Raw genomic sequence first — 72,089 nt, 5'->3', positions numbered from 1 at the left:
CACATATGTTTTTTTCTCTTTTTTTGTAAGGGGAAATGTAGTTTATATACTTGTCAATTAGGGTTAGGAGACTAATTTTTCCGACCTTAGGCCGACCTAGGAACATTATTTTCCAAATTGCAAACTTGAAGACCCGATGCCCCATAAGAGACCGGGCCCAAAATAGGGCCAGGGACCAGGGTGCTGGACGCCATGGTCCAACCTCCTGGGACAACAGGGTGCAAGGAGGATCAGGCCAAGGTGCAGAAAAGATGCAGTTTTTGATGTCGTAAACAGGTTTCGAGGTCTCCATTCAGGTTCAACGTTTCCCCGCCATCGTGAAGACCTAAATGTAGTGAAAATTGCAAGTGTCACAATTTTAGGATGCTACATTTAGCCCCCACTTTAGCGGGAGTATAAGCGTACGCCCATACTTCCGATAAAATACAAGGAAACAACACTGAAAGACTTTCACCACGTCAAGGAGGCAAGATACACCAAGCCCCGAGTGGACTAAGGATCTTACGACTTTGATTAACAAAGTAAAAGGGAAGATCACAAGGGAGAACCATGACTGATAGTAGTACGGTTCCCTCACTATGAGTCATGCAAGAAAAATACCAAAAATTTTCAAGGCAAAGCTAAGTTCGCCAAGAAATTTTCAAGTATCCTGAAGAGATATGGACAGAGTGTATTCCCCCTACGTTAAAGCGATTGCACATGCCTCATCGGGGGTGATTGCTTTAAGGTAGTGATACACATAAGAAATGAGAAGGGAAAGGAGCACGTTATCAGAAAGATTTAGCCCCCAAGTGTGAGATAAACCCAAGGATAATAGACACAAAACACAAAGCACGAGGTGACTTCGCTTTCCTCGGTGTCAGTATGTTGTATGATAATTCATGTATATCATATGTATGTATGCATAATTGTTCTTCATTCCCCAATCAAGGAAGGTCACCTAGGAGAAGGGAACACATGTGTCTTTTGAGTCAACATGAGAGAGATCAAAAGAGATCTCAATGCTTTGCATCATCCTCAAGTAAAAAACATTAAGGACAACAAATAGAAGAATGAGAATAACACATAGAAGAAGTAACAAAAGAGATCAAGAGAGGGGAAGAGATTCTACAATGCTAATGAAACTAGTCTAGCACGTCATCCACCCCCCGATCTTGCTGATCAATATTTCGAGAAGGCAGGAAACATGCTAGAGGAGGAACATCCAACACAGTAGATGGAGCTATCACAAGATCCAAACAAGGGCTATGTTCATGTTCCAAGCCACGTTGTTCTTGTCTAGGAGCTAGGATAAGTGCTTTAGAAAATTCGTTAGATAAATGGTTATCAATATCAACATATTCATTTTCACTATCAGAAGCAAGAGAAGTAACATTTTCATCATGAATAACATTTTCATCTATATCATCATCAAGATTTATAAAAATAGGATCTTTACCTCGCACAGGATCAAAAACATCATGCATCTTATGCTTAGGAGATTTTGGCTCAATTTTCGGCTGAGGAGAAAATGGAATAATACTAGCTGAAGGTGTTTTTGGGGATTGCAAAGTTTGAGAAGCAACTGCACAAGCTCTAAGATGACGCTTTCGTCGGCGTTCACGCGCAAAACGATTTCGTCTAGTCTTAGTAGGAAGTTGAGAAGATCGAGAAGGAGGAATGTTCTCATCCTTATCACTTGGGTGTTTAGGTTGTGGTCTCTTAGGTTGGATGATAGAAGAAGAGGAAGGTCTCTTCTCTCTATAAAAGGAAGGAGGAGGAACTGCTCCATATAAAGGAGGAATATTTGTTTTAGGAAGGAGACCAAGTCCATCATGACGAGGAGGTATAGGTCTACTTTTAGAAAGTTTATTAGACATAGACATAGTCACATCCATAGGAATGAGTTGGGAATCTTCTTGAGGAAAGACATTAGTTTTATCTTTCAAAGGAAGAACTTCCTTCTCAAGAACGATAGGAATATCAAGTTTGGGTGTTCGAGGTTCACTTAGAGATAGGATCGTATCTTTTTTCCACTTTTGATAAGATTTGAAAAGATGATCACTTCGCGGTGGAAGAGATTGGAATTGTTTAGGCCAAAAATAATCAATAGGAACGCTAGAAGTTCTTTCAACTGGTTTAAAGAGACTATGATTGATAGTAACAACATCACCATTATGGGGAAATTTCAAACACTTGTGAATAGGAGAAGCAATAGCTTTCATGGAAGATAGCCAAGGATAGCCTAGCTTCACACGAAATTGTTCGGATGATGGAATAATAGCAAAGCTCACATCAAGGGATTTGTTATAGACCTCAATAGGTAATGTAATAGAACCAATTGCAGGAGAAGAAAATGCATCAAATAATTTCACAACCACATTTGTTTTGTCATAGATCACTTGATTCAATTGCAAAGTAAAAAGAAATTCTTCAGTAATGACATTAACCATGCAAGAAGGATCAATAAGCACTCCACAGCAAGGTGTATTCTTGACTTTTGCAACTATATATAAAGGAACATTAGGTGCCCTGATAGTTTCACTGGAATCAAATGTGATGGAAGGTTCTTTAGGGATTTTCTGCTGTTCTACAAAGTTAATCACATTCGGAGTCATAGACACAAGACCATCAGGTGAGAAAGAGGAATCATTAGTCTCAATCACATTAGAGGTATGAGAAGGTAATGGATCAGTAAAAATCTTAAGATTTTGGTTAGGAAGAGCTACAGATGTGTTGCCTTTATCATTCACACCTGAAATAGAGATAGTATTATTATCAATCAAATCTTGAATTTTACCCTTTAAAGCAAAACATTTTTCAGTATCATGCCCAGGTTGACGATGAAATTGACAAAAAGATTTGTTATCAAAATAGGGTGAATTAATCTTTGCAGGATCTATTTGCTTTATAGGAGGGAGAGTAAGCACATTTCATTCCAATAACTTATTCATAATACTATGCAATGATTCATTCAAAGGAGTAAACTTTCTTTCTTTCTTGAAAAACTTAGAAATAGGAGGCACACCTGATGCTGCATTTACATTGTTGTTAATGATGTTTTCATTGAACTTAACGAACCCTCTGTTCGGTTTAAACTTCCCAAATGGTTGTTGACTACTATCACCCTTATCACTCGGAGCCATAGGATTTGCTTGTTCCATTTGACTCACAGTCAGTTGATAATTGTGAAGAGTTGCACACAACTGTTGGAAAGAAGTAAACTCAGAAAACAAAAGTTTTTCTCTAATATCTTTTTGTAAATTAGAAATAAAGATTCTTTGAATATCATTGTCAGGTACCGGAAAAGAAATTTGAGCACACAAATGCTTATATCTACCAATGAAATCAGTCACTTTTTCTTTAACACCTTGTTTACAATGCATTAAATCAATCAAAGTAACTTTAGGACCTATATTGTTTTGAAATTATTGAATAAAAGCATTTGCAAGTTGTTGGAAAGAAGTAATAGAATAGGAAGGCAACGAGCAATACCATTGTAGAGCCTTATCTCTTAATGTTCTAGTAAACAGTTTTGCAAGCAACCTTTGGTCATGAGCAAAATCGGTACATATTGTTTGAAAAGGTCTTAACATGTGTTAGAGGATCACCTTTACCAATATAAAGCTCCAACTGTGGGATTTCAACATGCTTAGGGGGGATAGCTTGAACAATGTCAAGAGAAAGTGGGCCCGCAACATCAAATGTGGGCACACTAAACTTAGATTGATTCATAGAAGCAATTTGTTGCTGTAAAGAAGAGACAGTTTGCGCAAGATTGTTAATGGTCGCTTCAGTCGAAGAGTTCATATTAGACATGTTAGATTGTGATGGAGGTATTATGTTATTGAAAGAAGGTATTGATTGAGAGTAAGGTGGCAGGACACTATGATGGTTAGTCATAGGAGATGATTGCAAAAGAGGAGCACTACAAGGAGGAATGGAATGGTTGGATGAATTGCCCCCTTGCGTCATGTTCATTTGTGGAGATGTAATAGGGACACTCATTGAAGGAATGAATGAAGAAGTCGGATTGAATGAAGGAAGAGGGTTGATTGAAGAGGAAGGATTGCCCCCATGACTGGTGATCATAGGTGGAATGTCTTGTATTGAAGTAGTCATTATGTTTGATGTAAAAGTAGGTATACTAGCAATAGAAGTTGTCAAAGGGATAGAATGATTGACTTGAGTAGGAGGTTGTGTATAACCTAAAGTTTCGGCACAACTCTTCATAGGCATCACATTCGAATCCACAATGTGTGCAATACTACGCAAAATATCAATTCCATTCTTATCACTGTGAACCATACGTTTTAGACCCTCAATTAATGAAAGAGCTTGACTATCAGGGTATTCTTGAGACATCCATTGCTGAAAATCATCAAATTGGTTATCCAATTTCGAAAGTTGTTCTATAGAAACCTCAAGGAGAGTTTCTTCATCATTAAGAGGATTAGAGGAATTACCCGTGTCCTCGTTAAAAAGGCCATTCAAATTAGGTTCCATTCCCTTGGTAATTAAACCTCGGAAAGACTTAATTCTAAGGCTTCGTCTAACGGGAATAGTGTAAGTAGGGCTTATTGTTGTAAAACTCATGCACTAGAGAGAGAGGGAAGATTTTGAATTTTGAAAATAAAGTTGGCAAAATTGAACAATGAGATAATGATTATCCAATTTGAACTTTGTGAAAGAAGAGGGAAACACAACTTCCAAGAAAGGTAGGCACAATTGAAAATTAGGGCCAAGGGGGTAGCACTTAATTTTAATTGTTATCTTGAAAATTGAAATCTTGAATTTTGAGTTTATTTTCAAATTTAGGGGTAGCAAATTTCAATAAAATCAGCCAATCTCCTAGATTTAAGCTGTTAAATGTAATCATGACAATCTCCCAAAATTTCGGAAAAAATTTCAGGGACCGTGGCGAACGGAGTGCACACAGTCCTCGCAACTTTTTTCGAAATTTTCAGGGATGAAGGTTATGATGATTTTAAAGCTAATCTAAAAAAATTGAGTGATTTTACGATCTGTAGATAGGCCAATTAAAGTTGCAATCTCAAAATTGAATCCTACCAAGATTGTTGAAAAATGCAAAATTTGAATTTTGAAAAAGAGAGGGAAACTGAAATTTTGAATTTTATGATTTTAGAGGGAATACTAAAAGCAATGCAAGCTTTGAAACTTAAAGGTTGACTCAATTTCATGCAAAATTCAATTTTGAAAGCAGGAATCAAAGTTGTTGCAATTAAACACTTAATTTAAAAAGTCACAAATTGCAAAAAATTTGAATAAAGTTTGAAGAACTTATTGTGATTCCATTGTACCGAATGTATGGGATTTCATGTGAAGGGTCTATCTCTGACGAGATCAAGAGGTTCCTATGAACACACTGCATTGAACCTACATGGATACTCTGATTCAGACTGGGTTGGAAGCGTGATAAACAGGAAGAGCACTTCAGGATGTTGTTTCAGCTTAGGATCAGCTATGGTATCTTGGATCTGCAGAAAACAATCATCTGTGGCTCAGAGCTCCACAAAAGCTGAATATATAGCTGCATCCATGGCAGCTAAGGAAGCCATATGGTTGAGAAAATTGATAGTAGGACTATTTGGTGAAATTCTGAAGCCTACTATCATTCATTGTGACAATCAAAGTTGCATTAAACTTTCAGTGAATCCAGTTTTCCATGATAGATCCAAGCACATTGAGATCCCATATCACTATGTAAGAGACATGACATATAGAAAGGTAATAAGACTGGAATATGTCAATATAGGAGATCAGACAGCTGACATTCTCACCAAACCCTTAGCAAGAGTGAAAATTGATCACTTCAGGAGGTATCTTGGTATGGTTAAAATGTAATTGATGTCTAAAATTATGTAAACTTCTTGGTCATATATTTGAGTATATGAAGTATATAACCTTTCCCTGTGTTCATTCCTAAAGGATGACGATTCTTTAGTTAATAAACACTTGTATTTTAACATTATAAGGTGACGATCTTATAAATGTTTGGAAGATCATATAAACTGAAAAATCAGACAATTTGAATATAAGTAATATGATAAGTTATAGTAGACATTATGTAAGCGGATTAATGTCAGTGCACATACTATAACAAGGATATCAAAGTGAGTATATCCTTAGTATCACAGGCTGATACTTAAAATTGGATATTGAAGTGAGTATATCCTTAGTATCACAAGCTGATACTTAAAATTAGATATCAAAGTGAGTATATCCTTAGTATCACAGGCTGATACTTAAAATTGGATATCAAAGTGAGTATATCCTTAGTATCACAGGCTGATACTTAAAATTAGATATCAAAGTGAGTATATCCTTAGAATCACAGGATGATTCTTCACACCTAGGTGATGTAATTATCATGAGATTAGTGTTGAGCTAAATTAAGTTTTAGATCTATACTCCTAAGACTAAGAGGGAGTGTTAAAATTAGTCTCAGTCGTAAACAATCGTAATCTGATAATTTTCACCAAGAATTCAATTTTATGTCACTTGTGATTTATTGGGATTTAATTAAGTTAGTATTAAAAACTAACATGTTAATTTTCTAATTGTGATGTTTGGTTTAAAGTATATCCACCGATGTAGAAGGATCGTGGCTCCACACAGGGGTCACGACCCTATGTGGAACCATGTGGTTCCACATAGGATCGTGACCCCCTGTGGAGGCACGATCCATTGAAGACATAAGATATACATCCACCTCCCATTATTGAATAAGAAGATAAGTACGATACATATGGTAAAGGGAGAACAGATATAATTAGTTGATCTTCATATCTACAGAGGCAAACTGATAAATATTAAAATCAGTTTTATATTTCTTCATATCAAACAATAAAAATATAAATTCATTGTCTCAGAATTTTGATTGTTCTAAAAGTCATCACAGTCTGTTTACATTTACAAAACATAAAGAAAAAATAAAATTACAAAACTTGTATGGAGGATATTAAGTTTCCAAACCTCCCTCTGATAGTAATTATATATTGATAAAAAATCAACTAGCAATTACATCTCTCCACATTCAAACTATTTTTTATTAAAAGAAGCAATTTTTAAAAAAACATTAGAACTAAGTCACATTCAAAATACGTAATCATTAGAGCTAAACTTTAATAACTTCAAAATCTAGAGATGATTTGATCCTATAAAAAAATCTTGTGCAATAAATGATGATGGCACATGAATCGCCCCCTTGAAATATACCTACCCACCTTTCCAATGTCTCCAATTGTTTTAAATAATTTATAATAACTTTGACTTTTATTCCACATAGAATACAAGTCTTCTCCCAAATATTATTTTATCTCTAAAATGTATTTGGGGAAGGTGACTAAATGATAATAACATCAAAATCTAGAGATGAATTTGATCTTATAATAAAAAAATCCTATGAAATATAATATGGTATACATGAATCAAAGCCCCTTCAAATATACCTACCAACCTTTCCAATATCTTCAATTGATTTGGACAACTCATAATGACTTTGACTTTTATCCCACTTAGAATATAATCCTTCTCCCCAAGATTAATTTATTTCAAAAATCCACTTGAGGAAGGTATTAAATTTTCTAGTACAAATACAAATTTTACATCACAAAGACAAATATTCAAAGATAATGGTGATAACATTCAAAGATTCTAGTATCTATTGAATCTCTCAAACACAACGATTTAATTAAAAAACATAGCACAATTTTTAGGTGTTTCCACCCAATGTAAGAGAAAATCTACAAAACATCATCCATGGTCAAGAGAGATTCAACACATGAGATGTATTGAGTTAAGAGGTGATTGCAAATGTACAAGTTTCCTTGCTTAAATAGGCAAGAGTAGTTAGGAAGGGTGGACAAGGTTGAGACAAGTGTCTCAACCTAGAGGAAGTAGAGTCTTGACAGAACTCAACAATATCCTTTAGGATAAGTTAGAGTCCTAATATGACTCTAATATTATCCATCTACCTAATAAATGTGTTCACCTAAGTAAATTTAATTAAACAATAAATAGTAGGAACTGTTTATTCCAACACAATTTACTAAAAATTAGCTTATTGAAAATTTATTAGTCTTTTACCATCAATGGTTACATAGAATTATTAACAATAATTAATGGGAAAAAAATTAGTTGACAATTATGGATATGCTAAAGAATAAAAGTTATGAAAAATTATGACTCCTATTTTTGAATCATCAGAATGAGAATTGTGATAGTGAATGTATGGGATATAAAAAAAAGGAAATTATAAGAATTGAGGACTATATATGTATGCATACATACATGCACAAATACATATATACACACACTAATATATATGTATATATGCCCATAAACATGTGTGTGTGTGTGTGTGTGTGTGTGTGTGTGTGTGTGTGTGTGTGTGTGAGAGAGAGAGAGAGAGAATAGCTATGATCTGTAATTAATAATTATTTAGTTAAAAAAATTGAATAATTATAAATTAGAAAAATAATTAACTAAAATTAGAGTTATAATATAATTGATTAAAATAGTTATAATGATAAATTATAATAATTTTAAACTAAAAAGTCTTTTATATAAAATATAATATTAATTTATTAAATAATATTTTAAATTTAAAATTATTATATTTATAATATATAATCCAATTTAATATGATTATATTCATCTCATATTAGCTTCCTTCCATGTAATAAAATTTACCATGTGATTTACTTTTTATTTATATTTAAAATGCAAAAATTTGGCCCAAATCAGCTCTATTAGACCCAAAGTACTACTACCAACTCCAAATGAAATGTCATTCAACAAAATCAACCGCAGGAAGCGAAAGTCTATTTTTTTATTTTAATCTGGTTATCCCTGGGATCAAGTCAGAGCAATATATATTAAAAGCTTATTATTATTATTATTATTATTATTATAGAGCGGAAGTCCTTTGTTTTTCATTTTAATCTGGTTATCCCTGGGGATCTGGTTATATATATTAAAAGCTTATTATTATTATAGTAATTGATATTTTTATAACTCCTTTCAGACTATCTATCTATATCATTATCTTGTCGAGATAAAATGAAGAATGGTTCTTTCTTAGATTGAATAAAAAATGTTTGGAAGACTTAGACTGAGCCGTGAGCACATGAACGCAATATTCGTCATCGATAGATGAAGAAGAATAGGCAATATTTTGTACGCAAATATGATTATCCAAAGACTTTCTACCTTGAAACAATAAAATTCATAAATAATTATAATATAATTTATATTTTTCACTAAGTAACCTTACTTGATCGATGTAAATTTATAAGGAAATGAGAGTATATATAAAACATTATCATATTTCATTTCTAGATGTTACACGTATCTTTAAATAATCTCCATATAAAATGATTTATTATTTTAAAGTGTTTTCTTCAATATCACAAAAGTCATTAATAATTATAAGTTTATATACGTTAGGATAAATTCTAGTATCTTACAAATTTAACGTCATTTCTTCTTTTTTTAGAGCTGCATTAATTATTCTTTATTACATTAATTATTTCTTGTTTATAAATTGTGCTTTCAACCATAAAGATATATATATATATAATTTTATCAATAGATTTATCAATTGAAATTTCAAGTTTCTTACTTTTTATATTTTTGTAAAAGTTTAAAATTGATCTTAAATTTATTGTTTCGTGTAAATAAAATATAAATATGAAAAAATTCAAAGAAAATAATTTTTTTTAAAGAATAAAAGTTTCAATTATAAGACCTTACCAAATTCTCACTCCTAGTTTTTAACATGCAAAATTTTAAAACTATTTTTAATTTATTATATTGTGCAAAGAAAATATAAAATATGGTAAGACTTTAAAGAAAAATGATTTTTTTGTAAGGAATAAAAGTTTCAATTACAATACTACACAAAATTCACACTCCTATTTTTCAAAAATGTCCGAAAGTCTTTTGTTTCTTGAGGTGTTAAAGATGTTGCTAAAAATGTGATCTTAGGATTTTCTATTGTTTTACAATTTAACTCTTGTTACTCTTTCACCAAGACAAGAGACTTTTCTTGATATAGTGACATGTTCGGTAGGTTTTCATTTAAAGTTGATGTCTCGTTGAGATTAATGTTCAAAGATTGTTCCACTATGTTGAAATATTGGTTCTTATGATTGAAATATTTAAAAATTTTACCAAAGTAATCCTCACTATCAAGTTGTATGATAAAACTATCTTTATGATCTCCTCATGGTATTATTTCTCATAGTCGCATGAATTTTGAAATACCCTTATCATTTTGAAAACTATCTAGGATAGGAGATCCCTACAGATCCCAATATGTAAGCTTAGGATAAACAGGTTCAAATTATTTAGGTTGGGATGTAAAGGATGAAGTAAATACAATGAAAACTCTATAATCTTGAAAAAAGTCAACAATATGCATAAAGGACTCTTCAAAGATATCCCTATTGTTAGTTTCAATAGTAGAAAAAGAGCTAGCTTCTTTTGTGAGTATATTCACAAGTTCAAATACAATATTACTAGACTCTAGCTTCTTTCCTGAGTACATTCACAAGTTCAAATACAATATTACTAAACTTTTTATCCAAGGCCTTTGTCCTTGGTTTTTCTCTATTGGTATAATGGGTTTCAAAATGCATTGCCCTTTATAGCTTAAGTCTTTTCCTTGAGAACCCATGTTCTTAATGATGTGAAGACAGTTAGGATACTTTTCAATAGGTATTATAGTAAAATTTTCTTCTTATTCATCTTTGTATAACCATCTTGAGAGGTTCTCACAAATGTTTTTATTTCCCAACTCACCCCAATGTAGAAATTTTGTAGGCTTAGCTTTGACCACTCTTGATATGTCTTGTTTAAGTTGAGGTCTTCCATATTTTTTAGGGAAAGGAGAATTTTTCTTATATAAAAATATTATTATGCACTATACACTCCTAAACCCATGTCATCAACTTGAACCTTGATATTGGGAAAGATGGTATCGGATATAGAGGGTAAAGTGGGAGGATCAACATATGGGGACAAGGATGAGGCCTCTTAGTTATTAGGAACCTAGATATTTTTTATGACTCTTATCTTCAATATTTTGCAATACCCAAAAGGGCATAAGTCTCCATGAATAATATATTGGGCAATTTTTGGAGTGTGGTTTTTTCCTCCAATAAGGGTTTTCCCCACATAAATATTTTTTTTATGGTATGGATGTTATTCGTGTTCAAACTGTTTAATTTTTGTAATGTTGTAAATATTTGAAAATTTGTGGCCTTACCCTCATCCCAAGATTAGTGTATTAAATTGTTTTGCGACCGTAAATGACTTACAATATTTACCTAAAAACAAATTTCCTCCTAAATTTATAGAATTTACCATTATCCTCCTTAAGTGAAACTTAGATCGACACCTGTGTACAAATGAAAAGTTTTTTCACAACTAGTGAAAGGGGAAAAAAACCTATAGAAAAGAACTCTCTAAAAGAAAAAAATATTGAATGAAATCATCAAATATACATCACCTTATCCAATTATAAATTCAATAAATAATTATATTTTTAAATCCAACTTAATCTAATTAAATACCCAATCTAATAAGTCCACTAAGAAATCTATGCATTTCACCCCGTACAATTAGTCAACTTTCCTTTATCGAATCACTTTACTACCTAATACACTTAGTCAAATTCCTCCATGCACTCAACTTATTTGTTTCCTTTGTGAACACACCGACATATCATTCATCCAATCACTTAACTCTTCATAAATTTAATTATCTCAATATTAATTTATTTATTTAAAAAAAAAAAAAAAATTCATCTAACCCATGTTTTCCACATTTCGATCTCTCCTAGACTAGTCATGAATTGGAATCATAGTTTATTATCAAGTCGTATGGATGCATACTGCTTTCTAAAATTGTATATATTTAATTTATTATTCATCAAACATCATGAATCATCAATGCAAAATCATGTTATTAAATATACAATTTGAATAATGTTAATATTATGTTGAAAAATTGAACACACATGTTAGACATTATAAGCACATCCATTAAATGCTCAATAAAAGGTTATCTTTAGTTAGAGGAGTGTTTTAATGTGTTTTCTTCAATGATTTCGTTTATTCAACTTCTTGCTAACAATGCATTACTTACCATCAATCATAATCATGTGAACAATTAGTTTTGGTTATTTACAACAAATTTATAAACACTTATATATTCTCTAATAGGTTCAGTTGTATCCAAGGAAAGTGCAACATGTTTATGTAATCCTATGTGAAAATTAATATTTAATTAAAATATGACTAATGTTAATGGCATTTGGAGCTATTGTTATTATATCAAGATATCCTTGTTAAAACTCTTTTGGAACTTTGAAATACAAGTAGATATATTATAAAAATGAGTTGAAGGATATAGAATTAATATGGTTGACTATATATTAATATCTAATATTTAGTTATTTTTATAAAATCCCTTTTGTGATATTAGACCTTCTTCGTAATAAAAAATGAATAGGTTTCAAGTAATAAGGTAGTCATAGACTTATTCAATATAATATAGATTTAGTTAATCTTTTTTCATAATATTTATTATATTTCTATTTAAAGGAGAGATATTATCTTTATTAGAATTAATATAAAGCTAAGAGTTAAGAGATGATGTAGCATGTGAGTCAAGATCTATGAGAAAAGTTCATGAATCTTTACACCTTGGCATGTACCTCAAAATATAAAAAACCACAATCACCTTTATATATAAAACATGTGGAGAGATTTGAGCCCAAGAAAAATCTGTCAATAAGGTACAAAGAAACCAACATAATTTAGATTTCATTATAGGATAAAATTAAGACATAATTTCATATTAAAAAATCTTAACAACTTAAAAGAAAAATAGTTTATTTAGTCTCAATTTAGCTCACCAAAATAAAAAGTAAAAATTATAATCTGTAGGGTTATTCTAGCCTAATAAACAAAATGCATGCATTAAACTCATAGAGGTGGGATGAAATGGATCATTATAAAACTTATGAAGATTACTTATAGCAAATAAAACATGATCCAAAGCAAACATAAAATCATTTTTTAATAATTTGAGTTCTTTGTTGTAGATAGCCTTAAAATTCTAAAATAAGGGTGAATCAAGCATTTGCCACATTATCTTCTAACCATTGATTAGTAAGATAATTGTCATATTTATTTATTTTGATTAGTAAGGAGCACTGTTTAAGGTGCTGAAAACTATTGTTGTTCAAATCCATGAGCCCACCACCCCAGCAAAAGTACCAAGCTTATGAGCATAACGACCTAACGGAGATTTGAACCTTGGTGGCAATTTCACCAAGAAAGTGTTTTAACTACTGAATTACATGGGTCACCCCTAAATAATTTCAATTATTAATTTTTACTTATTTATTTAAATTAATTTATTAATTTTAAATATATATTTATTTATTTAACTAGAATAAATTATAAAGATAGAGTTGCTCCCTCGCAATAATTATTTTTAAATAATCATTAAATATATGAAAAGCTCTTTAAACTTATTAGTATCTAAAAAATGATTAATCATTATTACAAAGATCACATTAAACTTCTTATTTACTAACCCCTTTCAATAATAATATTACTTTTAATAATAGTCCAAAGAATTAAATAAAAACCACTGGATTTGTTTTATGGTATACATGCACACCAAACTCTTGTAGAATCTGATAATAGTCTCTACCCTTGACTAGATAATTAAATTAAATAATTATGACATCAAGAACATCAAAACCATTTCCAGCTCTTATCACATAACAATAGACATTCAAACGTTCAATAGAAATAAAAAAACATATCTTGAAATCAAATTGAATACTCTATTTCTGAATGCTCTATTTTTAACAACGATATGTTTTTATTATTATAGCTCACACAAAAATACAAAGTTCTTTCCAATTTATAAATTTTTTGTTTCATATCCTTAGGATTTGAACTATCTAAAAACCAGGGCATACACTACTAAAGATAGAGCATGCAAAGCATGCATTATTTGGTGGAAAAGGCTAATTACCACTCTAAAATAAAACCAAACAATACGCTACAGACTAACAAGAAATTAACTATGCATGGGTATGCATTATTTAGCTAGAATTAGAACTGGAGATTTGGAATCTAATTCTATTGCTAACTAAATTAAATTATGAATCCATTAAAAGAAAAGGCATTGATCGGTGGATCTCCTAGTAAGTTGTTCAAACTATTAGTTCAACAAAGCATGGTGACGAATGTGATTTTGACGATGGAAGTTAATAATAGTGGCTAAGTATGTAACTACATCCTTGAACAGCTTCAGTTATCCACATACTCCCCCTTGATGCTTAGAGGGCTCACAATTTTATCTCAAAGTGCAAAAAACTGAGCTTTTGCGACTACCTTGATGAAGATATCTACTAGCTAATACTGAGTGTTTATGTGATTCAATTCAAATTCCTTATTTTGTACCAGATCCTAAATGAAGTTATATTTCATATCAAAATTCTTTGTTCTACTATGATGAACCAAAATCTTTGCTAACTTGATGGAACTCACATTGTCACAATAAACCACTATAGGTTCAATTTCCTTTTCTCTAATTTCTTTGAAAACTTTTCTGATCTAAAGACCTTGTGTACCTACTAAGGTAATAACAACATAATCTTCTTTTGTGGTTGAGAGGGCAATAATGCATTGTTTTTTTTAGCTCCAAGTAATCAAACCAGAACCAAAAGACAAGCAATTTCCAAATGCAAACTTATAGTCATCCAAACTACCTCCCTAATCTGAATCACTAAAGCCAACCATTTTGAACCTTTTAGAAGAGTAGTGGTGAATATCAAAATTTAGAGTGTCTTTCACATACCTCAAAACTCTGTTGGCTTCCCTCAAGTGTATTTCTGACGGATTTGTCATATATCTTAAAAATAGTGAAATTGAATATGTAATATAAGGCCTTGTGTGGGTTAGAAACATAAAACTCCCAACAATACTTCTGTAAGTTATCTCATCAACTAGCTTAGCACCATAATCTCTACACAACACAACTCCATGAACACTTGAAGTGGAGGAAGGATTACAATCACTCATATCAAATTTCTTCAAAATATCTTGTGCATACTTTGTTTGACAAATAAAAATTTCATCCGCACTCTAATTAAATTTCATTCCAAGAAAATATTTCATGAGACCAAGATCTTTCATTTCAAATTCATTCACAATAGAAACTTTGAATTCATATTTCATCTTAGAACCACTACACATATGCAATAGATCATCAACATACAGACTTATCATGAGAATATCAGTACCTTCTTGTTTGTAGTAAAGGGTAGGTCTACTCTTACATCTCTGGAAGCCATTCTCATGAAAGTATCCATCAATCATGGCATAACACGCTCTTGGTGCTTTCTTGAGACCATACAAATCCTTCTTCAACCTGTAGACATGATGCTCTTTTCCTTGTACTTCAAAACCTTGTGGTTATTACACATATACTTCCTCTTCTAAGTACCCATTAAAGAAAGGCATTTTTCACATCCATATGATGTATAGTCCAATTCTTCTGATCTACTAATGAATTCGACATTCTAATGGTCTCTTGTCTTGCTACTAGTGCAAGTGTCTCTTCATAATCAATTTCATGTGTGTGTGTGAAGTCTTTAGCAACTAATCTTGCCTTGCGTCTTTCAACACTCCCATCACTGTCAAACTTGATCTTGTAGACCCATTTGGTACCAATATTCTTCTTGTCATGTGCAAGCTCTCTAAGCTCCCAAGTGTCATTCTTGTGAATGGAATCCATCTCTTTTTGCATTGCTTGCATCCAAACCTCATTAGTACATGAATAATCAAAGCATGGTGGTTCAAAATCAGTCTTGGTAAATAAAGCCAAATTCACTGTCTCACCTATTGGAGTTTCTTCATGTTTTTTATTTGTACTCCTTTGATAAATTTCACTCAACCTCCTTACTTTCCTTGTCGAAATTGGAGATGAATATGGACTTGAGCTTGGAACTGGAGAACTTGATGAGGGGTTTCTTAGTGGATTTGTACCACTTGAAATAGAAACATTAGTGGACTGCTCATGACCAATGTCATCAATAATAACATTATTCAAAACAGATTTTGACTTCTCAACATGGCATTTTTTTATGACCATAAACTCCCCCTTCATCAATAATTACATCTCTTGAGACAATAAGATTATTATAAGGGGATTACACAATCTATAAGCCTTTCTTTTCTCACTATACCCAAGAAAAATACATGATTCACTTTTTGCATCCAACTTTTGTCTATTTTGATCAGGTACATGCACTATCAATATTAGGCATTTTTCCATACCAAGCTTCATAAGGTGTCATATTTTTTAGTGCATTGGCGGGGCTTCGATTGAGGATGTATACTTTTGTAGCAATTGCATTTTCCCAATAAGAATTTCTCAATCCCTTGGTTTGTAACATGCACCTTGCCATTTTAACCACTATACTATTCTTCCTTCCAGCTACTCCATTCCATTAAGGTGTGTATGCAGTGGTGAGTTGCCTCCTGATGCCATTCAAATCCCAATAACTCTAGAAATATTTTGAACAAAATTCTCCTCCATGATCAGTCCTTAAACATTTTATTTTGCACCCTTTCTCATTTTCCACAAGGGCTATGAACCTCTTGAATGTATCCAGGGCTTCATCCTTGACCTTCAAAAAACACACTTGACAATTCTAAGAGTAATCATCAATAAAAGTGATAAAATATGATGACTTACTCAAACTCTTTGTTTCTATAGGACCACAGATATTAGAGTAAATAAGTTGAAGTGGGTGATGGGCCCTCCATGCATTACCCTTTGAAAACTTTTCCCTTGCATGCTTTCTAATGCATGTGATGTCAGAAGCTTCAAAATGTGAAAATTTAAATGCTCCTACCTGAGCCAACTTGTATCCTCATATGCCATATTTGCAAGGTTGTTGCTATGTTCACCAAACCTCAAGCAGAACATCCTATTCTTTGTCATCTAGGCACAACAGTGATCACCCTATTGCCCTGATTCTTATCATAGATAGTACATGTCTTATTCCAATATTGAACAAATTATGCTTCAACTATGAGGTGTAATAAATATCATGAATTCTCTTTATACCTTATTTTGTGTGGACCTCCATAGCTTCGTTTATAGCAACCTCCAAGGATTTATCATTACCAAGCTTTATCTTAGATTTAAAACTTCCATCCTTTGTTGAAAACAACTTCTTATTCTCCGTTATATGGTTAGAGCATCCAGAATCTAGATACCCAACATCTTTACTAGTATTTTCACCTTTGGCATAAGATAAAAATAAGTGATCGGGAGGATTCTCACCACTTTCTTGAGCATAATTACCACTTTTAACTTCTTTCAATCTACAATCTCTTTGAAAGTAACCATACCTATTATAATGCTAACATTGAATAATTCTTTTATCAAATGTGTCTCTACCTCTTCCTCTGATTCCTCTTGAAGAATTTTGACTTTTCCCTTAACCTTGGCCTTGATTGCTTTTGATGTTACTATCACTTGCATCTTCATTCTTTGTGATTTGTAATTTAGAGGAGAATGCTTTCTTGACACTTTCAAAAAAATCTCTCAATCTTTCTTCATGAGACATCAGGGATCCAACCAATTGATCAAACTGAAGGGTTTTCAAATATTTGCTTTCTTCTATGATTATGGCAATATGATTCCATATTGGTGTCAAATTTCTCAACATCTTTTTTATCAAAACTTCATTGCTCACAATTCCCCAAAGTGTAGCCATTTTATTGAACACATCTTTGACTCTGACACAATAGTGATTTACACTTTTAGCTTCTAGCATCTTCAAATTCTTGAATTCTCTCTTTAATATCTATACCTTGACAACCTTAACTTGAGCACTACCTTGGTAAGCTTCTTGTAGAGTCTTCCAGGCATCTTTGGCAATTGTTACTCCTAAGATTCTTGGAAATAATCTCTTATCATGAGCTATTTGAATGTGAAACAAATCTTGAGCATTGTTCTTCCTCGCCTCCTTCTTTGTTGTTCTTTCATTGGTAGTAAGGGCATTCCAATCATCTAGTTCCTCATACCCTGATTTAACAATCTCCCACAAATATTTTCCTATCAAAAAGTTCGGCATCTTAATGCACCAATAATCATACTCATTTCCATCAAATATTAGAACAGGCATCTAGTTAGAATTTGGCGAAATTCCAACAACAAAACTTCAACCCAAAACAAAATTACCTACTTTGATACTACTTGTAGAATTTGATAATAGTCTCTACCCTTGACCAACTGATTGAATTAAATAATTATGACAGAAAGAACATAAAAACCATTTCCATCTCTTATCACATAACAATAGACATTCAAACATTCAATAGAAAAAAAAAAAATAGACCTTGAAATCAAACTGAATACTCTATTTCAGAATTCTCTACTTTTAACAGTATTATGTTTTATTATTGCAGATCACACAAAAATATAAAGTTCTTTCCAATTTATAAAGTTTTTGTTTCACATCCTTAGGATTCGAACTGTCTAAAAAGCAGGGCGTACACTACTAAAGATAGAGCATGCAAAGCATGCATTATTCTGTGGAAAAGACTAATTACAGTTCTAAAATAAAACAAAACAATATGTTGCAGACTAAAAAGAAATTAACAATGAATGGGCATGCATTATTCATCTCGAATTAAAACTGACAATTTGGAATCTAATTCTATTGCTAACTAAATTAAACTACGAATCCATTAAAAGCAAAGGCATTGGTCGATGGATCTCCCAGTAAGTTGTTCAAATTGTTAGTACAGCAAAGCATGGTAATGAATGTGAGTTTGACGATGGAAGCTAAGAATAGCAGCTAAGTAGAGAACTGCATGCTCGAACAACATAAGTTTATCCACAACTCTTTGATATAAATTGTATCCTATAATTAAACTCTCTTAATAAACATTATAATTAAACCGTCAAATTATTATTTTTCATTATTAAAAATAAAATTCATTCTTTTCTTTGAACTGTAATCAATATAAATAGCACTTTTAAAAAATAATCATCTTCAATAAATTACATTCATAAATAATATAACCTATCAACAATGATTTGTAACACACCCACAATTTTATACTCTTCACCTTTCTTCACCTCTATCCCAAACCCCTTCTTCAGTATTCCATACCTCCTCAAAATACCTTCAATAGCCCGAAGATAATAGTATCTCGAAATATCACATGCCACCATTGTAATTATCCATTCTCCTTGACGCGCCTTAGGGCCATAGAGTGGAAGTAATTTATTTATACCCTCTTCTGAAATAGAGGTATCAATCACAACCAGAAAGCATCCGATAACCGCACTCAATTCTGACCACTTGAGAAAAGTTTCGTGGCTGCCAATTTCAATGATCGCATTGAGGTCAATATGAACGTCAGAAAACAGATATTCATTGAAACTTGACTCCGCTCCATCCACTGCTCTTCCTATCATATCCATTCCCACTGATGGCACACTCTAAAATGAATTACCAAATACTGTTAGTCACCCACGGTATCTTATTTTCATTTACAGATTACTTCAATCATTACTTGCAAAAATATAGATTATGTTATAAGAGCAAAAGGCAGAATAAAGATAAGGTGAATAACGAAATGAAAGAACGCTTACTTCTGTTAAAAAGCAGTGTTGAAATCATTACCTTCAACTTATGAATGCGATCTCGTATTACCGCATTGTTCCAATAAATAAGTCTCATCAATCTTAATCCGCGCAAGTCGTCAATCCCCGATATGTTCTGCAGCTTCTCACAAGAGTCGATCACAATTTGCCGCAAGCAGCTCGGTCTTGCAAGACTTGGAAACACCTCAAGCTCAGGACAATCATAAATGTACAATGCTTTAAGGTCGAAGTTACCTGAGACACTTCTCAACATTTGACATCCATTCAATTCAAGACATTCAAGTTTCCCACATCCATCAAATATAATCCTCTCGAGGGAACGAGGACCTAAAAAAGCTGGCAACTCCACAAGCTCTGGACAACCCCGAATGGTTAATTCTACAAGCTCTTCACAACCAAAATCTATTGATTTCAAATTTTGACAATCCCCCAACTCAAAATATTTTAGCTTTACATTTCTATCAAATGTTATCCCCTCCAGACACTTCATACCCATGAGACGCAAGTCCTCAAACTCAAGGTCTGGACATTGATTAATGTTTAATAGCACAAGATTTGTAAGATCGGATGTTCCTATCAATCTTTTGAGTTTTGCACAATTTTTAATATCAAGACAATTTAATGTTTTTACCCTTATTAAATTCAATTCCTTAAGATTTTCCATTCCATGAAGTTTGATTGACTTAAGGCTGTGATAGTGGATTCCACTGATTAATATCTTAGATACAAATTTTTCACCACCGATCTCTAGTTTCTCAAGGCCAGTCTTCGGGGTCTTGACACTACTGGACTTTCCTCTATTTTCTAAACTATCTTTTGATACTCCCAATAAATCTGGAAACTCTATCAAAGAGGTTTCACAAATTTGCAGCTCCTTCAACTGAGAGGGTGCCTGAATTTCAAGATAAATTTGTGTAAATCTTTCCATGATAAAAAATATTCCAGAGACAACATAACGGGGAGATTTACTTTTTCAGAGAGAAGATCAGAATACCTGTACGGGATTCTCCCACAACGTCTTGAGTTGCCCGCCTTTGATTGTCAAACGCTGCAAATTTTGAAGAGGAATCCAAGAAGGGATGCATGGTTGTTCTCCGGAATTGCCCTCTAGCTGGAGCCATAGTAAGGAAGCTGATGTCTCAAGCCAAGTACGTGGTTGGCCTACAAAGAACGTAACTTGAGAACCCAAAGACTTGTCGAAAATGGAATGGTAACACCTGATGTTGGTTTTGGCGAGTATTAATTTGAAACCCATTGATTCCTGCATACATAGAAGTAGATCAGGTTTCTGTTTATGTAATAAAATGTTTTGATTAGGAATACTACAAGACCAAAGAGAAAATCTGAAGGGCTAACAAGCATACCAAAACTTTCAGATCTTGAGGACGCCACAGGCGATGAGGAGGGCTGAGCTCAAGTGCCATTTCTCTTCCCAAGTCCCTCAGGTGGTCATGCATTCTCAATCCAATCGTCACTTCTCCTTTCCGACTCCTAAGTTTGAATTCTTCTACAAGGCACTTATTTTTTAGTGTTGCTAGTGCATGCTGAGCGTTCCATCCTGATCCCTTCAATAACCTTTCAGCTATACTCTTAGCTTCGCCTATAAAAAAGCAAGCAATATCCATAAAAACCTGTTTTTCTTCATCATCCAATGCATGGAAACTTATTCTCAGTCTGTTCTTTATATCTCGAGGAAGAGTTTTTCTAACTTTAACTAATTCCAAATTCCAATAATCCTTATTTCTACCATGAACATGCCTGCCCAGTACCTGAAGGGACAGAGGCAACCCTCCACAAACATCAACAAAGGAGTCAACCAGCTTCTCATACCCGCTAGATGGATGGGGTTGGCCAAAGGCATGCCAGCAAAAGAGTTCTCTACCATAATTTCTATCCATTCCTCTTAAATTATAACCGACGGTAATCCCTGCAGTTATAAGCACCCCAACGTCACGGGTTGTGACAATAACAAGACTATCACCAATATTATTTAGGATATCCATGACCGCTAGAGCATTTAACTGTTCCACATAGTCGATATCATCTACAACAATTAGGAAGCTTAAATGAGGGCTCCTTTGAAAACTATCTTTGAGATAGCTTGTTCCTTCCTCTGGACTCGTAAATCTGAGATCATGATTCTGAAAGAGATCTTTCAGAAGCTTAAGTTGCAAAGAATGTAACTGGTTTCTCACAGATGCTTCTCGCACATCAAACAAAAAACTTGCTCTAGAGTAACTCAAAATCTTTCGATTAAACAACTCTTTAGAGAGAGTTGTTTTCCCCGATCCACCCATGCCGAAAATGCCAACTACCTTGGCGCTATGCTTCCCTTCTTTCAACCCGCATTGGTTTTCAAAATCTTGTGCAAGTTCTTCAAGGCATCGCATCTCAAAATCTTTCACAAGATTATTAAGCCCCACTGGATGTGTGGCGACGTGTAAATATCTTTTCCTTTCTAATTCCTTTTGCACTGTTGCAACTATGTTTTTGCAGTCACTGAAACATTATAAAATGAAAGCAGAATTCAATGAGAAAATAGTTAACCAGAATTGATGGAATAAAAAAGTATATAAAGTAGAGTTTACAAAACACAGTAAGATTACCTTTGAAATTCTTCTCCAGCTATAAATGAAAGAGACTGAAGAGCTTCCTTCCACTCACCAAGCTTCTCAACATATCTGCCCTTTTTTTCATATTTAATGAATGCACCAGCATATACTCCACTTTCTATGTGGCGGAGATCAGAAGGCATCACTTGATAAAATATAGGGATAATTTTGGCCTTAGTTTCTAACATGAGAAGCAGCTCATCCAAACACCAAGGTGACTCTGCATATCCTTTGGAAAAAATAGCTATGTGTACCTTTGCAGAGCGGATGGCTGTCTCAATAGTAGAAGGAAACGAATTTCCTAGTTCTTTCTCTTTGGAATCAAGGAACGTCCGTATTCCCAGCTGCTCAAGGGAGTTGTAAAGTTGAGTAGCCAAAGTTTGTTTGACATCAGGGCCTCTATGGTTGATGAACACGTCGAACAGTCTTGAAGATTCAGAAATCTTCCTTCTTATGCCGGCAGGTTTTATTCCAGAGAAAGCTTTTAATTCCGGATTTTGCTGGTGAGATGACGACGAAGAAGCCATTAGTTCCAGTTCAAATGCTAAAAATCCTTTTTACAACAATAGAATAAGTAAGCGGGGTGAATAAGATGTGATTTACAATATGCGTAATGGAAGATGAATGCTAAAGTGAATTAATATATCTTTCCGTAGGGAGTTCAATACTTTCCTTGCCGTTTCCTCGAAACATCGAGAAAAATAAAGAGTAAGGAATATTTATCCAAAGGCCGAGCTGTTCAAAGAAGCGGCCAGTTCAAATCTTTCTCCATACATTCAAGGCAAAAGAACACAGGACGAAAATACTTCGAAATCTGGGTTTGGTCTTTTACTCGAAATAAAATAGGTCATATTGTTGTGTTCAGTTTTCCTCGTCTTTTCCACGAAAATGAATATTAAAAATTATTAGAAGCGTACAGAGGAGGGAACCTCAGTCGTTCTCTCGAAACACTTAAGGCAAAAAGGAAAAGGATTCGAAATTAGACAATCTCCGATCTGTTCAATCGTTTCGTCGAAACATCAAATGAAGAAAGGAAGGAAAATGCTGTAGGAGGAGATTGGATTATGTAGACCACTTCTAAAGAAGTCAGAATCAATTCTTTGTAATGTCGGTGCCACGTTCCACGGAAACAAGTAATCTAAAAATGACGCTTTTCATTTCCTTTTTTTTTTAATTTTTAATTTAATAATTCCAAAAAAGATTTTCTTTTTAAATTATTGATTTTATAATAATATTGTAGTTCAAATTTAACATCTAAAAGAAAGTAGTATTCAACATTAGCATGATAATCAAACATAACATACAACAAAAGCTATAACATTGTCATGAGTGGGAGCATGAGGTGTCGAGTTAGGGTTTTGAAAGGAGAGAGAGTTGCAGGGGAGTATGTAGAGGATGGAGGTGAGGTTGATGATAATGGAGGGGACCGTGTTACTTTGCCCTTGGTTTGCTGGGGGTCTTGGTACCAAATCCGTTGATAGAGGTAGGATTTGGGTTGGAGTTATTGTTCCCCTTCTCTCAGATGGGGCTTCTGAGTGGAGAGAAGATGGAGGATATATTGCCTTTAGTTTTTCGCCTTGCTCATTATGGGGTTTTGTGTTGACTCTCTTATCCTTCATTTTGGCTTTGTTGGACGCCCTTCTTGGGCCTCTTTTCACTATCTTGTGCCTTATGTTGGTGTGCGATTTGAGGTTCCAACATGTGTTGGGGTGTCTTGGCCTTGTTTTCTTTAGTTGAGCCCTTGGATCTGGGTACTTTGTCCCTGATTTATGGAGCCTTCCATGCTCTTGATCTTGTTGTTCACAAAGAGGTGGTGAAGGTAGTTGGTAGGTTGCTCTCTTTGTTGGTCAATATTGATTTGATCTTGTGTGTGGTTTTCTTCTGCACTACCCCTTGTGTAAAGATTCGGGTTGGCTTGATGTTTGATGTTGAGCCACTGGTGAGCCTATTCATTGGTGCTATGGAGGTGATGCCTTCTATCCACTATTCTTATACGGGGTTTATGATGTCCACCTCTCTCTATTATATTCCCCCCATATGCCTTTGTGTCTTGGGGAATCTTGCTTCTCAAAGCTTTTAGTTTGTCATTGGTTCTCCATTCCTCATAGGGGTTTTTGGGCTAGTTTTTGCTATGACTTTGTTCTAGTTAGTGGTGAGTTGGGTTACAGTGAAGAGACTTCTCGAGTGTTGTGGCTATTTATTTGTTGTGTACAAGGTCTGCTAGGACCCCTAGTAATTTTCTTCTGCCCCCTTCCCAGTTTGAGGGGTTTAGGGACCCTATCAGAGTTGTCTTACAACATGTCATTGTTAAGTCTTCTTTTGCCCTTCTTTCCTTTGGGGAGTGGATCTGGGTGCTATCCAAGTGCTATTTTTTGGTCTTTCTAATTAAGCTTGATGTCTCAAGTGTTTTGGAGGAAGGTTTCTTCTTGTCTACTTTTTGAGTGGGCATCTACTTCCTATTGTCCCATTTTCTCTTCTATTGCCCCTTTTCAGGTGGACCTCGAAATTGGCTTCATTACTTTAGGTCCTTTACAGGTGGGCTCCATTGTTTGTGTTTCTCCCAATATTTCTAACATGGATATTATAAAAATCATTTGTCCTAGTCCTATTGAGGTGGAATCTTTGGAGAATTTTGTTGCTTTTGTTCCTATTGAGGTGCCTCTACTTGTAGAGAGTGCATGGTTTTGACTTTGATATGCTGACATGTCCGGTTAGAAGCACACTTGGAGAGTGATGGTTTCTTGGTTCACCATTTTAATTACCCTCATTTTCCTCTTGGAGCGATTCACTTCATCTTCTTCTATTCTAATATCTATTTCCTTTCTTTTCTAGTCTTAGCTAATGGTTGGTTATCTCTTCTTCTATTCCAAGGTTCCACTATAGCCCATATCATGTTTGAGAATGCCTCTATTCAAGCTGTCTCTTTGGGAAAAGGTTATGGGGACCTTTCAAAAATTGATAGTTTAAAAAATGTAGGCTTTAATTCTTGGTCAAGATTCTTGTTTCTTGTCGGTTCATAGCTTTGATCAAAAGCTTTTGCTTGAAAGTGTTTTGTCTTTATGGTTTCACTAGTCTCACTACATGTGAGATCCCTCCTTTTTGCCTTCGAGGCTATTATAGTAAAGGTTTCGGGCCTATGTCCCAATTTACTTAATCTAAGTAGTGGTTTGGATAACTAATACAAATAAGATATTTCTTGTCATTTGGAAATTTAATATACTTTCTTTTTAAACTGTATATTTAATTATTATATTGTTGAGGAGAAAAGTGTATGAATTGTATTTTGTAGTTTAATATTTTTTTATAGTATTGAAATTAATAGATTCATGCTAATAACTATTCAAATTTGTGCTTCTAATTTGATATAATTATGTATTTAAAATTAAATATCAATAAGTGAGAGGTGTTACTACATTTATGCTTAAGAATCTTGTGCAATATATTAGTTCAATCATTCTACAAATATGTAAAATTTGTATTTGTATATTTAAGACTTCTAGACATTCACATATATTCATTACTTAGTCATGATTTAGACCTACATTCACACCCATACCCATAAATTCATCTTTTATGTCAAAATTACCATTTTTTTGGTTTAGCTTTAATCTCATGCCACTTAGGATCAATCTTAAGGCATTTTGTGTTGAGACTCGAGTAAAAAAAAAATTAATCTCATGCCACAAAGATCAATCTTGAGGCATTTGGTGTTGAGGCTTGTCTCTAGGCTCTCACTTAAGGCATATGGGTAATCCTGATCAATGTTGCCCTTTCTAAGGACAACATAAAAATTTCATACATCTTTTGTAGTTATGTCAGTATGATCAAAATTTGTGAAGTTGGATTCATGATTTCTTTCCATCTTTCTAGCTACAGGCCCTTTCTTGATATATGACCCTTCTAGGAGATTCGCCTTGCATCTCCTTCAAATTTACCCAAATTTGGCATGCTTTTAGGGTGGAAATAGTCTTTACAATATGGAAAGATAGAAATGTTGTTTCATTTTCTCATAGCTCAATTGTTATTCAGGTTTCACTTTTCACTAATGTGTGTATGCGTAATAATGTGATGATTCAGATTCAAGTGCAAGCCAACATGGTTGTGTTGGAGGTGGCCCACCTTCAGACCCTTCTAGAGTATTGGGGAAATGCTCCTTGTAAAATTGCAAAAGTGCCTCTAAATCCTTCAGATAGCATCTTTTCTAGTCCTTTTACCTCTTGTGATCGATCTATGCCTTGTAGTTGTTGACATGGATGTAGCTCCTTTGTTCATTGTTCTTAGACCCTATGGTCTCAACCTCCTTGTCACCAGTCTAGTGGTGGTAACGATTTCAACAGGTGACACTCCACCTCTCTACCATGTGAGTGCTTTTCCTCTGGGTGGGGCTCAGGGAGTGTGTCCTTGGTTGGTGGTGGTGCTAGCGGGTGGCCGACTTCTGGTGGTGACAGTGGTTGGCCAACTTCTATTGGTGGCAGTGGATGGTCTAGTTCCTCCAAAGGCTTCTTGTATTGACTAGGACAAGGAAAAAGAGGAGGCTACTATTAAAGAAGGGTGGTCCCTCCTTGATGACAGCCCTAACCCTACTAATGTATGGGGTCCTAAGGATAATAGAGATCTGCCTCCTTTGGTCACTAGTTTAGCCACTTAGTGATTTCTCTTTGTGTTTTCTACTCTTCGGGCTTGAGTCGTATTTTATGTGTTTTTTGTCTATTTGGACTCTACAAGTTTGACTCCTAAGGGGTGATCCTGTATCCCCCTACTTTTTTTGTGAATAGTATACTCTATCTCAATGAATGTAAATGGCTACTATTCATCAAAATAAAAGAACAAAAGCAAAATATAAGAGACACGTTGATAATGATATGTCTCGGCTTCTTCTACATAAATTTCTTTAAATATATGTATGTTTGTTATTAAAAAAATTCCATTTTATGATATTGCTACCCTTGATCACTTCCATAGTTTCAAAATTGATCTCATTAAGAAGATTAGCATTGGAAAACGCAACCCTTGAAATATAATTATCTTCCCTAATTATTTGAAAAAGCTATCTATCCTTTAACATCTAGCGATACCAGATGAATATAAACCAATATCAAATCAATTTAGAACCAAATATACCATGTTTATATTTAATCTTCTCTTAATATAATTTTTTGAATTATCACAGCAGCAACTTTGACCTATTTAACCTGGATCGATTAACACTTTAATAAGCCCATATCATGTTTGAGAATGCCTCTGTTCAAGGTGTCTCTTTGGGAAAAGGTTTTGGGGACCTTTCAAAAATTGATAGTTTAAAAAATATAGGCTTTAATTCTTGGTCAATATTTTTGTTTCTTGTCGGTTCATAGCTTCGATCGAAAGCTTTTGCTTGAAAGTGTTTGGTCTTTATGGTTTCAATAGTCTCACTACATGTGATATCCCTCCTTTTTGCCTTCGAGGCTATTATATTAAAGGTTTCGGGCCTTTGTCCCAATTTACTTAATCCAAGTAGTGGTTTGGATAACTAATACAAAGAAGATATTTTTTGTCATTTGGATATTAATATAGTTTCTTCTTAAACTGTATATTTAATTATTATATTGTTGAGGAGAAAAGTGTATGAATTGTATTTTGCAGTTTAATATTTTTTTATAGTACTAAAACTAATAGATTCATGCTAATAATTATTCAAATTTGTGTTTCTATTTTGATAGAATTATGTCTTTAAAATTAAATATCAATAAGTGAGAGGTGTTACTACATTTATGCTTAAGAATCTTGTGCAATATATTAGTTCAATGATTCTACCAATATGTAAAATTTATATGTGTATATTTAAAATTTCTAGACATTCACATATATTCATTAGTTAGTAATGATTTAGACCTACATTCACACCCATACCCATAAATTCATCTTTTATGTCAAAATTACCATTTTTTTGGTTTAGCTTTAATCTCATATCACTTAGGATCAATCTTAAGGCATTTTGTGTTGAGACTCGAGTAAAATAATAATAATAATCTCATGCCACAAGGATCAATCTTGAGGCATTTGGTGTTGAGTCTTGTCTCTAGGCTCTCACTTAAGGCATATGGGTAATCCTGATCAATGTTGCCCTTTCTAAGGACAACATAAAAATTTCATAGGTCTTTTCTAATTATGTCACTATGATCAAAATTTGTGGAGTTGGATTCATGATTTCTTTTTGCCTTTCTAGCTACAGGCCCTTTCTTGGTATATGACCCTTCTAGGAGATTCGTCTTGCATCTCCTTCAAATTTACCCAAATTCGGCATGCTTTTAGGGTGGAAATAGTCTTTACAATATGGAAAGATAGAAATGTTGTTTCATTTTCTCATAGCTCAATTGTTATTCAAGTTTCACTTTTCACTAATGTGTGTATGCATAATAATGTGATGATTCAAATTCAAGTGCAAGCCAACAAGTATACAAGTATGTTGTTTGATATAATTTTGAATATTTTATTTCATATTTTTTAAAGTTTGTAGTTTGATAAATTTTGGTATTTTTTATAAGTTTGGGTAAAATAAAGGTTATTTTTTATAATACAATTAAAAAGAAAGCATATATAAGTAATCTCATTTATAAAATAAGTTTAATTGAAGTGTTTTCTTCTTATAATTGTCTTAAAGTTCCTTTCATGGGGTCTATTATTAATATGCTTCATGTGATAAAAAAGAGATTGTGCAAGAGTTATGTTGCGCTAAGTACACTCAAAACACAATGTTGTAAATCCCAAATCTAAACTACTAAAGTGCAAAAATTCATCTTCCGAACTTTAGTGTCGCTTATATGACTATGAGGTATAAGACCCTAGACTTTGAAGTACAAGTTGGATTTGGGCATATAAAGCTCTTTTATCTTTAATATTATCAAATATTCTATGGGTATAGTAATTGATTTCATATTCAATTACTTTCGTTGAGTATAGAATTTTTCTTCACATTTCAACTATGTTTTATTTAACATATTGCTACATAAACTACCAAAACATTAACACAATATATTAGACTTAGATCACCAAAGCATTGAATCACTCAATATTTTGTTCACAACTGATTGTAGAGTAAATCTAAAATAGTTTAATTCATTATAATGGTACTACGAGCCCAACTATATTTGGTTTCTCTACCACGTGTCTAGTTCATGTGAGTCTTAACATTGTTTGTTTAATTAATAAATTAGTTCAATAGTATTTATGTAAATTTATTTATTCTACTTTATTTAAATATAAGAGCCACACATAGTAATCTATCTATATAATTTATTTAATTATTTGTGCTTCTAATCTTTGCGCTTAGTTTTATGAGAGGTTACACTATTAGATAGTAGATGAAAGTATACACAAGTCCCATAGACAAGCACATTTGTGTTGCCTTTATGAATATACTTCTTTTAAAGGAACCAAACCATTATGAAAAGGGCTATAATTTCCAAGATCATGCAACAAAAAGAAATTGGAAACATTTATGGGATGTCTCTAGGGACTAGGAAAATTTTGTAGATGTTTCCAAGCCATTTCTAGATTAGTTTGTTTAAGCATGAAAACTATTGAAGGCATCATTCCCATGGAAAATAGAATTGTGATGGCTTTGCTTTAGATGGTGGAAGAAAAGAAATTGTGAATCATTTTGTCTACTTCCTCTAGTAGATTAGTTTGTTAACTATGAAGAGACAGGGTTTCTTCAACTTGTGAACCAAAGATTTTTTATTTTTATATTCGATATTGTTAAAATAACTGAATATAATAATTGCCTCTTAATAGTATAATATAGTTTATTGGATTAAGTTTTCACACTTTTCGTACTTATTTATATTGGATTGTTTTTCAAACTATATATTATATGTTGGACATTGTGTATTAGGTAGGGTGGTCTCAAATATTAGACAGAAATAAAAACATGTAACATGTTATGAGATGGTTGTTGATAATATTTGGTATATTTGCAAATATTTATTCTATTTTTTAAAAAAATTATTATTTTTGTCAGAAATCTACATTAATTACATGAAAAAATAATCAATAATCAATATCAAATGGGCATCTAAATTATTTTGTTTCTTATGTTATATAGGTTTTGTGGGGAAATGGAAATTATCATAGAACATATACTAGACGATAATCAAATATATGTTTAAAATTAGCTTACAAGGCTTTTTAAGATCTACTTTATCATGCTAAGACTTAATAGTTATGTTTTTCGTCAATGACTCATATCATTATGGTTGGTCAATTATGTTTGGTGCATATAACTTATCAAATATCATACTAAAAATTCAAATTAATGTGTGGAGCTATTGGTGCAATATGAGCCTCATTGTTATATAAAGATGGAATTAGGTTGCACACATACTTCAAAGTTCAACAAGATACCAATTACTATGATAGTGGATGTTCATATTCTCAAATGTGTCACAGAAGGGTTGCCCACTAGTAGAATTGTTTTGGATAATAGTGAAGCATTTGCTTGACATGCTAAAATAAAAGATTCAAGGACAAGAGAATGGGTGCTTAAGTCTACATATTATTGAGGTTGGTACTATAAAACTGTGAAAAAGATTAACTCGACAATGAACAACAAATGCATTTAATGTTTAATTGATTTTGTAAATTAATCATTTGCATAGATTTTAGAAATAAGGTATATCATAAAGAATTTTTGTATACTTTATCATAAGTATATTTTACTATCGGTGTTACCCTTGAACCTCCTTTTGATGCAAGTACTAGTATAATCATGCAAGAACTAAGCATGTTGATGTACAATAAATTTGTGTTCATGAGTTGATTGTAAATGGACAAATTGAATTGAATTGAGACTCAAGTAAATGTTGCAGATTATCTCACCAAACCTATGAGCATTGAAAATTTTACTTGGTGCAGTAAGGCCACAGGTCTTATTTATTGTTCCTAGTTGATTGCATGATGGTGTGATTCCCCTAGCTCTTGCAAGGTATTCAAGAAGTGGGAGAATGTTGGGAATTAAGATGTCTCAACCTTACCAATTCTAGATTATGTATTTAATATTACTTTACATTTTCTCATGGTTATTTGTCATTCATGTAATTAAATAATTGTGCTCCAACATAAGGGGCGTGGGTTTTATTAGTTAGCAATGTTGCCATATGTTGGTGCCTTAAAAATCAAGTTTTTAGTTGTCAAAAGATGCCCATCAAGTGTTATAACATCTACTGCCTATTTTTAGGGATGTTATGACAATTGTAAGGGCTAAGAGTGGGGTGAATCATTTTTGATGTGAGAATCAATGATTATGGCATGCATAAGAGAATCCTTACATTGTTATTAATAGTATATCATGCATGTAAGAGTATCTCCTATATTTGGGGGATTCTTATTACAACTTGTAATAAGGTTTAATTTCATGTAAGAGGCTATGTTTGGCATGTAGGGGTCATATAGAGTTTTACAATGGTTTTTTGGAACCTTGTTTTGGCCCATGGCAATGTTTTATGGTGGTAAATTGAATCCACAAGGGTCTATTTATTGAAGGTTTGAGTTGGAGACAAAATAAGTTGTTTTACAAGTACACAAATGCTACCGAATTAATGCAAGATTGGGGAAATATTTTTTTTTGTAATCTCTTTGAAGAGTAATATAGATTTTCCCTCTTTTCTTGGTGGAGTTTTTTTTCAAAAGGGTTTCTTCATGTGACCATAATGTTATGTGTTTATTGTTTTGTGGTGTTATCATTTAATGTTATAGTTGATTTATTTCATATGATAAAGCATTGTTAAATCTTATTTACAATTTGATTTGAAGCTTCTATTATTGTTCTCCAACTCTTCTTTTCTAATAGAGGGAACATCTTGAGTCCTTCATTCTTGTCACATATAATTTATTTTTCATTTCTTTTTCTCTCTTTGGAGAGGAGATTTGTCCCACTAGGTTTTCTCATTTTCTCCATTTGTGAGAGTTGCATTGCTTTGCATTGCTTTGAACATGAGTACATGATCAAGCCTAGTTGTCGAGACTCATTTATGTATGCATTTTGCATTCATCTTTAGCTTACCCCTAAGTTAATATTAAGGGGGGTGTTGGCATAATTAAAACATTTATCTAATTATTTATTCATCGAGATCTTTAATAGTTTTTCACTTAAGCTAAACTTGGATGCTTTTTCTATTATCTAAAGTTTGTTTTTTAGTTATAGTTAAGCTTGTTTTAGCTCCTAATTTGCATTACTTTAGTTCTCATAATTTTAGCATTAGGGTTTTGAATAGGTAGGGTTTCATTCTTCCTTGATAAGGATTCTTTTATTCATTTTAATTATATCTCCAACAATCTTGTGTGCAATAATAAAGAATTCACAGGTTGTTATTGAGCATATTATCATTGCTTGATCTCTTTTGTGTGACAATTGTTTTTCTTGCAGATAATTATTGGGTCCTATTGTTGATCATCAAATTCTATAGTTACATTGAAAACTATTGCAGTTTTAGTTGTGCCTACAAGCACCCATTTTGAGTATTTTGGGTTTCTCGTAATGAGTGTATGGGAGTGTTTGGGCAGCCTTCAAGCCATGATTTGCTACTATTTATTTATTTTTTTAATTTTTATGTGTACCTGCAATAAGAACGCTATTGTGAAGCTTAATGAGTTATCTTGATAGTTGTTGATCCTTTAGTGTGTGTGTTGGCTTCAATTTTGGTCATTTTTTTTAGTCAAGTCACAACAAATATATATTGTTGTTATATAAAATCCATGTCAAAATATGTTGTGAACATTTTATATCTGTTGCACAAATTTTCAACTTTAGTTGGGTGTTATTTGGTAAAAATTTATGTCTACTCGATTTGTGTGTTTATTCTTTGTTGCAAATCTAATTTAAAGATCACAAGAGTTTCAAATCTGATCAATTTTAGTAGAAGGGACATTATAGTGGTATCAGAGCTTTGATTATGTCAACTTGAGGATTGAATCAACTTGCCATCCTGTAGGGTTTCAATTTTTGATCATATGAGATTTATTTAAATCTCTCACCAAAAGTTTGGTCGATAGAAATTGAGCACAAAATTTTTTTAAATTGGTTTGATAAATATTTGATAAAATCTATAAACTATAAGAGGGAACTTTCTTTTTCTAGTATGTGAAGTTTATAGGAAAAGAAATGCCTCAAGAATGAGAAATTTTCAAATATTTTGAGGTATATCTTTAGAGGGTAGATTTGAAGTACCATTTGATGAGTACTTCATGACAAGGAAAAAGGAAGAGGATAAGTTGAACAATGCTTTAAAAAGAAGAGAGCAAGAAGAACAAGTCAAGGTTGATCAAAAGGCTTTACGAATTAAATCAATGAGGAGCTAAGAAACTATACCCATTAATCTAAAGGTGAAATTTCATTGCTAGAAGATCAAAATTTAAGTTCTAGAATCATTATACGATGCAGCCCAAAAATTATGGAGTCAAGGATGAAGGTTTGAATTTACAAGAAATAATGAAGGAAGATGATTTTGGGACTATACTTTCAGAAGTTTTAGTAGAGAAGTTTGTTGATCTTGGAAGTGGAACGAAGGAGCATGTATGTGACAACTCTATTGGAAGCTTGAAGTTGTGAGAATGATGGCATCAAGTATATAATAACCATACCTCTAGTAGTTAAGATGGATGAATACGTTAATTGCAACCCAAGGTATGATTTAATATTTTATGCCATGTCTCTACAAGATTTTTATAAGTTTGGAAAATTTTCTAAAAAGCAAGATAGGAATAAGGATGTAATTTGCAGGTTAGAGTAAGAGGGAATATTAATTCCAAGTTAACATTTCTTAGGCATATGATACCCAAGCGATAATCTATTGTAGGATATTTCATATGATTTTTCCATACTCCCTTATTCATGCATGTTGGAGCATGAATCATGGATAGAAAGAGGTTTAGAAATAATTTGTGTTGATGCTTTCATCTTTAAAGCTCTAGGTAGATTGTTTCATTGATGAGCTTCCATTCAAATAAATAATAGTGTTGAAGGGAGGATCAAAATTTTTAGAAATAAAGGATGCAATAGAATATTGGTATGACTCCAAGGTGACTAATACTCTAAACTCAAATCATATCATCGACACTCTTGACACACAAGAGAATGCAACATTGAGGAAATTTGATGGATCTATGGAGGTCATCAACTCATGTCTTGCATTTTACTTCTATTTTATCACATCCATGTGTAGAAGAGTACGATGTTGCAGGAGAAGCCAAGTGGACAACAATTTGTTTGATAATGAAGACTATGCAGGTTGTGATTTTCACTGGTGTGCATCATAGATCTCATTCGATTATTCCATTGTGTCCATATCAATAAAGAAGAGTGTCTAGACATATGCCTCAAGGATCATCTTTGGAGAAGATATTTTAGCATACCATTAATTGCGAAGACATCAATATTATTTCTGTTGGTAAACAGATTTGTCCCTTTCTTAAAATCTTAACAATTATCTTCTTTAAGCAAAATATGACTCTATTTCATCCTTTTAAAAGGAAACAAACTATCAATAGTTGAATGAATTAATAAAAATTCAACCTTTGCATTAGAGGGCAGCTCCCCGTATGATTTGCAATGAATTTATCATACAAATGATATGCTAATATTTTTTACCAGAAAGCATTGAAAGGCCTCAGCATTCATTCGTCAACACAAATAAATGCCTTCAAAACTATAAGCATAGGATATCTTCTGAAAGAATATTCAAAGAGAGTTCACAGACTCTGATGTATAAACATATTCGCTGAATAAATTCAAAACAAAACAGAGGCTCAACAAATACTGATGGCTGACCAATACTCTCTCATGCCTCACACGGCAAGGGGGATCAAGCAAATCAATACAATGCGAGTCTTCCAATAACTAATAATAACCATGAACTGAGGAAAAATATAGAGATAACTGATCACAAAATTATAATTATGCCCATAACAACTTCCTCAAGAAAGAATACGAATCTCCAAACACACAGATTCAAAGATTGCGTAACACAATATTTCATTGATAATCAGTCATTGTATTTTCCAAACAATTCATATGAGAAATCAAAATATTATCTTCTGCTACTAAAAATCACAGTTTTCGGAACCCATACAAAGACAAGCTTTTTAGCTTAAATAGCCACCAGGCTCATAGTTTTTACATAATCAAATAGCATTTACTTTCATCCAAGTGAAAGAAACCGTTTGAAACAACATAAAAGAAAACTAAATTAACAGCCACTAAGAGGCTGACATTTCATCTTCGGATCAGCTAGGCTTCCATCGTGGCAGAGGAGGTTATGGATCTGTCCTGCTTTGCCGCAAGACCATGCCATTCCAGGTGCATTGCCGAGAAGTTTAGGATGACTTGGAAATAAGGCAGACCAATGTGCAGGATTCTCTGCTTCCACCCTTCTTTGTCCATGTTTACATGTGCAACTTTCGCTTTGTGAACCTCTAAATGGTCCGAACAGACAATGAGCATTGATTCTATCCTTGCCACCTTTGAAAAGTCATCTGTGGTCAAGGATTTTGTTGTCTGAATGAATTGGATCCTCTTGAAAAATCTTAGTCATGTCTGCAGCCTTTTCAATTGCCTTGGCACCCTCCTTCATGAGCTGAATATCGATACACTTGAGGTCTTTATGCATCGTATCGATCAAGTCGGTCAATCATTTGAGAAGCTTGGTGGATTCTTCATGACCTTGCTTGATGATCGAATTGTGTCATTCCACATTTTTCTTTGACACGTATAACACATTGTCATCCAAGTTCTCCACCGGTTTTTCAGCCAGAAATTTCATCACTCCATATTTATGAACATCGTTCATCTGTGCAAGGACTGCTACCCACTTGATCCTTTCTCTCTTCCAAGCGACCGTTTCCAATTCAAGCTCTTTACTCATGGTTTCAGCATCTTTATAAACTTTAACTAGATTCATAATATAATATGACCCCTGTTGTATTATCATGTCCAACCATTTATTGAACATCTCTGTCACTACCTAATCTAGCATTTTCTAATTTGCTGGAGATTTAGGGTCGAATGACACTTGTATCTGTGACAATGGTTGGGGGTTTGGGTTGTGGATGGCATTGATGTACTCTGCCATCTGGGTGACAACTTGCTTCAGTTCTCTTTTGTCCTTTTCATCTTTCCACGTCCTTGAGATTATCCTCTTCATGGAGGATTCCATATGCTTAACATCTACAGCCCTTGAAGCAACCCCCAAATCTATCTTTTCCATAGTAAAATCGTCCTCTGTAGCCTTCTCTGCATCTCTTCCTAGAATGGGTTTGGCTACTTTGGTTGTCCAGTGACCTATTGTTTCATCTACATCAAGCATTGCTTGTGTTTTGAGCTTTTTTGGCTTTGACGCCTTTCCCAGGCATCTGCTAACCATGTCCTCCATTGGAATTGTGACCAACACCACACTCTGTTTCTTTCCAATAGCAGCTTCCAACCATCTTGGTGTATTTGCAGGTTCCTTAGGTGGCGGAGTTGTCTGTGCATCTGGTGAAGTGACAATTACCAAGGTGTTCATGGAATCTTGTCGAATTTCCTCTTCCTTATTTGTGTCCATTTCCTACATCTTGGGCTCATCTTGATCCTGTAGATCCATTGTTTGTTCAAGCTCCTCATTGGGGCCCAAGTCTACAACATCCTGTTTCAGGATAGGCTCCCTACTCTTCTTTTTTCTCCTGGACCGAGTTACTTGAGCAACTGTGAGACCGAATGGCGACCTTTTTGACCTTCTAGGTTGAATTTTCTCTACAACAGGCTTTGAAACACCTGCAATATCAGTAATCTCGTTAGTGGCAAAAAGAGGAGATTGAATCACAATGTGTGAATCAATTCTTGGCTCATGTGAGGACATGTGAGGTTCCTCCTTAAACTTCTGGTTCCTCAACCATCTCTCTATTCTCCTCACAACATTGAAGGTTCTAGTTTGGACACTATCATCTTCCTTTTTGTTCCAATCAATTTCTGGAATCAGTTTTCCCTGGACTTTTGTATCAAACTCAGGGTCTAAAACATCCTCTTCTGTATCTTCTGATACTCCAGAGATATTAATTGGAAGCCTCATGGTAGTTATCTGTTGCAGAGTGAATCTGGATCAGTCTCTTTCTTACTTCATACTCATCACTACAGTTCTCCCAATAATCCTCTAATTGAGGTTCATGACAAAACTGACTATCTACATTTAGGTTCTCCATTGCATAACCCCTGCTATCAAACTTTCACCTTGCCACATATGGCTACAGGTTCATCCTTTTGAACTCTAGCTCTAGGTACAAGGCATCTGATACAGACTTACAACTATAGTATTCGAGTTCAACTGGGAATACAACTCCAGACTCGCCCTTCGCTCCTAATCTTTTATCAATGTGGGCCAACTGCCTGCTCACCTTTATAAGCATGTAGCTGTCAAAAGCATACCTGGGCAGCTTGAATGGTTGGCCCTCAAAGCCACCTACCCATATGTAAGTAAACCAAGGAAATTGAATAAAGAAACTCCCATATATACTCACAAATTTCATAGCTTCAACAGACATCCTCCTATTTACATCACCTTGGAGCTCAAAGGCAAGTCTTCCCACGAAGACTCCATTCCACCTGTCAATTTGTTCGACATGTCTTTGTTGTTGTAATAGGGGGTAATAATTGTATACCCTCATTCCATCAATCCAGGGTTCATTAGATAGTAGAGGCCAATCCCTTGTGCAAGCTAAAATGTAGAAAAGATAGGAAGACATATAAAACCCTAACATCCCCACAAAATTGCTCATTCCTTCGTGAAGTCTCTCTGCAATTACCTGAGACCAATCCAAAAATCTGTCACCGGATAGAACCACTTGGATGAAAAAGTACATCCAATCCTCCCAGTAGAAAGAATGTGAGTTCCCCTTTACTCTGTTCAAAATAATAACAATATCTCGCACCTCTATGATGAAGTGCTCCCTGGTCAGTGGCTTGGGTAACCATGAACCTCCTTTCTAAATCTTCAAGAGCCAATTACTAGCAATTACTCTCCTATACTTGTTCTTCTTTTCTGAGAAATAGGCATATGAATTCCCAATAGTCCAGTCCTCATACTCATCCTTGTGCAGAATACCCATTGCTGCCATTACCGTTTCTCTATTAATACTGACTAGCACCTCACCATCGCTGGTTCTGATACATCAGTTCTCAGAGTCATATTTGTTCATGCAAGCCATTACTAAATCTGGACACGGTGCGACAAGCAAGAATGCAGCAGCCTCCACAAGACCACTTTTAACTATTTTCTCCATTAATGAACCGGTCTGAGGGTTCTTAGTTCTTTCTAGAAAATCCCCTAAATCTACATGAACCAAGGAGGTGTCTTCTAATTCTGGCAAAATACTCACTAGACATGAGGTTTGGCCAAGCTTTGGCAGCATTGGCCTCATACTGCCTATCTATACTCTTAACCAAGAAATTCTAAAAACAAGGCAATATCCTACCCCAACACTTCAGAGATTTTCCTTTTCTATAATCCTCAGAACTTAAAGAAACACAACTTAGGAGGAATCAATTGAACTTACCTGTTACCACCATGAAAACTAGAAATTCTTCCAGAGAACAGAGCTGGTTTTACCTTCGGCGCCTCCAATTTGCTCAAGAATGGCAGTTGCAACCTTCTCAAATATGGAAATAAATTCATACACATTTCCTTCAATCAGACGGGAAAATATCTATAGAGCCACACATGCATCATCATGATTTACCCAAACGTGTGAAGTAACGGTGAAATAACAAAAATCTAACACCTTCTTAATTATCCATCACTTCTGCACAAGTAATTGATGTTTTCATGATTACTTTCCATATTTAGAATTTTAAATTGTCGAATAAGAGAATATTCCTTCTTGTCGCGCTACTTTTATTTTCACCAAAAGGCCTTACAGTTAGTTTTGAAATGAACCCATGAACCTTGAACCTTTGAACCTCTTGACAAAAAGTTCAACGGTTCAAGTTCATTTAAGAGATACAACAGTGACTGAGCGACACACACAACAACACCGGGAACGAGCAACAATAAGGACTATTAAACATGAACCTTGAACCTTTTGAACCTCTTGAAATTTGGTTCAAGGTTCAAGACCACATATCAACTTAAAACATAAAAACTCACGCTCATTATATAACGATACATTGCCATGACTCACAAAAGGCATTTTGAACCTTGAACCTTTTGAACCGCTCAAAATTTGGTTCAACGGGTTGAAAACTTCAAAGACCACAAACAAAAGCGCACTTGTTCACACGATGACAAAGACCACAAATGACTCTTTTTTTTAAAACGCGCTTTGAACCTTGAACCATTTGAACTTTTTAGAAAGAGTTCAACAGTTCAAGTACAAGGGAAAACTAATGACCCGACGAAAGTAAAAGGCACAAAAGGAAACTTGTGAGTATGAATACTTAAACGGGAAAAATTGCGGGGGAACTAACAATTTCATATAGTGGCATCATGTTATTCTCAATTATTTGTTTACAAGGAGTACATGGAGCACAAGATCTCTCTTTGTGGGGTGACTTTCTGATTTGCGACGAATGAGGTGATAAATTTCGACTTCATTATTGTTGATTATAAGTTGGTCCTTAAGAATTTTTGGAAAATATGCTTGGGAGTTCTTGGAAATATCTATGGGTATATAATAGCAACAAGAGTTCTTTTACAAGGCACCTTCTAGGGGGTTTGACAACACACACTTAGATTTGGATATTAGCACTCAAGGATATGTTGTTTTAAGAATATGTGATATGAATTTTTTCTTTTATGAAAAGGTAATTGGTATCACAAGAAAAATCCAAGGAGATGTTCAGTTTGTCATAGTGGTATTACATAATACTTGTGTAATGATTCTTAGAGAGTTGCTAATTTTGAAAGTTTGCTATAGTATACAAGTGCTTATGGAAGGAATATTAATAAGTGTATGGTTAATCTAGGTTTTCCTATGGCCTATATTGATGATGCATTATATTGTTGATCATGTATATTTTCCAACTTTGTATGGCTCGTTGCAATTTTGCACACGTATACGAGGTGACACGAACACCTTCATAAGTGTTGTAGCTCATGTTCTAGTTGAATTTCAAGTTCGGAAAGAAATGATCCCCAATTTGTGACTACTCATAGACATATTGCATCTCTTATATGGTTCCTTACCCATCTTAGAAGGGACACATCATGGTTTGCTACTAATTTGGTCATTTATGCAATTATTTCATCATTGGTACAAATTCGACAAATATGGAAAGAATTTGGAGAATTGGGTCAGTAAAGACTGTGCATGATATGTTAAAAATGGGAGACATGGGTGTTGACCATTTCTAGTGTCTACAACAAGAGATAGTGTTGATTCTTGTAACTAGTGTTCCAACAACTCAGATAAAAAGGGTAATTGTTTCCGAATTGCACATTCATTATTTTGAGGATTCTTTTGATGTTGTAATATTCCATTGTGTTGCATAAATCAAAACTATATCATTAGAAAAGGTTGTAAGAACTTTTGGTTTAGCTTTCTCTGACCGTGCACACACAGTTTTGGAAAAACATTGAAAGGGGAAAGACTGCTAATTGAAGAAGATTTGTAATATGGGATATGAGGTTGCATATTAAATATTTGTGTCATGATATTGCACAACATGAACATTTTTCAGGAAATTTTCAAGATGCTTGAGAGGAAAAAGCAACTTCATTCAAATAGGATCAAGGCTTCATATGTAGTTTGATATGATTGATTAGCGTGGCAATGAGATATTGGAGCTACATGTTTACAATTGCTTGAGGACAAGAAATTGTAGGGAGGACTTGTCATGTCCCCTTTTTAAAAATAGCAAGCTATCTGTCCCAAAATGGCAAACCAAGTTTTATCGATAGACCAAGAATAACATTAAATTTGGTGATATGGTTTGAACAAAGATATTATTTCCTCACCAATAATAAATAAATTAAATAATCTTTCCAATTTGTGGCATTGGAAATGTGAATGTTTCTTTTGGCATGTTTGGTGGCTCTTTGGAAGCCTATAGCAAGTTGTTAAACTTTTGGTTTTGGGTGCATGTAAAACCCATTTTTCTTTATCAAAAACAACTAATCCACAATACTCAAAGCAATATTAACATGAGGAAAGCAACAAAATCCTTTATGCACTCCTGAAAAAATACCATAATTGATCATAGACAACTTGTCACCCAAGAAAACCTATCCAAATAACTGTAAAACTAATATCAAACTACCAGAAACATTCTACAATATTCAACATATCTATCTAGAACATATCTAGTGCAAAATCATATTCAAAACCATAATAGTCAGCAACAATAACAACACCACTTCCCAACCAAACAAAGAATATTAATCCTTTAGAAATACCTCATGTCATCAACCCAATCCATCTAGAAAGCACAACATCAATCTGCAAATAACTATGTAGCCTATAATCAATTAGATAGACATCTAGACCAACAACCAGATGCAATGAGACATCAAGAACATGAACCAAAATAAATTGTCAAACAAAATACAACACCATACACTTATGTTATAAATCACTTTTGTGTCATTAAGTAGAAACAATGAAATCACAATACTACCAAACCATAACAATACATCATATTACATCATAATACATATGAACCAAACCAATAGTCAAACAAGTCACCTGGATATTAGCACCAACAACTCGACCATCAACCTGACCATCAACAATAGGTTTGATATCAATGACAACAAATATGTACATGTGTAACAAAAAGACAAGAAGAGAGAGAGAGAGAGAGAGAGAGAGAGAGAGAGTTTAATATTTGAAGTTACATGATACAATAAATTTAGATAGAAAAGTAAAGACGGATACCTATTTTTTGTTTCCAATATCTTTGCACTCTTTCTTCATGTAATATTTGTTCCTTTGCAAGTGAATTCTTTTTTGCACACTTTCTTTGTCTTGTCCTTTTATTTCCCATCTCCTTTTCTTGAAAATGTGGTCCTTAAAAATTCCACTCCATTATTTCAATTTTCTTTGTAGAAGAAAAATGTGAATTAAAATTCCTATTTTATTTTGAAAAATGAAAAAATAAAATTCTATTTATATATGATTATGAATTGAAAAAGAAGATTGAAGCCAGCTAGGGGTTTAAATGTACACCAACAATTAAAATGTATTGGGTTTGAATGAACATGATTGTTACAAAAAAAAGTTTGTGCATGTTAAAGGGGTTCGATTGAACAACCCTTCACCCCTAATATGTTCATTTCAATCCTCTTCATTCGAAGGGGTGTTCTATCAAACCTCCTCTCTTCTTCTAACTTTCTATATATTTCTGATTTTCGAAGCTCAAATTGAAGGTTCAAATGAAAGTAACTTGGCAAACCAAATTGTTGGGTGGTAGTCATTGAAACAAGGTTTCTAACAATTATAATTTTAATATATAATGATTTTATTATGATTTTTTTAATAGTTATACTAAATATAGGTTTTTCATCGAACATCAACTTCTTTATTCTACATAAGAGGAAAAATTATAAATTAATTTAAAAAATTTTAAAATATTTGTGCACTAGGTATTGATGTCCTTATTCCAACAAAAAAATTTTTGATACATAACAAGTTACGTCCAATGACATACACCTCTGTCTAAATTATAATTACTTCGACTTCAAAACTTAATTTATAAAAATTTAATAAAACATTATGAAACCAAATGCAAATACTACATATCAGTTTTGCAAATCTAAATTTGAAAGAATCATAATTTTATCCCCTGTAGAAAAAAAGTTGTACGCAATGACATGCAACTCATTTTCAAAAAAGATGTTTTATGTAAAAAACTACTTTTCGAAGGAGGTGGAAAAAGATGCAATTTGATTCCAATTTTTTTTAAAAATAAATAAATTAAAATCTGAATTCAAAATGTCACAAATCACTAGTTTTCATCATCTTCAAATTCCTTGTAGTTTAATAGCTATAGGTGTCAGAATATGAAGATTTAGTTTAAAATGTTCATTTCAATGTCAAGTTTGAACAAAATTTGGATCACCCCTGATTTCTTGCAACTTTTTTAGAGATTGGAGGTGGCTTCTAGGTTGTAATATAAAATATTTTCCTCTTAAGCTAATCTATCACAAACTTTTTTCTCCAATCCAAATTCAATCAAGGTTAAATTTGAAATGGAGAGTGAATTGGTCCAAGTTCAAATCATTCAATTTTTTGCTTAGAAAATAATCCACTATAAGATTGTATTTTATCAAAATCTTATCCTCAACGTATTTTAATATGTATATTTGGTTACTTAGATGTAAATTTATTTTCTTTAATGTTTTATCTCCTACAAAAGTAATTATGCATGCCCTATTTTTCATTATTATTTTACAACTCATCTTTTCTTAAAGCCTTGAAAGATAAACTCAATTTAGAGCTCAAGACATAACTTTATATAGTCAGTCCCAATTGACGGCTATTGCTCAAGACCATAATGGATCTCTACACACAATTGTGAACATCATTGCAGAGGAGCATGTGCTTGATACTCTTGGAGAAAAATGATCATCCTTATTGTAATTGTAACTTTCACTTGTTTTTTAGTTGTGTTTTGCTAATATGCTCCTCATTGTAATGCTTTATGACAACGTAACCAGATTAAGTTTCTTCTTTCAAGATGTATATATTAGTAGATTTATCTATTGCACATTATTTCTTCATTTAATATATGCATTTTTTCAATAACAAAAAAAAGAATCAAAATCTCTATCAAATCAATTAGATTCATTACTTATCTTAAAGATAAATACCCTTCATCCACATTTTATTTCCTCATAACACAAATTATACAATTGCCATTACAACAACTTTAAATTATTTAATCTAAATACATAAATGTTTTAATACCTTCACTTGTTTACTTAAGCAAAGGAAAGATTCTTTTAGTTTACAAACTCAAAGTGCATTTAAATAATCTATGAAAAATCAAGTGTTTAATTTTAGTGTGCTTAAGTCAATGAAGTCACAATAATTTGCCTATCAATATTAGATATCTTAAGTCTTCATTTGCTCATCTCTCACTTCAAGTTTATTTATCTTTCCGTTTATATCTAAGTTTGCTGTATACCACTATTTCTTTTGATCTTTTACATAACTTTTGAATGCTTCATTCAAACCATTTTTTAAAAGTTAGGCCGGATCATATTTAGTGCACTTATGTCAGCGAGATCACGATAGGGTAGACAGTATCAAATTATTTAGTATGCAAGGGATTATTAAATCATGTTAAAATCAGTCAATGGAGTTGGTAATGGGAAACAGCGCGGAAGGCTTCCGGAAGATGCATTCAACTGTGTTGTCACAACAATCATAATAATAATAATATTATGACTCCAACAATGTGGGACAGATTCTTCCAACTAATATATATAAATAATTAAATTAAAAATTAATTGTTTATGAATTTTAGTGTTTCGAGACTACGAAGACAGGGACTGCTGCAAAAGTCTGTGCAGAAACTGGCACAAGAACTTGTGAAAATATGTGTATTTCTAAGTTAAATTGAGTCAATGGAGTTTGTTATGGGAAATAGCATGGAAGGCTTTCAGAAGACGTTCAATATGACTCAGTAAGACGCGTTCAATCAGAATTATAATCGTTAAAAAACTATTTGCTTGGGGTTTATTAAACATAGTTAAACCTATGAAATTTTGTGTGATACAACAATGTTAAAATAAGCAAATGGAGTTAGTTATGGGAAACAGCGCCGAAGGCTTTAGGAAGACGCGTTCAACAGTCGACTCACAATCATAATAATGTGACAAATGATATTTAAATATTCCAAGTAGTTTCTGGATTTGATTTAAATATTATAAAAGATATTTAAATATTCTTTTATTAGTTAGTAAGTGCTCAAATATCAGAACAAATCCGTTTAAAAACATTACAACAATGTTTTCCTAAATTTTCTTTTTCAATAAAAAATTAATTTAAATTTTTATAAAAAAACTTTAAAAGAGTTTTTGAATTTTTTACATAAATGAAATATATTCTTTATTTAGCAACAAATCTCACATATAACTTATTGAGTTGTTAAAAAATAATTTTTATTTAATCTTTTAGCTGCAATCATAATTACAATAATTAATAATAATTATATTTAATTATTATATTAAATTATGAATACTATTAATTATTTTGATTATAATAATTTTAATTAATAATTATATAGTTAAAAATTTTGAATAATTATAAATTAAAAAAATAATTCACTAAAATTAGAATTATAATATAATTGATTAAAATATTTATAACGATAAATTATAATAATTTTAAACTAAAAAGTCTCTTATATAAAAGATAATATTAATTTATTAAATATTATTTAAAATTTAAAATTATTATATTTATAACATATAATCCAATTTAATATGATTATATTCATCTCATGTTAGCTTCCTTGCAATAAAATTTATCATGTGATTTACTTTTTCTCACTTTTTTTGTATTAGTAAAAGTTGTACATTTAAATTTATTTTTATTTAAAAAATAAAAAATTTGCCTCAAACGAGCTCTATCACACCCAAAGTGTTTTAGCCAATCAATTTGTCTAAAGTTAATTTTTACAATTTAAAAACTTAGAAAAATTACATAGAAGCTTTATGAATTTTATTTTATTTTTTAAATAAACAAATACTCACTTTTTTTTTTACTAACAAATAATCACTTTTAATTGGTTGAAATATTTTTTTAATAGCCAATTAAATTAATCTCATTGTAATAGTACAAGGCTAATGGCAAGTACAAGTAAGTCTACCAATAGTATATTCTTCTATTTAATTTTTCTTCGTAATTTTATTTTTCTTAGATTTTATCATTATTAATTGTTTGTTATAAGGCTTACTAGTTTAATTTTAAGATCTATCCTTCTTTTATTAGAATTTTAGATTTGATTTCTAATTATTTATATTAATTTAAAGATCTTGTTAGATTTTTGGCTTCTATTTTATTTGTATCATTACAATATCCCTCCATCCTTTATAGACTTTAACTCATCTTGAGACACTACTTCATGCCATCACACTACTCTTATTTTTCTCTTTAGGGTTTTATTTATTAATTTATTGATAAACTGGTTGATTTTATGTTAAATCTTACAACCCTTGTACATTCTTTGGCCTTTAGGCTATATGACTTGATGACTTGTTTGCATGGCAAGCTCTCATGTACATTTCATGTTCCCTTAGGAAGAATCCCTTGCTAGAATCCTTAAGTTACCAAATATGGTGAGAATGGTGTGCTTCATCATGTGTTATTCGGTACTACTATTCTTACTCTTGATATTATGCTTGATGTTGAGAACTTTAACTATTATGGACATTAAATAGGATAATATTTTGTGAATGATCGTGCTAACTTTTTATGGACAGTCCTACACATTTGGTTCAATCTTTTCATGACTTATTTATCACTAAGTCATATGATTTGGAAATGGCTCAAAGTATTAGTGTGAAGGTTATATCTTATAATTTTTTCAATTCATTCATGATCTATTTAATATTAAACATTTCTCATATCATTTTTTCTTCATTAATTATCAAACTAAGCATCACATTTATTTATTTTAATCTCTTCAGTATGTGAAATAATTTCTATTATAAACCCCGACTCATTTATCTAAATTCCTTTATACTAGTATAAATATATTTATTTAATAAATCTAAATAATTTAATTGATAATCTTCAAATATATTAACAGCCTCTATATTTATTAATTTATAAAATGATTAATAACTATTAGAAACATCACTTTAAACTTCTTATTTATTAACATTATCCCAATTAATATTTTTATTTTAAATAATTTAAAAATTTTTTTAAAAAACTCATTTTTTTGTGAAATTTAAATTGAACTCCTTTAATGAACACAATAATTTAAGAGATCGATTTGTTTTCTCATTAATAATACAAAATTTCCCTTGCATAATACCAAAATGAAGCTGTGTTCTACTAACACATTACAAATTTAGGAAATAAAATTCTCTTTTTAAACTGATAATAATGAATAAGTGACATTATCTTCTTCTCCGCAAAACCATCGCTCTGCACCCATGATGTAGCTTATCAACAATTTTATGTAAAACTTCCAAACTTTTCGACTCTTCATATTTCTTCAGCTCCACTCGAAACCCTTTTTTCATCACTCCATACCTCCTCAAAACATCTGAAACTTTCTTACAATAAGAAGAGTGGCCCCAATCATCAGACTCTACCATTGTAATTATCCATCCTCCTTCACGCACCTCAAGTCTGAACGCATTCTGTGGAAGTGCTTGATTTATATCATTTACTGAAGTAAAGCTATCAACCTCGACCACAAAACATACAAAAACTGCACTCAATACTTTCCCATTTCTCCTCTCATCGTCACTGTCCTCGTCATCACTGTTTTCAGCACCAAATTGAACGATGTCAGTGACTGCATGAGCGTCAATACGAGCGTCAGAAAACAGAGACTCGTTTAAAAGTGACTCAGCTCCCTGCGCCGCTCTTGCAATCATATCCATTCTCCTTGGCACACTCTGAAATTAAAACAGAATACTGTCACTTCATCCACGGTAAATTCTTTTTCATTTAGAGATCACTTCAAACATTACTTAACGAAAATCTACACTATCTTGTAAATACAAATTACAAAACAAAACTAAAGGTCAGTAATGAATTTAAAAACACTTCTATTAAAAAAGGAGGATTGAAATCATTACCTTTAACTTATGAATGCAATTCCATATTACTGCATTGCTGCAATAACAAAGTCTCATATATTCGGATGCATTCAACTCTTCAATACCTGATATATTCTGCAGTTTCTCACAAGACTCGATCATAAATTTCTCCATGAAGCTCAATCTCGCAAGACTTGGCAACTTCTCAAGCGTAGGACACTCACTAATTATCAGCTCAGTAAGCTCCATAAAATCACCAGTTCCTGATACTCTTTGCAAATCTTTGCAACATTTTATAGACAGACTGGTGAGCGTGGCGAGAACTGGCAACTCCTTAAGCTGAGGAGAGCCACAGATGTACAACTTTGTTGGCTCAAAGTTACCTGTCACACTTCTCAAATTTCGACAACCATCCAATTTAAGGTTTTCGAACTTCCCACATCCATCAATTAGAATCCTCTCCAGGCAACTTGGACCTATAAAATCTGGCAAATTCTTAAGCTTCGGACAGTCCCGAATGCTTAAATCTACAAGCTTTTCACAAGAAAACTCTGTTGTTTTTAAATTTTGGCAACCATACAATTCAAAAGTTTTCAGCTTCACATGCTTACCAAAACTTGCCCTCTTCAGACACTTCATATCCCTGAGACACAAGGACTCAAACTCGAGGTCTGGACATTGACTGACGTGTAACAGCTCAAGATTTTTCAGATCAGATGTTCCTGTCAATGTTTTGAGTTTTCTGCAATTCCTAATATCAAGACAACTTAATTTCTCTACCCTTATTAAATTCACTTCCATAAGATTTTCCATGCCATGAAGTTTCAAGGACCTAAGGTTGGGATAATCAGTACTGCTGATTAGTATCTTGGATACACATTTTTCACCGCTGATCTTTATCTCTAGCTTTTCAAGGCTATTCATCGAGGCCTTAGATATACTAGACTCTTCCCCATTTTCTAACAAATTTTCTAAACTGTCTTTTGATATTCCTAATAAATCTGGAAACTCTTTCAAAGAGGTCTGAGAAAGTTGTAGCTCTTTCAACTCGGACGGTGCCTGAAATTCAATAAAGTTGTGTAAAGCTTTCATGATAAAAAATAGTCTGGATGCAACAATAACATGAGGTATTCCACTACTATAGCCTCAACGGAGTTTTAAGTTTTCGGAGAGGATATCAAAATACCTGTATGCTATCGTTCCACAACTTTTTGAATTGTCCGTGCTCGATTTTCAAACACTGCAAATTTTGAAGAGGAATCCATGAAGGGATGCTTGGTTGTTCTGTGGAATTGGGCTGAAGCTGAAGCCATAGTAAGGAAGCTGACATCTCAGAACAATTTTTCGGTTGGCTTAAAAAGAATGTAACTTGACAGCCCATGGACTTGTCGAAAATGGAATGGAAACACCTGAAATTGGTGTTGGCGAGTATGTTGTCGAAACCCTTTGATTCCTGCATGCACAGAAGCAAATCAGACTTCCATTTACCTAATAACAAGTGAAGATATATAATTTTACAATAGTAAGGGGAAACCTGAAAGTATAAAAAGGCATACCAAGGATTTCAGATCTTGAGGACGCCACAGGCGATGTGGAGGGCTGAACTCGATTGCCATTTCTCTGCCCAAGTCCCTCAGGTGGTCATGCATTCTCAGTACAGGTCCTTCATACTTCAAAATTTCTTGTCTTTCTAAAAGACACTTATCTTTGAGTGTTTCCAGTGCATGCTGAGGGTTCCATCCTGATCCCTCCCAGACTCTTTCTGCTATACTCTTCGGTTTGCCTATAAAAAAGCAAGCGATATCCATGAAAATCTCTTTTTGTTCATTCTCCAATGCATCAAAACTAATTCTCAGCCTTTTCTTCACGTCCCGAGGAAGCAGCTTACCAACTTTAATCAGTTCTAACCTCCAATAACTACCATTTCGACCATGAACATGCCTGCCCAGAACTTGAAGAGATAGAGGTAGCCCTCCACACAACTCTACGAAGGAGTTAACCAACTCCTCATACTCGCTCTCCGGATAGGGTCTGTCGAAGGCATGCCAACAGAATAGTTCTCTGCCATCATCTCTACCCATTCCTTTCAAATTATAAGCAACAGTAATTCCTGCTGTTACAAGTACTCCAACGTCACGGGTTGTGACGATAATCAGACTATTATCTGATTTATTCAATATATCCATGATCCGTAGAGCATTTAACTGCTCCACATTATCGATGTCGTCTACAACAATTAAGAAACTCAAATGGGGGCTCCTTTGTAGACTATCTTTCAGATAACTTGCTCCTTCCTCTGTATTCAGCAAGTTGTGATCTGCGTTGAAGAGATCTTTAAGAAGCTTACTTTGCAAAGAAGGCATTTCGCACCTCAAATCCGCTTCTCGCACATCAAACAAAAAGCTTGCTCCAGAGTAGTTTGATTTCTTTCGGTTAAACAATTCTTTGGCAAGAGTTGTTTTCCCACACCCTCCCATGCCAAATATGCCAACTACCCTACCCTTATGCTTCCTGTCTTCCAGCCCGCACTGATTTTGAAAATCCTGTACAAGTTCATCAAGGCATCGCCTTTCAAAATCTTCCACAAGATTGTTAAGGCCCACTGGATGTTCAGCAACGTGTAAAGATGTTTTCCTCCGTACTTCTTTTTGCACAGCTGCTCCTATATTTTGGCAATCCCACTCGCTGAAACATTGTAAAATAAAAGGAAGATTTTGTGTGTAAAAAGTTGAAACAGAATTGAAGGAATTATATAACATACAAAAACGAAAATTACAGAAATATTACCTATTAATTTCTTCTCCGGCTATAAATGAAAGAGACTGAAGGGCTTCCTTCCACTCGCTAATATTGTCCAGATATCTGCCCTTCTCCTTAAATTTAAGGAATGCATCAGCGTATGCTCCCTTTTCTATGTGTCGGAGATCACTAGGCTTCACTCCATAAAACACAGGAATAATTTTGGCCGTACTTTGTAACATGAGAACAAGCTCAGCCAAACACCAAGCTGACTCTGCATATCGTGGGGAAAATATGGCTACGTGTACCTTTGCAGAGCGGATGGCTGTCTCAATCATAGAGGGAAATGAACTTCCTAGATCCTTCTCTTCGCTATCAAGAAATGCCCATATTCCTAACTGATCAAGGGAGTTGTAAAGCTGAGTAGCAAGAGTTTGTTTGACATCGGTGCCTCTGTGGTTGATAAACACATCAAACAATGTTGCAGATTCTTCTACCTTCCTCCTTTTGCCGTCAGGTTCTATTCCAGAGAAAACTTTTGATTCTCGATTTTGCTGGTGAGATGATGAAGAAGACGCCATTAGTTCCAGCTCAAATGCGAACAACCCGTTTATAAATCCAAAGAGAGAGCGGGACTAACAGGACTTGGTTGCAGTATTCGTAATGAATGATGAGTTTATGTGGAAGCGTTAGGCTAGTGTGGATTAAATAGATCATCAGGAAGGCGGGTTCAGTACTCCTCGTCTAAAGCGTATGGAAAACGAGTAGAAATTAAGCAAACGCCGATTTCTACAGAGAAGGCGGTCGGTTCAGCACTTTCCTCGAAATATCCACTAATCCAAGGCAAACAAACAAAGGAAAATGCACAGAAATTGGGCAATGCAAGGTAAATGCTTTGAAAATAGACAAACCCTCAATCGACGAAAACTAGATCGGATTCTATTTGATTTATAGCATATTCTTAATTTGAACTTTTGTTTTTTTATCCCCGAAAAAAATCGCAACTAAACATCATACACGGGAAAAGCACGTTTTTGTCGTTTTATTTAAGAAAGAGTTCTTGGACAATGCATAGAAATTGGACAATCCATAGTACATCGAAATCAGGGAAGAAGGAAGGTAAATGCTTTGAAAATAGACAAACCCTCAATCGAGGAAAAGGAGATTGGATTCTGTTTGATTTAGGTACTAATTTAATGAAAACGCTTTGAAATTAAGCAAGCGCCGATGCCTTCAGACAAGGTGGTAGGTTCAGCATTTTCCTCGAAATATGCAAGGCAGACAAATGAAGGAAAATTCATAGAAATTGGACAATCCACGGTACACCGAAATTAGAGAAGGAGGTAAATGCTTTGAAAATAGACAAACTTTCAATCGAAAAGAAGAAATTATTTTAACGTTCATGAGGCTAAGTATAGTCTATGGGACAGATCCCTTCAGGAATCAATTTCTGCATTAGACCCCTTCTTGTGCAGCCTATGATGAGAGCCCCTAGCCTCTCCACACACCCCTCATTGAATAACTTATCCCAAGAGTAGTCTGCCTGAGTGGTTTCATAACTGTCCCTGCTGTCCTTGAAAGCGTCATATTCTAGAATGAAGTGTTTTTTTGTTTCAACCTTATCCGAAGTGCAAAAAATGCACACTATTTCCTCTTAATTTTCTTTTGGTCTTTTCCAACGCCCAATTTTGCATCGGAGCTGATGGGAGTTAGTTCTTAATTGAGCAATTAGGATTTTGGCTTTCCACGATAAATTGGCCCCTATGTACACTTTTTGTTAATGGTTACACGAGGGGTTAAACTCTTCAATATAATACTTTTTCTTTCTCCCTAGCTCCTTACCCCAAGTGCGCTTGTGGAACATATCTCTAACATATGCCTTTATCTCCTTGCTATTCATGGGGCACATGTTCAAGTATATATCCCATTTTCTAAGCCATTTACCATTTTGTTGCATCCAAGTCTTCAAGTATATATCACATGTTCAAGTATATATCCCATGTTCAAGTATATATCAATGAAAAAGAGATCACCCCCTCATCCCCCAAAAATCACAACTAAACATTATAAACGAGAAAAGCAGATCTTTGTTGTTTTATTTAAGAAAGAGTTATTTAATTTAATTTTTATATTATTTTATTAATTAAATCAATAAAAAATTTAATTTTTATTTAAGAATTATTTGGTTGTATTTTTTATTTGAATATTTATTTGTTATTTTATTTGAGAATGATTTTATTTATTTTAATAGTTTTATTTTTCTAAATATTTTTTTATTAAATGTTTTACTTTTTAATGATATTTGTACATGACATGAGATTTTGTGATGTTTCTATAGAATATCTCTGGGTATAGTAAAAAGGGAAAATTTTACATTATTCACATACAAAGGTCCAAGTGGTAGAAGGCACAATTTCAAAATCTAAGTGGGCCAAGCCTAAACAACAAGACACAAACACAGAGTATGATTTTCTCGACTCCTTTACTCTCTGTCATCTGATGATGAATCACAGAGTGTGATTCGAAATGTTGATGCAAAAAAACACAGACACAATCAAATCCAGAAATAGTAGCAAGTTACATAAACAAAATAACAAAAAAAATTTAAACAATGAGAGTTACACTATTAAGGGGGTTCATCATCATTCGGTGAGCTCCAATGTAATAATAGAATAATAATATTTATGTCAATTCTCATTTAATTTAGGTCTCCTTTTTAATGGAATGAATTAACAAAATTGTGTATCAACAAGTCATACTTTTTTGTGTAATATATTATTCATTCTCTAATAATTCTCCATCTCTATTTCCTTCTATTTACACATATTTTTATATATTCAACCTCATCCCATTCTCACTTGCACAAGTTTTCATATATTCACTAGTTAAGCATCATGTAATGTGCATGTTGGAATTAAGGTGTTGCAAACTTAAAGTCCAAACATGTTTATTTTATTTACTCTATTTTACACCCACTTTGGAAGTCCTAAAATTTAAAGGACTATTGTCGTAGGTTGCTATATTGGAACTATGATGGATTTATATTATGACAATGATGGTTACTAGTTCAATGGAGGAGTCATGGAGAGTTATTTTTTGGTAGATGGCATTTTTTATATGTTGAGTTTACTTTTGATAGGTAGTATGAGGTAAGGAAGGTGCATATTCTTGGTCATTGTAATTTATATGTGGTACTTACATTGTATTTGGTAAGGTGACCATTATTGATGACAGAGGTGTCATTGTGTTGGAAGTTGCTATGTGCAATGTGTAACGTGTCATGGGATAAGAAAGATGTTGTTTATGACACAAATTACCTCTTCGGCATTGAAGATGGTTTTGGAAACCAAGAGCGCATACCTCTTTGTGCTGAAGATGGTTGGTCTTATGTTGAGCTCAAATCATATCTTTTTATCCCAGATTGATGTGGTATTGATGTGGTCTACTCTGCGGGGGGAGTAGGTAGTTGATTGGTGGTTGTTGATAGAGGGAGGAGGTAAGACAATTTTTGGAGAAAGTGCTGATAAACAAAGCAACATCCATCTATTTATGTAACCATAAACAAATATCATTGTCCATGGCATGGGAAATTACCATTCATAGCTCTCAAGGATTAATACTCAACAAAGCAAGATCCAATATAGGTAAAACAAAAAGACAATCCTTAAATTTAATAGTTATAGCTAGAGATAAATTAAAAAAAATATTCAAATAGAATCACCATTCTCCTTTAATCAATATTCAAGAATAAAAAACACTCCATACATAATTATTATGAAAAACAAAGAGTCTCAAGTACATCTCTCTCATTATAATGAGTATAGGTACACAATTTTGAATGCAACCTTCTCAAGGTAAACTTTCAATTTATTCATTTTGTTACAATCTTCACAATATATGCTTTTGAAAAAAATCAAATATAATGTATTCACTATTTGATGGTATGCATGTGCATGCTTGATATTCGTATATTATTGTGTAGAGTGATTTTCCCACACTACCAATATTATATTCTCTCTTTTCTTAATACAAACTTTTAGTTTTCTACAATTTGTACCTTTTTACACAAGACCAACCATACATTTGTGATAGAAGTCCATAAACTTCTTGTTTCAATGTGTAGAAATTAAATAAATGAACAACTAAAAAGGTTTTCCCAAATTCATTTTGTACAAGCATAAAGAATAATCAACAACTATAATATGATCAAACTTAAAATTGTTACAAATATTTTCTTCCATTTGATCGAAGCAAATATGTAATAAAAATATTTTATAAATGCTCTAGACAAACTTGTATGTATTTCAAGGTTGTATTAAAACATTATACAAATCAAGTCCAATCTCGTTTGTCTATGTACTTGTTCGTTTACTCGCCATTTTATTTCTCTTTTTCTCCTTCGATTCTTTCCAGGAAATGACCGATTCCTAATTTCTCGTATTTTACTTCCCATTCTTTTGTTTGCCTTGAATTTGTCGAGAAGGAATTGATCTTGCCGGCTTCTTTGAACAGGTCAGCGCTAGCATAGATTTTCCTCCTTCTTTTCCTTGACGTTTCGAGGAAGGAACAAGGAAAGTACAGAATCCACCTGCGGTATTGTCTATTTAATTCACGCTTGTCTTTCTTTTCCATATATAACTCATCTATCATTACGCAATCTAATCTTTGGCGTCCTGCTCTTTCTTTCTAATTCTTAAGGGGTTGTTAGCCTTTGAATTGGAAGCAATGGCATCTTCTTCATCATCTAACCAGGAAAATCAGGCATTTAGTGCTTTCTCTGAAATAGAACCTGCCGGCAAAAGAAGGAAGGTTTCTGAATCTTCAACATTGTATGATGTGTTCATCAACCACAGAGGCCTCGATGTCAAACTTACTCTGGCTACTCAGCTTTACAATTCCCTTGAGCAGTTGGGAATACGGGCATTTCTTAATTCCCAAGAGAAGGAACTTGAAAATTCGTTTCCTTCTAATGTTGAGACAGCCATTCGCTCTGCTAAGGTACACATAGCCATCTTTTCCCCAAGATATGCAGAGTCCCCTTGGTGTTTGGCTGAGCTGCTTCTCATGTTAGAAAGCAAGGCTAAAATTATTCCCGTGTATTATAAAGTGAAGCCTTCTGATCTCCGCTACATACAAAGTGGACATTACCATGATGCATTCTTTGAGTATAAAGAAAAGGGCAGATACTCGGACAAGCTTGATGCTTGGATGAAAGCCCTTCAGTCTCTGTCATTTACAGCCGGCAAAGAATATAACAGGTAATATTTCTTAAGGTAGTTTTACCTTGTATGATTTTCCTAAGTTACATTTTCTCACGAGATACTTCTTTTATTTTATAATGTTTCAGTGCTGGGGATTGCGAAAAAATAGTAGAAGTTGTGCAAAAGGAAGTTCAAAGGAAAACATGTTTGCATGTTGCTGAACATCCAGTGGGGCTTAAAAATCTTGTGAAAGATTTTGAAAGGCGATGCCTTCATGAACGTGTACAAGATTTTGAAAACCAGTACGGGCTGGGAGAAAGGAAGCATAAGCCTAACATCATTGGCATTTTTGGCATGAGCGGACTGGGGAAGACAACTCTCGCCAAAGAGTTGTTTAACCGAATGCGTTCAAATTACTATGGAGCAAGTTTTTTGTCTGATGTGAGAGAACAGTCTATGAGAAATGAACTACCTTCTTTACAAAGTCGGCTTCTCAAAGATCTCTTCGACAAAAATCTGACATTTAGAAGCACAGAGGAAGGAACAAGCTGTATTGAAGATTATCTACAAAGGAGCCCCACTTTAAGCTTCATGATTGTTTTAGATGACATCGATAATGTGGTGCAGTTAAGTTCTCTACGAATCATGGATATCTTAAAGAAATCGGAAAATAGTCTGGTTATTGTTACGACCCGTGACGTGGGTGTGCTTATAACCGCAGGGATTACTGTTGATTATAATTTAAAAGAAATGGATAAAAATGATGCAAGGGAACTCTTCTGTTGGCATGCCTTCAGCCAAGCTCATCCACGCAGCGGGTATGAGGTGCTGGTTGACGACTTCATAGGCATATGTGGAGGCTTACCTTTGTCTCTTGAAGTTCTGGGTGGACAAGTTCGTGGTAGAGATCAAGAATATTGGAGGTCAATGTTGATTGAAGTTAAAGAGCTGCTCCCACAGGATGTAAAGCAAAGACTTAGAATAAGTTTTGATGCATTAGAAGATGAAGAAAAACAAATTTTCATGGATATTGCTTGCTTTTTTGTGGGGAAACCAAAGAGTATAGCTGAAAGAGTATGGGAGGGATCGGGATGGGACGCTCAAAGTACAATGCAAACACTCAAAGAAAAGTGTCTTGTAGAAGAAAAGGTAATAGAAAATTTCAATACATATGAGGGAGCTGTATTGAGAATGCATAACCACCTGAGGGACTTGGGAAGAGAAATGGCACATGAGCACAGCCCTCCTCATCGCCTGTGGCGTCCTCAAGATCTGAAATCCTTGGTAATCCTTTCAGTTTTTATCCTTAATATTGCAATATTCCAGATCTTAACTTTTTATTACATAAAGAGAAATCTGAGCTGATTCTGTGCATGCAGGAATTAATGGGTCATGAGACTATACTCGCCAAAACCAATGTCAGGTGTTTCCAATCCATTTTTGACGAGTCCATGGGCTCTCAAGTTACATTCTTTTTAGCCCAATCAGATAGTTGTGTTGAGACATCAGCTTTCTTACTATGGTTACAGCTTGAGGGCAATTCCAGTGAACTACCAAGCATTCCATCATGGATTCCTCTTCGAAAATTGCAATGTTTAAAAATAAAAGGTGGACGATTCAATAGGTTGTGGGAGGATCACATGCAGGTACTTTGATCTTCTCAGTCAAAAACTAAATCTCCTTGAAGTGTAAAATTCATCATGGTATGGTTGTTTCTTGGCTATTTATTTAATCGTTGAGAATTTTACACAAATTTATCTTGAATTTCAGGTACCCTCCCAGTTGAAAGAGCTGCAAATTTCTGAAACTTTTTTGAAAGAGATCCCAGATCTAGGAATGTCAGATACTTTAGAGAAAGTTCTCTTAGATTCCCGAGGATTGCCAATAGCAGGTTTGCCTTTACTAGAATCTCTCAATATGAATCTTTGTAGTTTATGCCTCAGGTCTTCCACATTAAAGGGGGAGCAGGTTTCCACTAAAAGAGGCCAGAACATTCTGCGTGAATCTTTGGTTATCTTGAATTTCCAATTTAATGAGATGGACTGGGATAATGAAAGGCCGTCCTGTAGTGCTGAGGGCCCTATGAGTGGCCTTGAAAAGCTGGAGATCAGCGATGAAGACTGTGTATCCAAGATCTTAATTAGTGAAATGAACCATCCAAGCCTTGAGTCTATCAAACTTCATGACATGAAGGAACTTGTGGAAGTGGATTTAAGAATGATAGAGACATTAAGTTATGTTGAGATTACAAATTGTAAAAAACTGGGAAGTGTGTTAGGAATACCCAATCTTGTAAATCTTGTAGAAATTGAAATTTCTGGTTGTGGAAAGCTCGAGTTTGAGTACTTGTGTTTCAGTAGTATGAGGTGTCTGGAGAGGATAAAATTTGATAGAAATGTGATGCTGAAATGCTTTGTGCTGAACGATTGTCAAAATTTAAAAACAGCACAGTTTTGTTGTCAAAAGCTTGTAGAATTAAGCATCCGTGACTGTCCTGAGATCGTGGAGATCCCAGCTTTTGTAGGTCCAAGTTGCCTCAAGAGGATTTTAATTGATAGATGTGGAAAGTTAGAATATCTCCAATTGAATGGTTGTCATAATTTGAAGAGTGTGTCAGGTAACTTTGAGATTAGACGGTTGTGTATTAGTGATTGTCCTGAGCTGGAGGAATTGCCAGATCTTGCCACACTCATCAGTCTGTCTCTACAAAGATGCAAAGATTTGCAAATAGTAGCAGGAATCTGTGACCATATGGAGCTTAGAGGACTAATTATTAGCGACTGTCCAGAGCTTGAGGAGTTGCCAAATCTTTTCAGACTGAGCTACTTGGAGAGAATTGTTATCGACTCCTGTGAGAATCTACATAGCATATCAGGCATTGAAGACCTCCATCTACCAAAATATATGAAACTTTGTTACTGCAGCAATGCAGTAATACGGAATTGCATTCATAAGTTGAAGGTAATGGTTTCAATACTCCTCTTTCACTGGCCTGCATAAATATACCATTTTTTACAGAAGTCTTTTTATTTATTTCATTAGATCCCTTGAGCTTTGCCTTGTAATTTGTTCTTAACAAAATTCTATTTTTTCTTAAGTAATATGTTTTGAGTGCTGTGTACATGAAAAGAATTTGAGGTAGATGATTTGAGTATTTTGTCTTTTATTTCAGGGTGTCCCATCGGAGGTAATGTATATGCTTGGAAAACCAGTGGACGGAGCAGAGTCCTCTTTAAATGAATGTCTGTTTTCTGATGCTAACATTGGCGTCGATGGAGTGATTGAAAGTGGTGCTTGTCCAAACTGGTTAGAATTGAGTTTCGTTATTGGATGCTTTGTTGTTGTGGTTGATAGCCATACTTCAGTAGAGGATATAAATGCATCACTTGATCCCAACTATGGGCTTAAGGTGCGTGAAGGAGAATGGATAATTACAATGGTAGCATCTGCTAATTTGACCTGTTATTGTTGTAATTATAAGGAAATTTCAAATGCGCTGAGGAGGCATGGAATAATGAAGAAGGGGTTTCGGTTGGAGGTGAAGAAAGGTGAAGAGGGGAAAAGTTTGAGTGTGCTACATACAATTGTTGATACTTTATATTTATGAATGTAGGCATTTTCTTAATTGCTGTATTCAGTTTTCATAGATGTGATATGCAGATTCATTTCATTTTCCATAGATATGATATGCAGATTTATTTCATAAGTTTTTTAATTTTTTAAATCGCTGTACAGAGTGGAATCAGTGTATATATGTCATTGTCATATATAATTTCATTTTGAAGTTCACAACTTTCAAAATAATGAAATGTTGTAATCTCTTAAATTAAATATTGAAAATAGTTTTAATTAATTATAAGTTGAGTTAATAAATGATAATTTTAAATAATTTTTATTTCTGTTATTTATTAATTCTCTTTTAAGTTTTATTTATGAATTCTTGTTATGGTAGTAATAATTATTAGCAATCGTATCTTAGTGTGCAATGGGTATGCCGAAGAGGTGTGAAAGGTCAATTAGGGCAAAATTTGGTCAATTTTTTGCATAAATTTGTGTAGTACATGAGATCAATTGGTAGGCCAAATTTAGAAAATAATGTTGCTTGTGCAACAAAGGTCTCAATGGAGAAGTGATGGTTTCAAATACACTTTGCATCCTCTTACAAGGTTTCAATTATAACTAAAACAAAACTTTTCAATTCAAAAGATAATCAAGTTCCATAACCAATAGGCACATGTTATGTTTGCAATCTGGTGAAAAATAAGGAGAGAGAGAGAGAGAGAGAGAGAGTGGGGGGGAGAAAAGGTCTCAATGGAGAAGTGATGGTTTCAAATCCACTTTGCATCCTCTTACAAGGTTTCAATTATAATTGAAACAAAACTTTTCAATTCAAAAGATAATCGAGTTCCATAACCAATAGGCACATGTTATGTTTGCAATCTAGTGAAAAATAAGGGGAGAGAGAGAGAGAGAGAGAGAGAGAGAGAGAGAGAGAGAGAGGGGGGGGGGGGGGGGAGGGGGGCGGGGAGAAAATAGAGGTAGAGAGGAATATAGATGGAGAGAGGAAGATGATAACATAGATAGAGAGATAAAGAGTTGTAGAGTGAGAGATAAAGATATAAAGATAGGGGATAAAGAGGTCTATAGTGGAATATGGAGTGATAAAGAGATATATAAATGGTGAGATAGAGTGATAGAGATATAGAGATATAAAGAGATATAGAGATATAAAGAGACATAGAGAGAGGGAGAGATGGAGAGACATATAGAGATTGATATATAGATATATAGAGAGAACTAGAGATAGATAAATAGATATTGAGGGAGAGGGAGCAAAATATGGGGAGATAGAGAAAGAGCTAGACATATATTGGAAGAGGAGTAAGAGATAGATATATACAAGAAGAGAAAGGGAGAGAGAGGTAGTGATAAAGAGATAGATAGTGGGATACAAAGGGAATGAGGGAGGGAGAGATAGGGATAAATAGAGAGAGATATAGATAGAGGGAAATATAAAGAAATGAAGAGGGATAGAGAGAGAGATAGAGATAGAGAGGGAGGGAGAAACAACGAGTGTGTGTTTATTAGTTAGAGAGAGAATAAGAAGAGAGATAAAAATTTAAAGATAATTATTTTACAATAAATTAGAAATTAATAAGACAAATGTATAAATTAAATCAATTCTATTATCTTTTAAAATTATTATTTTTAACTTCATAAGACAAATAATTAAAATTAAATTTTAACTTAATGTAAATTAAACCTTAAAAGAAGAAGATGGTGATTAGAATAATTGAATAAAAAATAAGATAAAATATACTAATAAAAGAAGATTAATTAAAATATATTCTTATCAAAAAGATATAAATAAAAAATAGATTTCTAATTCAAAATATAATTATTCTACAATAATTAAAATTTTAATAAGACAAATAACTATAAATTAAATGAATTCTGAAAAATTTGAAATTATTATTTGTAATTTCATTAAAAAACATAAATAATTAAAGTAAGATTTTCACTTAATGAAAAATTAATCATTTAAAAAATTAGAAAAAGTAGCTAATTCTTTCTTTTTTAAAAATTTTGTCTATTCTTCTTTTCAAACTTAAAAAAAAATATGAAATATTTAAATAAAAGAGGATACCATTAAAAGATATTATTATTAAAAATAGAAAATATTAGATTTTTCTTTTGTACACATTCTTTTTCTAATTAATCATATTAAAATATGTTTTTTTAGATTTTTATCATTTTCTTTTTAAATTAATATTAATGTAAACACACAATTGGAATCAATTCAATCATCTTCCATCCTTCTAGTCAATTTTGAACTATTGATTTCAACAAGTAAGTTAAAAACTTCATATAGGGTATGCCTTCGACATAAATATATTTAAAAAGTTTTGATTAATTTATGATTTAATATTGACTCTCAACTAATTAAAAGTATCTTTTTTAAGTTAATATATATGTTTCCAATGTTAACATGTAATATTTTTGATGAAGTACAAAAAACTTTAAGTTTCTAGAAATGGACTTATTCAATAGTCATGAATAGATCCATACTAGCAAAAATAACTAAGAGCAATGTAGAGCAAAATATTTTGGCTCTAATTTATTTTAGTGATTGTTGTAAAGCTTTTGAGATTTAAAGCAAATAAAGGTTTCATCATTTGGAATTTATTAATTGAGAGTAGAGCTAGGTGATCTATCATTTGACTTTCTTTCTATTTAAGAATTAATTGTACAAGTATCTAAATCTTTACATTTTGATTTTTTCATTCCATCTACTCCTTAGTATAAGCTAATTATGTTTGTTTATATGCATTTTCTTGACTGACTATGAGCACTCCTAGGATTGGTTTTTCTTTCCTTTTCATTTTGGTGAATCTAACGTACAATACACAATTTGGTTTATTTTTAGGGGTTTATATTTTTAGAAATCTACAATTATTTTTTATTCCATTTTATTTCTTCATATTAAAACATAATTCTACAAGTATCTAAATATTGAAGATTTTATTTTTTATTCTGTTTAGATTTTAGTCTAGGTAGGTTGTTTTTGTTTATATGTATTGTGTTGACTAGTCTAGAGAAACCTTAGGGATTTTGTTTTGACCTTTACAATTTTTTGAAACTAAACTAGACTACAAAACCTAGTTTATACTTAATGATTTGACCTTCAATAAAGATTCAAAATTATTTTTAATTTAATTGTATTTATAGATTTGAATTATCCTTTCGCCTTTGTTCTTTAATGCTAGATCCTCCTTTTAGCATTTAGTGTATCTTCTTGAATCCTATCTTTATATATCCTAATCATCCTAGATTTTCTTTAATATCAACTCTTTTGACACATTTATAGATCTAAATTTTCAGCACTATATAAATATACAATACATTAAATATCATTTCCTTTTATGGTCTCTGAGTCATCCACTTAGAGTTGTCAATCTTAATTTTCACGGGGGCTTCACTTAGTCAACTTGGGTTATATCACGTATGTTAATGGCATAATAAATAATCCCCCTATTTTCAAAAAATATTATCCTAAAGACCTTTTTTTTCACCCCCTTCCAATACACAACCCGAATTAAAAACCCCTCTATTTTCACCAAATATTGTATTTTTCATAGACTAAATTAAAAACCACCCTATTTTCACTAGATAGGCAATATATTGTTTTCAATTTTTCAGGATATTAAACCCCCCAATATGAATGCATGTGATATAATATTGTCTAGCTAGTGAAACCCCTTTGTTAATTTTGAGCTTCAACACAAAGCACCTTAAGATCAATCCTAAGTGGCATGAGATTTAATCTAGGAAAGTTCTAATATGTGATAATGAGTAAATATATTGATGTGCTTAAGAATGTAAGTACAAAATATTATGCCTAAATAGTTAACATACTGAAATGTATGATCTTAGGAATTAGATAAGGTTGAATTTATGATGAATGATGCAAATGTGTATACCCAGATAAGGACCAAGGAATGAACCAAACTTAATGCAAGAGTGTAACAATAATTAACAACTACATTAAGTCATTCCATCAAATGCATACCTAAAACAAAATGAGAATTTTCATGGACAAGCCTTTGTAACTATTGAAAAAGGCATGAAACTATAAAAAAATAAAAAATACACATTTTCCTATACAATATTTTGATTAATAAAAGTGAGATAGGCCCACACCATTACATAACTGAGAAACGACACCTAGGGTGCATGAGGAGTGCACAACCAATAAAAAAACACCCCACTAAAATAGAGCAAAAACTAGTAGGGAATCCCAAGAACCAGCACAAAAAACTAAAATACCAACAAGAACAGAACTAACAACAAAACACAGAGAACACAAAAACCAAAACAAGCACCCATGAAAGGTAGAAAGGGATGGCCAACTACATGGGGTAACTTTTATCCTGCCAATCCTAGCATAAACTTATAAATTTATCAAGAAAGGACACCATTTTAGAAGATCCAAACCCAGAGCCAAAAGAAATCAAAGTTGAATCTAGGGTGGCTTTCACCATAGACTCTGAAGGAAGTTAGCAACAATAGTCATGGCCTCTATCCACTTTCCCTTCTTCTCCCTTTTCCAATTGAGTTCAGCCCAAATGGTGTGAATAGCCTGTAGAGACAGTGGTGCAAATTGGCCGCATTCTTACAATCTAAATTATAAACCTCAAATTTAGAATTGAGGCCCCCCGGGTATGCCAAACTTCTTTCAACTTAGTTTTCATTCATCATTTTCATTTTAGCATATAGCTGATCAACTTTGCCTTTCATCTTGTCCCAGTTGTCCACAATACTAATGAAATCATTGGCCACTTTCCAGGCTCTATCATCATCTACTCCCTCAATCCATGTACTATCCTTGGCTTTGGCCTCAACAAGTACCTCCAACATGTTGATCTTCCTAATAACAACATTCAACTGCTCGAAAATCCACTTGAGCAAGTTATCTTATTGTTGCACATCATCGTGGATATCCTTCACAAGCTTGGAGAGGACAGTATTAGAGCTCGAGGGCTTAGTGGGGGGAGGGAGGGTTAGCATCATCGACAACATTCTAGGAAGGAGACCAATCAAAACTCATTGTTTCAAAGGACTCGGATTCCTTAGAGGAAATAGAATCAAACTCCAAATCCTCAACAATTTTCACCTCCGTAATCTTCTCTAATGGGGGTTCCTCAAATAGGTCTTTTTTAGAAGTGACATTGGGCCTTAATTTGGCCATGCAAATGAGATTTTTTTGGGTGGGCAATCTAGGGCCCGAGTGGGACACTTTGGCAAAATTGGACAAAGTCACAATGAGGTCAACATATAGATTGGGATCAAGGGTGGACCCAACTTCACTAGTAGGGATCCCATGTGAGGGATTTTGGTCCAAATAAAAATAATACAACCTATAGATAATATCTTGGTGAAGGGGTGGTTTACCTTTAGAAACAACCCCAGAAATAGATTGAGTTAGGGAAGACAAAACCAAGTAAGGGAATTTCATCCTTACCCCATGGTGCAGATGGTTCAACATAGGGAAAAATTGAAGGTGAAATGTCTTCTTCTTGCCATCGAGTGTGAAGTATTTCATTAGGAGTAGGGCAGCCTCCTTCCATATACTTGGGATCTCTTAATTATTTTAGCCACTTTTCAATTTAGAGAACCCCTTCACCAGGTTGAGAAAATTGGTCAAAGTCCTCCTTGTAGTTTCCCTTAAGGTTTTTAGGGAAGGCAACACCATCCAAAGCCAATCGAGTAATGTTCGCAATGATTTGTTCAGTACCCTCAAAAATAAAACTTACCAGCTTCTCAGTAGCATTGTTCCAGGCTTGAACAAAGGTGGTAGAGAGTTTGGAGTCATGACTAGTCATACCCTCCACATACGAGTCCAAATTTTCCTAGATAACCTTGTCCCACAACTCGCCATTCTTTTTGAACTCAGAGTTAACTCATCTTGATTCAAATATCCTCCCATCTTCGTAGACCCAAAGGTCACAGAGTGAAAGCAACAGGTCTAATTCAACTATGGTGGATACTCGCAGAAATCAATTCTTGTCACCTTAACCAACTTGGAAAGGCAAGGGCAAGAATAGAAAAAAATAAAAAATAAAACTTAGGATTACACATCATAAATATGTAAGTCATTTGAAATCATGGAATGGGCATCAAGGGGTACCTTGTTCATTTGGAACCAAACTTTCAAATTATTAACCATCATGCCCAATCCAACTAATTTATCTGCCACCTTATTCTTCTCGCATCGCACATGATAGATCTAATATTATCAAATGTAAGGTGGAGGAGGCAATACTTGTAAATGAGAGGAGTGGCTTTCCAATATAACCTATCTTCTTCATTAAGAATCATAATGGTATTACTAGAATCGCCTTCCACAATGAGTTTAGAAATACCTATTTCTCTTGCCACATCAAGCTCGTGAAACATTGCTACCACTTCCATCATATTGGAGGTCTAGGCACCTAGTTTGGTAGCATAAGAGAGGATTAGGTGACCACGTGGATCTCTGGTCACACCACCTCCTCCCATCTAACCCCAGTTGCCATGGGAGGAAACATTAAATTCTAGCTAAAGCCTTCTAGTGTCGAGGGGGTGAGTCCATTTAATTTAGCATTTCTGAAGCTAACCGAAGGAGCCGAGAAATAAAAAAGAGTAGGTTTCATTTCCCAAGAGGTAGAAATTGCCAAATCCAAAGGAATCGAGGGAAGACAATGGGCCCCACTTCACAAAACAGCTTTAAATTTAATTTGACATTTGAAATAATTCTATTGGATAGATCCTCCTAGTCACACTTTTTTTCTCTAAAAAATTCTAGTTTTTCGCTCCTTCCACAAACACCAGCCAATGTGAAAGAAAGATTGTCTCCAAAGATCAAGAGATAGAGGGTTCTTGGAGGGAAAGATGCCCAAAATATTATCTTTGGCCAAATAATTCCAATCCCAATCCAAAGAAAACATATCGATAATATTATTCCTAACATTCAAGGAGTTAGAACAATGAAACAAGAGATGATCAATACTTTCACTCTCATTTTCACAAAGCACATATCTATTAGCTAAATTGAATCCCCTCTTCATAACATTATCCAAAGCAAGGATTCTTCACTGGAAAAATTCTACAAGAAGAAAACTAATTTTTGGCAGAGTAGACATCCTCCATAAAAAGTCCCATTTAAGCGTGGGCGTCGGGAATGGACATGCGAGCTCAAACAAATATTTCACTAAAAGGTTACCATCCTTCAAGGGAGCCCAAATCAAAATATCCTCCTCCTCTCTTATATAAAATCTGGCACTGCTTTGGATTCTAAGGAGCTCAATAACAAGTTTGAGGGGTTGAGGAAAACCAGAAGCGTTAAATTTCTAATCCACTGGGTGTGAATAAGGGACCCAATAATCACAGAGGTGGGTCTCAAACCTAGCAAAGAGCTCCTCAACAACCATAGAGTATATAGGGTGGAACTCGAGAGGGGTGGGGGAGATTGAAGGATCCTTCAAAAAGTGAATGATCCAACCATTCCTTAGTTGGCAAAGTAAACCTTTATAGATAAAATTATGAATCTTGAAGATGTTGTTCAAGATATGCAACCCTCTAATCATAACATTCTGATCCAAGAAGAAAAGAACTCTCCTATTCAAATACTTACTAGCCATGATTAGGGACCATGTGGTAGTATCAAACAAAACTCTCCAGCCAATCTTAGCCAAAAGTGTTTCATTAAGTGGCCTTGAGCCTTTGATGCTTAGACCGCTAGCATGTTTGGAATAATAGACTTTCTCCCAGTCAATAAGGGACATTTTATTATGTTATTTCACACTAGCCCAAAGGAAGTGTCTTTGAATTTGATCAAATTTATTAGCCCACGAGATCATAATGTGAAAGGAAGAGAGAAGATAAACTAAAGTACTCTGAAAGGAGGCTTTTAATAGTTGAATTTTACCAGCACTGCTTAGAATCGCACCTTTCCACCTTGCTAATTTTCTCTAAATTCACTCAAGAAGGCCCATCCAAACCGAATTTTCCACCTTCCCAACAATGAGAGTGGGGCCCAAATAAGTCAACAAGAGGAAAGCAATTATGAAATTTAGGATATTTCGAATCCTATTCTAGATGACCTGATTGAAATTCATAAAGTAGAGAACGCTTTTGTCTAGATTGATTTTTTGACTAGAAGAAAAGGCATAGTCTAATAGGATGGTCCTCCAGCATTAAACTTTAGCAATGGAAGCCTCACGAAGGAGAAGGGTGCCATCCACAAATTATTGGTGGGAGATAACAAAGTAGGCCAATGGGGGTTTAACCCCCTTAATAGCACCATCTTGAAGAGAAAGAATTAAATTCCTCCCCAAGACCTCTACCATGAGAATGAAAAGTTAGCATGAAAGGGGGTCTCCCTGTTGCAAGCCGTAAGTAGAATTGAAGGATCCATGGGAGGAGCCATTGACAAGGACCAAGAACATCAAAGTTTTGACACAAGCCTTAATATCCCAAAGGATCTTACCACCGAAACCAAATTTCATCAATACTAGAGAAAGAAAGGGCCAAGAAACCATATCATAAGCTTTAGAAACACCCAATTTGAGAAGCATGCCCTCTTTACCATTATGACTCATAAAGTGCAATGTTTCATGAACTTTCTAGCACAACATCAGCAATTTGGTGATCAACAACAAAAACTTTTTGACTAGCATGGATCAGGGAGTTGAAGAAAGGTTTGACTCTATTAAAAATAAGTGTAGAGAAGATTTTATATAGAGTATTGCAGAGGCTTATGGGCCTGAATTCAAACATTCTCTTAGCCCCATGTTTTTCAGGGACGAGAAAAATAAAAGTTTTATTTATTTTTCATTAGGATCCTGGTAGAGGAAAGAAATTCCTAACCACAAGGATAATATGAGGACCATCAATATCCCAATACTCTTGAAAAAACAAGGAATCCATCCAAACCGGGGGCTTTGAAGGGGATAAAGGAGAAATCCGCCACCTTAACCTCCTCTTTAGAGAAGGTCCACTCCATGGATAAGAGGTCGTCATGGCTGATGATGGAGGGAATGCAATTGACCAATATGGTAGAGATCTCATCTACAAAAGGATCAAAGGCTTGCAAAGGATTGAGTAGAGAAGACAAGTGAGAGACTGCAACTTGCCCGATATCCAAATCCTCAGTCACAAGATACCATCAGCCCTCAAAAGCTCTTTAATATAGTTACACTTTCTATGATGGCTAGCATATTGATGGAAAAGCTTCATGTTTTTGTCCCCTCCTTAACCCATTGAATCCTAGACCACTACTTCCAGTACAATTCCTCTTTCATAATCAAATTATGGATATTTACTATAAGTGAACATTACTTAGCACTATCAGTCATAGAGGCCCCATTGGATTCCATACTTTTTTTAAGCTAATCAATCTTGGCTTTAAGAGTATTCTTCTTAGCAAAGATGCCCCTAAAGGGGGATTTACTCTAGGATCAAAGCTAGAATTTAAGTAACTTCAGTTTGTGAGCAACACAAAACATAGTAGTACCATGAATATTGACACTCCACCAATGAGCCAAAAGGTCTTAGGAAAGAGGGTCCACATCATTTCAAACTAAAAAGGGAACCATCTTTGAGGGAAAGGGGCCTCCTAGAAGGTTCCCATATGATCATTGGTTAGACCAAGTGAAAGTTCTGTCTTAAAGATCCAAGTCAAAGAGGCCCCCATTAGTGAGGAAATCCTAAGGTCCAACATACTTTCAGAGAAGTCTGAAGACCCTCCATATTTTTCAGAGGGAAAGAGAGAAGTGTTAAAGTCTCCCATAACAATCTAGCAGGCACCACATTGGTCATCCCACACTAATACATTTGCCCTCAAATTCCCACGGAGGTTTCAGACGGATAAGGATTTTTGTGATCAAATTTGATTTTTTATTTAAAAAATGTCCGATAACGTCGAAATGTCAAGGACATTTTCCGATGAAGCCGTGTTAGTCAGAATTCTGATGATCAGAGGCATTATTAAAATAAAATATAAAAGCATGGGTTCATTTGAAAACCACGCACGACAGATTGAATTAACTCTTCACTTCCTCTGCCTCTGCCAATTCCTTTGTTTCTTTTGTTTCTTCCTTTGCCTCTACCTCTGCAAATCTGGTTTAACGTTTTCTTTGCCTCTTTTTCCTCTGCCTCTTCCTCTGCCTCTGCCTCTCCAAATTTGATATCAAAGGACTGATTATGTAGTTTGGAGGGTATCAAACTATTGGAGATGGCAAAATTCCTGTAGATTTTTGCATGCCTATAAATTCCTATGGACTTGCAGGTTGTGTGTTTGAATTATGTAAAGTTGGTTGCAGAAAAGTTCATTTCAGAGTGTGTGTCTCATAAATTTGAGCTTGTCATCCTACCGGTATGTTCTCATTTATTTGTTTTTCTTTACTTTCCTAATGTTGCAGTTCCTAGTTATTGAAAAGTCTTCCAATTATCAATTATGCTAGGTAAAGGCTAAAAGTATTGTATAAAAACTAAAAAATAAGTAAACCCTATTTACTATACCAGAATCAATCTGCTTGCTTGGTTGTAAATGAATGTTTTCCATCTTCTTGTTTGTAAATGAATGTTTATAAAGTAGTGATTGTATGAATTAGAAATATGATTCCTTAATGAAACTTGCTTTGGAAATACTTGATTCAAATATAGAAAATCAATAAAAGACCAGTGTCTTGATTCCTTATTGGTTTCATATCATTTCAAATGAAAAATCCTACGTTTCACCTTAGAGACTATTTTAATAACTTGTTAATGTAACAAGACCATCATCTCAAAGGCTTCCATATGAATTGCAATTATATTGTGGCATCCAGTTAGTCTTACTGAATTTAACTTTACTTTGAGAGACCAATAAGACAATTCAAAGTTTGCCAACCAATCCTTCAAACTGATATTCAAATTGAAAATCAATCTTAATTACAACAACATAAGATTGCACAATGAAACAGCCTATGTAAATAGATTTATCCAAGGAACTGATCAATCCATTGAAAAGATAGATACCATCATGAATGAGAAACACTTGAATCTTTATATTGAAAATAAAATACTTAAGCCAGTTGATTTCAGTGTATATCCTCCATCAACTTGGTACTTCCAAACAATGAGTTCATAAGAAAATGCATGGAGATTGTCTTGATAAAAAAAACTATAAACTTGTGATATATGTCTCTCCTAAAAGATCCTCCACATATAGATGAGGATTCGGTTTGAAAAATGAAAGGGAATGCCCTTTCATTAAACTAAAATTTTAAAAAAACTAACTAGAAACTAACTACCTAAAAACTGCCCTAACAAACTAAAACTATAAAATACAAAGTCACATCTTTAAACATCTTTTGATATCTATAGCTGATCTCCAAGCATCTGATCGCACTACTGAATGTGCTTCAAATATCCCTCTAATTTGTAGTTATCTACATCATAGATAATATCTCTGACCACAATCTCCAACGTGATGAAGTTTTTTGTCTTCTCAATTGTGTCTGTCATGTCAAGTACATCAGATCGGGCAATGCTAAGGGAAGCACAGAGAAGACTTTGGCACTCCACAATGCATTTATCCTTATCCTTAATCTATCCATTCTAATCTTCAATTTCTGGAAAACCATGTTGTACTATTTCCTTACATTCATTACATTCATTAAATTCATTTTGCAATTCTATGTCAAAGTATTCATTCTTTTTCAACAACTTTTGTATTCCTTTAATGACTTCAACATCTGTATTGGTCATTGTCTTATCATGCAACAAAGTTCCTAGTCTGTTATAAATCCGGTTGTGAGATATTGCATTATCCATATTCTTTTGATAAATAGCCCAAAAATCTTCAAGGAAACCCTGCAATTTTTCAAATCTCTTAGTCAATAAAACAAAGGTTGTGTCAGCCCTCACACTCTGCATTTTCCTTTTCAACTTTTTATTTTCGAGTTGCACTTCCTCACATTTCTTTTTCCACCAAGACCCATCATGGATTTGTGGCACAGGTTGTCCTCCTCTTTTTAGCAATTCTTCATATAATCCCTTGTACTGATCTATTTCTTTTATCACTTTGACCAATTGTGCTTTATTAGATTTTGAAATATCAATACCCATATCAGCAGTAGAAATGGGATCTACTTCACCAACTTTCAATTTCATCATGTGACCAAAGACTTTATCCACATCAATGATTTTTGGCCTCTTATTTGGAGGGTAAAGAGCCCATAAAAGAAAAGCCTCTTCATTCTAGTCAAATCTAGAGCCGACATACACATCATTTACCCCCTGAATATCCAATTTAAAATCTTTATTCTCGAAATGTAACATGTTATCAAAAATAAATGATGCACTCATGTCCCATCCTGGAAAGATGATGATGTCTGCTTCACTAAAAAGTTGTCTTCCCCTTTGAGGGGTTATAGTGGTCAATTCTAAACTGACTTCTTCCTTTAGTTTCCCTAATAATTCTGATTCTTTTTTAGGGGTTACATTTGGGATAGAGTCTCTTAGTTTATCCCTTTGAAATTATATAAAAAGGATTTAAGTTCTTTTAA

The 72,089-nt window shown here is 33.7% G+C and overlaps 3 protein-coding genes across 3 annotated transcripts; 1 reads left to right on the top strand and 2 right to left on the bottom strand.

The window, feature by feature from the left end:
- Positions 1-17,911: 17,911 nt before the first annotated feature.
- On the bottom strand, positions 17,912-22,861 carry LOC131864166 (disease resistance protein Roq1-like). Its single transcript, XM_059215184.1, has 6 exons — positions 22,329-22,861; positions 21,087-22,221; positions 20,717-20,983; positions 19,742-20,614; positions 19,239-19,557; positions 17,912-18,162 (listed from the first exon to the last, which is right to left on the bottom strand). The coding sequence occupies exons 1-6, from the start codon at positions 22,859-22,861 to the stop codon at positions 17,912-17,914; spliced, it is 3,378 nt and encodes a 1,125-aa protein (XP_059071167.1).
- Positions 22,862-47,292: 24,431 nt separating this feature from the next.
- LOC131864159 (disease resistance protein Roq1-like) lies at positions 47,293-51,456 on the bottom strand. The gene is made up of 5 exons (XM_059215177.1): positions 50,846-51,456; positions 49,615-50,743; positions 49,245-49,511; positions 48,098-49,117; positions 47,293-47,914 (listed from the first exon to the last, which is right to left on the bottom strand). Exons 1-5 carry the CDS (start codon positions 51,376-51,378, stop codon positions 47,408-47,410), a joined length of 3,456 nt encoding a protein of 1,151 aa, XP_059071160.1. The 5' UTR covers positions 51,379-51,456; the 3' UTR covers positions 47,293-47,407.
- A 4,066-nt stretch (positions 51,457-55,522) lies between these two features.
- Positions 55,523-59,645, top strand: LOC131864165 (disease resistance protein Roq1-like). The gene is made up of 7 exons (XM_059215183.1): positions 55,523-56,055; positions 56,145-57,282; positions 57,378-57,644; positions 57,769-58,959; positions 59,171-59,407; positions 59,480-59,536; positions 59,637-59,645. The coding sequence occupies exons 1-7, from the start codon at positions 55,523-55,525 to the stop codon at positions 59,643-59,645; spliced, it is 3,432 nt and encodes a 1,143-aa protein (XP_059071166.1).
- Positions 59,646-72,089: the final 12,444 nt, after the last annotated feature.

The sequence above is a fragment of the Cryptomeria japonica genome, unplaced genomic scaffold (genome assembly GCF_030272615.1).
Source record: "Cryptomeria japonica unplaced genomic scaffold, Sugi_1.0 HiC_scaffold_78, whole genome shotgun sequence".
Classification (NCBI taxonomy): Eukaryota; Viridiplantae; Streptophyta; class Pinopsida; order Cupressales; family Cupressaceae; genus Cryptomeria; species Cryptomeria japonica.
Note: the sequence above shows the minus strand (reverse complement) of the source record. Positions and strands in the feature narration are given on the sequence as shown.

Excerpts from the sequence above, each read along its gene's own strand:
- LOC131864166 (XM_059215184.1), bottom strand. The coding sequence starts at position 22,861 with ATGGCTTCTTCGTCGTCATCTCACCAGCAAAATCCGGAATTAAAAGCT. Across the intron at positions 20,615-20,716 it reads TGTGGGAGAATCCCGTACAG|GCACCCTCTCAGTTGAAGGA; the intron begins GTATTCTGATCT and ends CTTGAAATTCAG. Across the intron at positions 18,163-19,238 it reads TTATCTTCGGGCTATTGAAG|GAAAATATTTGTGGGAGATT; the intron begins GTATTTTGAGGA and ends ACTTTTTGATAG.
- LOC131864159 (XM_059215177.1), bottom strand. The coding sequence starts at position 51,378 with ATGGCGTCTTCTTCATCATCTCACCAGCAAAATCGAGAATCAAAAGTT. Across the intron at positions 49,118-49,244 it reads TGTGGAACGATAGCATACAG|GCACCGTCCGAGTTGAAAGA; the intron begins GTATTTTGATAT and ends ATTGAATTTCAG. Across the intron at positions 47,915-48,097 it reads ATTGCATTCATAAGTTAAAG|AGTGTGCCAAGGAGAATGGA; the intron begins GTAATGATTTCA and ends TTTTAATTTCAG.
- LOC131864165 (XM_059215183.1), top strand. The coding sequence starts at position 55,523 with ATGGCATCTTCTTCATCATCTAACCAGGAAAATCAGGCATTTAGTGCT. Across the intron at positions 56,056-56,144 it reads GCCGGCAAAGAATATAACAG|TGCTGGGGATTGCGAAAAAA; the intron begins GTAATATTTCTT and ends ATAATGTTTCAG. Across the intron at positions 58,960-59,170 it reads ATTGCATTCATAAGTTGAAG|GGTGTCCCATCGGAGGTAAT; the intron begins GTAATGGTTTCA and ends CTTTTATTTCAG.